The 72,089-nt window shown below is 45.0% G+C and overlaps 3 protein-coding genes across 4 annotated transcripts; 1 reads left to right on the forward strand and 2 right to left on the reverse strand.

Annotated features, from left to right (window-relative positions):
* Positions 1-1,637: 1,637 nt before the first annotated feature.
* On the reverse strand, positions 1,638-25,975 carry FDXACB1 (ferredoxin-fold anticodon binding domain containing 1). The gene is made up of 6 exons (XM_040325409.1): positions 25,894-25,975; positions 17,557-17,737; positions 15,139-15,295; positions 9,602-9,805; positions 7,173-7,331; positions 1,638-3,688 (listed from the first exon to the last, which is right to left on the reverse strand). The coding sequence occupies exons 2-6, from the start codon at positions 17,720-17,722 to the stop codon at positions 2,542-2,544; spliced, it is 1,833 nt and encodes a 610-aa protein (XP_040181343.1). The 5' UTR covers positions 17,723-17,737; positions 25,894-25,975; the 3' UTR covers positions 1,638-2,541.
* C10H11orf1 (chromosome 10 C11orf1 homolog) lies at positions 25,911-35,360 on the forward strand. The gene is made up of 4 exons (XM_040325411.1): positions 25,911-26,026; positions 28,132-28,336; positions 29,943-30,012; positions 35,177-35,360. Exons 1-4 carry the CDS (start codon positions 25,941-25,943, stop codon positions 35,284-35,286), a joined length of 471 nt encoding a protein of 156 aa, XP_040181345.1. The 5' UTR covers positions 25,911-25,940; the 3' UTR covers positions 35,287-35,360.
* Positions 35,361-52,206: 16,846 nt separating this feature from the next.
* On the reverse strand, positions 52,207-64,018 carry CRYAB (crystallin alpha B). 2 transcript variants are annotated; one of them, XM_040325412.1, is made up of 4 exons: positions 63,788-64,018; positions 63,495-63,712; positions 54,638-54,760; positions 52,207-52,605 (listed from the first exon to the last, which is right to left on the reverse strand). In XM_040325412.1, the coding sequence occupies exons 1-4, from the start codon at positions 63,876-63,878 to the stop codon at positions 52,357-52,359; spliced, it is 681 nt and encodes a 226-aa protein (XP_040181346.1). In that variant the 5' UTR covers positions 63,879-64,018; the 3' UTR covers positions 52,207-52,356. The 2 variants fall into 2 exon arrangements, with proteins under 2 accessions (XP_040181346.1, XP_040181347.1); XM_040325413.1 differs by having other exon boundaries at positions 52,207-52,560; positions 63,788-64,002.
* Positions 64,019-72,089: the final 8,071 nt, after the last annotated feature.

A 72,089-nucleotide genomic window follows, 5' to 3' on the forward strand; every position in this document is an offset into this window, starting at 1 on the left:
TTGTACTGTCCTAGCATTTTTTGCGCCTCAAGAAATTTGGTCATGAGACTGAGATGGCCACTCCAGAACCTTCACTTTATTCTGCTATAGCCAGTGACAGGTCGACTTGGCCCCTTGTGTTTTTGATCATTGTCCTGTTGGGATGTCCAAGTACGTCCCATGCTGCCCTGCTGCAGAAAACCCCTTCCAAAAAACAATAACAAACACAGTAAGACCGGCTTTTTTTTGATAAAATATTTTTTACTCGGAACAAAAATAAGTATTACAAGAGAGTTCAGGGTTCTCCAGTGCATTACGCTCAGAACGCAGGGTTCAGGAGTGCATGGTACTCAGAACGCAGGGTAGCAAAGTGATACAAAAATGTAACAAAGATGGAACTGCAACCATCTCGCAGAGATGTCCAGGCCATGACAAGAGCGTCTTCTGATGAGAAGGGTTGAAGAAAACGGCCATGCAAGTTCACTGCAGAACTTAGAAAAAAGTAAAAATCCAATCCGATCTTTTCCCATGACACAATACGGCATCCACTGTAGAGAAATGGCATGCATGGGTGTCGTCCATGAAAGAGTCCTCTCCTAAAGCCCATGCACAAAAAAGCCTGCCTTGAATATGCTAGGGCCCATGCTGAAAATGAAAATGAAGACGACTACTGGGACTCTGTACTCCTCACCTTTGTAACGTCATACAGTTATGAAGCCATCAGCACCAAAAACATTTATCTCATCACTCCAGAGTAGGGGTGCAACGGATCGTGCCCGATCCGAACGGGTCGACCTGTTCGGATCGGCACAGTATGCGATCCGCGGAACGCACCGCCGCCGCGGCCTTAGGAAAGACCGCGGCTTCGGCCTAGCTCCGGAGAGGTCGCCATCTTGGTACACTGGGCGGCGGTGCGCGCTGACGTCATCACCCCTCCCTCTGCTCGTGGATTTTTTCTATTTTGCAAGAGCGCGCTGCGCCGCTGACTCTGCATGCAACCTGAGTACAGTGAGACGGACCAAGTACATCAGTACAGTGAGTTGGCTAATGGCTTAATAGCCATTAGCCAACTCACTGTACTGATGTACTCGGTCTAGTAAAACAGTAACACTGTAATTACTATTTTTGCCACTGTAATAATAATAGTCATAGCCAACATTGCCCCCACACTAGTAAACAGTAACACTGTGTGTATGGCCATTTTTCCCACTGTAATCAGTGGGAAAAATGGCTATACACACAGTATTACTGTTTACTAGTGTGGGGGCAATGTTGGCTATGACTATTATTACAGTGGGAAAAATGGCAATTACAGTGTTACTGTTTTACTAGTGTGGGGGCAATGTTGGCTATGGCTATTAATAATAGCCATAGCCAACAATGCCCCCACACTAGTAAAACAGTAACACTGTAATTGCCATTTTTCCCACTGTAATGGTCCCAAAATTGTCCGATGTGTCCGCCATAATGTCGCGGTCACGAAAAAAAATCGCTGATCGCTGCCATTAGTAGTAAAAAAAAAAATATTAATAAAAATGTAAAAAGACAAAACTTTTTTTTTTTTTACTGATCCGAAAATGATCCGATCCGTGACTCCTGATCCGAGGATCGATCTGATCCGTGAGTTTTTTGATCCGTTGCACCCCTACTCCAGAGTACAAAGAAAAATGCATGGTGCCTACAGTGAAACATGGTGGTGGCTGTGTGCTTCTGTGGGACTGCACGAGTGCTGTTGGTGTCAGGGAGCTGCATTTCTTTTAATGGTATCATAAATTCACAGATGTACTGCTCTATATTGAGAGAGAAGATGCTACCTACCATCACTCCTTGCCATTGGTTGTCATGCACTTTTCCAACATGACAAATGATCCAAAACACGGGGAATTCTAAAGAGATAAGTTTAGCATCACTCTCCATACAGCATCCAGGCTCTAAAAGAGGTAATTCTTAAAGAATGGAAAAAGATAGATGTTAAAATATCTCGCCAACTTGGTGCTGTCCTTACAAATCATGGAAGTCATACAAAATACTAGATGTAGTCGTTTTTGTTGTGGGGTATATTCATTTTTGCATCAACTCATTTGAGTAAAACTGAAGATTTTGTAATCCAAGTTATATTATTAACCTTACTTTCATCTAATGGAGCTAAACAAATGTTCTATAAAACTCAGTTTTGTCAAAATTTGGGAAACTGCTCTTGTGTTCTTTGAAATGTTGATTGAATTCTTACTTTTCAAAAGGGGTGTACTCATTTATACTGAAATATACATATATATATATAATAAATAAATGTTTTGCCTTGCATTTTCACCTGAATGAGCTGTTATACAAGGTAAGGATTTACATATACTGTACATTAAGCCACTGTATCATCATAACAAGCGACTATCATTTTCAGCGATGGCAGCCTCTATGTTCTCCTAATACACATTTCCTTTAACAATACATGACCATTTGGCCACTAAAGATTTGTGTTGAAGGGACACAAATAACCAACGCCTACAAAACTCCAGTCTGTACCTGACCATAACGGACTATATTTCCATTCACCCTAAAGTGCGTCTATCTCAGAGTAATATGTAAACATCTTCCCAGCTCTTCCCTTAACTGCAGTTGAATTTTTAATGCCGATTCATAACTTAGAGCTTGATCACAAGACTGATAGGTCATCCTATAACACCGACTGGTTTTTCCCATTTTTCCATCCTCATACTGTTCCAGCAGCTCGATGGTAACAATGTTTCCCCAAGACACTCTCCGAGTTATGTTGTGAAACTCATTCTCATCAAACACAGCACCATCTTCAACCCAGAAACTAACATCATGGGTATAACATGGAGGGTAGAGAGAAAACGTCTTAAATGGTTTTAACTTTCCTTGACTGAACTGTTGTATGAATCGCTCATCATCTGTCCAAAGCAGTCTCCAGTCTTCAATGCCCAAAAGACACATGGCCAATAAATCCAGATTAAGAGTTATTATAATAAAGCTATGATCACTGCTCAATTCTTCAGAGGTAACTATCCTGATTGCTCCAATCATCTTATCAGAATCACCTGGAGACATGTTTATGAAATAATAAACACTAGTCTTTTGATGAAAATGTAAGCCGTGGACATTTAAAGGTTGTTCACTGGAATCCAGTTCATCATTCAGCAAAACTGATTTTGCAATAGAGGCCACAACATTCCCAATGGTTTCCATCACCAGCTTGAGCTGACTTGCCTTTGTGTCACTTGGAGAGCACAGAAACAAGACAAGTTCTTCGTAGACCGGCATCATCCATGGGGAGATTAAACATTTTCTGAAAACAGGTCCACTGAGCACATTGAGAGTATCTGGTATAAGGCTGCATCTCTGAGCTATGTCTTTAATGAAAGAAGTCAAGGAAGGCCTTAAATAACTTAGACCACTGCTGTTAGCTGTGGAATTATGAACTGAATCTTCAGTAACATTATGCTGAGAACAACTCGTATGGCTCCCTTGTGTACCATTAACACTTCCACATCCAATCTGGTGTCTATCCGTTACATGGAAAACATTTTGCCAGGACTCGGGACACTTAAAAACACTTGAGAAACTGGACACGTCACAAATGAGAGGAAACTTATCATCCAAAGTGTTTAAAGTAAAGTTTGTTTGAAAATGTTCAATAATATCATCATACAGCAGATTGACGGGATGGAATCGCTCTCTTCCAATTAAGTCCCTAAAGGAGAAAACAGAAAAAAAAGATTACAACATCTTCAATCCTTTGCACTGCTGAACCAAATTGTTTTCACAAAAAAAAACACATTAATATTCAGATTTTTGGCTGAACAATAAATGATGTTCCGATCGCTAATGATCGAAAAAAAAAAAAAAAGGATCTTCAGTGCCCAATGTAGGAGTGATTGGGCAGCTTTCCAGGAAAGTTACACCTTAAAATAAGCCCATGAGTTTCTTTTAACACTTTAACTGCTTATTCTATAGCTTGAGGCAATCAAATGTTAAAATCCAAAGTAAAGGCAGAAGACTTTGGAACTTTTCTCAGGCTTGCACTGCTGCTTCACTTGAAATATATTCCTCTGTACTTCCTGTGTGGAGACCAGGAAAGGATCTGAGGAAAATTTTTACAGAGACATCAACAAATGCTATTTTGATTTTAATAGAGTTGAGATTTTTAATGCAGTTATACCTTTATTGAATATTCCTCTAATCTTCATACATGGTGTGACAGGATGTGAGAGGAACACTCCCCACACAGAAAGAAAATAACATACAGTAGGTTTTATCTTTCTTCAGCATATAAAATGTTTTTGGGGCAAAAGTTCCTCTTTAAAAAAAAAAGTACAGCCAACCAAAGCTCGTTTGGCTGTACTTCTCCCGTGGTTTATAGGAGTGCAGTTTGTTTTCAGCAGAGAGCGGGCTCTAGTTCAGTCCAGGCTCAGGCGTCACCACGACCATAGAGTCAGGATCTGTCCACATGCCTGGACCGACACCCAGCTCAGCCTCTCAGCAAGCCGCTAAGAGCCTGAGCCAGCTGTTTCTGCCCTCTCCACAGCCCAGCACTCCAGTGAGCAAAGAGGGGGCAGAGCAGACAAATCAGCAGCTCTCTGCGCACAGAGCTATGAAAACCGAGCAATCAGCGGTGTTCTATGGCTCGGTTTTCAGTTCTCAACGTTATGCCTTGTACACACTATCGGTTCGTCTGATGAAAACAAACCAATGGATTTTTTCATCAGATATCCGATGAAGCTGACTTTCATCAGTCTTGCCTACACACCATCGGTTAAAGATCCGATCGTGTCCAATGCGGTGACGTAAAACACAACGACGTGCTGAGAAAAATGAAGTTCAACAGGAAGTGAGAGTAAATCCCTGCAAATTAAGAGAATTCCACGGGGAGCCCCACATCACCAGAACTAGTGACCCTATTGGAAGATTTCTCCTCCATTACCTTTCTGGGGACAACCCAACATTTTTGATTTTCTTTTACTTTCACTTTTAATGGTAATGGTAAACGGGACACAGAGAGGGTGAATCTCTAGCGGGGTCACAGAGAGCAATAAAAACTGATAAGCATTCGAATCCCTCTGAAATCTATCCCATAACTACCGTATTTTCGGCACCATAAGACGCAATTTTTTCTGTCTTATGGTGCAAATATACGACAGGCACTGCCCTGCCGCCAACCGCAATGTTCCCCGCAGGAAGAGAGGCAGGAGAGCGCGGGGACAGACATCCATACCCCTCGTGGGCACCAGGCGATCTCCTGACTGGGCATGACACTGTGCCTGAGACAGAAGACAAAGCATTCGGCCGCTCGGGCTGCTCTGTCTTCTGTCAGCCAGATGAGATAACATGAGGTCACTCTGCATTAATGGCAATGGTCACTCTGCATTTATGGCAATGGTCACTCTGCGTGTCACTCTGCATTTATGGCAATGGTCACTTTGCGTGTCACTCTGCATTTATGGCAATGGTCAGTCTGCATTTATGACAATGGTCACTCTGCATTTTTGGCAATGGTCACTCTGCGTGTCCCTCTGCATTTATGGCAATGGTCAGTCTGTATTTATGGGCACTGAAAAATATTTTATTACACTTTGTGGTTCAGAATATTTTTTTTCTTGTTTTCCTCCTCTAAAACCTAGGTGTGTCTTATGGAGCGAAAAATATGGTACGTTTGTCTTTAGTTATAGATTAAAGCATAGCTGTCAACACCTAAAGCATCAAGCACCTCCCTTAAATGGTAAAAGTTGGCTTTCCACTTCCTACTAGCCAATAAGGTTGCTTTTCACAAAGATAAGAAAGTAGAGAGGACACAGGAGGCAGGAAGGAGCAGGCCAGGTTTTAACATTGCTAGAGAGTTGTGAAATTACCTTTTTGTTTGCATGCCCTATGTTTTACGGTTCCTGGAAAACCTGTAGGTGTCTGCATTAGGGGCCTGTTTACACCATGAATTGCACAGGAATGTGCTGTGCATTCCTATGCGATACCTGTGTGATCCGGGTGCAGTGCAATTTTATCCCATTCATTTGAATAGGCTGAAACCGCACCATACCACACCAAAAGTAGTGCATGCACTATTTTATAAAATGAACAGGAACTGGATCGCATGGTGCTACTGTACTATTACAGTGACTACGTCATGTGGGAAATAACCCGGAAGAGCGAGAGAAAACATCTGAGGGGAGGTTGTGCAGATCCTGAGTGGTGTGCCAGGTACACAGAGCAGACGTCACCCAGGAGTGCTTTGTGGATTACATCCTGACTCTATTTGGGAATCGTGTATCGGAACCCCTTGACTATAGACGGGAGGATTCCAGAATATTCCTGCGAGGTCCATCATTCTACTAAGCTTGTTTGACCCCCCTGAGAAGGGCGGTCACTGGCTAGTCGGTAAACCTTGAATCTATCTTTTGGTGGCGGGTGCCTTCACGTATTGGATTCCACATCATTTTCCTCATATCACTGGATGTTATTTTGAACTGATTGAAGTTCTCCTCCTTGGGAATACTCACTCATGGACTTTATGTATCACTATTGATTGATTTTTTGTTGTTTTATACTTTTTTTACCGTTTTTTTCATTGGATTATATGGTTGCATATTCTTTTTCCAGCGCTACACTTTTTGTATATATTTTGTTGCACCTTATATCAGGGTTGTGGAGTTTAGCAGCAGGACATCCGTCAAGGATAATTTCATTCATTTATTCATTCACTTATATTTTGCACCTAGCGCAAATTCTCCACCTTCCCTCTTCCTTTTTTACCCATTCAGTTATTAACTGCAGTGCATTTTAAAAGCAGTGGGGGAAACGCTCACGGAACGTGGGTTTCTGGTGTGAACTGGCCCTTAATCATCTGGTCATTAATTTATTTTTCTTTCCATCTATACACATCCTTTTCTACAATGTTGCAGTTGACAGCTAACCCTGAATGAATACCGTCAGTATCACATACATTGTAATACATTTTAGTTTTTATAAACTTGAAACAATTTTTTTGCCAATACTGTAGACCTCATGACCCAAAGTGTGTTCTATCATAAGCTTCTTGCGTGCCAACATCTCTCCCGCTCTCTAGAGGGAGAGATGCTAGTCTGTTGACTTTCATACTGTATAATTTAATCAATATGGTTTGAGCATGACATGACTTGACTTGACAGGAGATTTTCACAACATATACATCCCATTAAAATAATCACCTGAATACTTGGTTGTCACAGTATTCCTGGTCATGGAGAGAAGCAGATGAGTCTGTCAGTCTATCTATCAGACATAATGCTTTCAAATTATCCAGTGGTAAACTTCTGGTGAAAATGTGATTCAATGAGCCATTCACATGGAAAGACTTTTCTTGGCTTCTGTGGAAGAATCACCATTACCGCATGAGATGTGTGAGGGGAAAGGAAAGAAATAAAACAGGAAGGAAAAAAGAGCAAAAAGTGAAAATGCATACAGGAGGCCTATCTGCCCAGATATATAAAAAACACACACCTTAGGCAGAGCAAAGGTAATAAAAAATAAGAACATTGTTACAGAAACATTGTAAATCAGTTATATGAGGACTAGCATTTCACAGGATACGACATTACTGAAAAAGCTTAAAGGGTCACTAAAGGAAATTTTTTTTTTTGCTGAAATGACTGTTTACAGGGCATAGAGACATAATAGTTAACTGATTCCTTTTAAAAATGATTAAAAATAGATAAAAAAACAATCATATAATGTGCCTGCAGTGTAGTTTCGTTTTTGCTGTTGTTTCCTGGTTCTCTGATGTACAGAGAGCCACTAGAGGGCAGTCAGCCAATAGAGAGCAGTGATACTTTGTCTAAAACTCCTCAGCACCAATCCAGTTTAGTTTTACTCACACCTACTTGATTAGTGACCACCGTGAGAAATCTCCCAGTACTGTGGTCATCAGGAAACAGGCAACCAGGAAGTGTCCAGAACAGAGAGGATTTACAGCAACATGAATGCAAAAACGAACAATGAGGACATGAAACCAGGACTGCAGCAAGGTAAAGGAAGCTATTTAGCTAAAAAAAAAAATTCCTTTAGTGACCCTTTAAAGGAGTTGTAAAGGAAATTTTTTTTTTTCTGAAATGACTGTTTACAGGGTATAGAGACATAATAGTTAACTGATTCCTTTTAAAAACGATTAAAAATCAATCATATAATGTACCTACAGTTTCATTTTTGCATGCCGTTTCCTGCTTCTGTGATGTACAGAGACTCAGAGCCAATACAGGGCAGTGATGGTTTGTAAAACGAAACTGTTTGGTGTTGAGGGGTTTTAGACACACAGTAATCACACCTTCTTGATTAGTGACCACAGAGAGAAAGCCCCAATGACTTTTTTTAATCAAGAAACAGACAACCAGGAAGTGTTCAGAACAGAGAAGAATTACAGCAACTTGAGAGCAAAAACGAACAATGAGGACATGAAACCAGGACTGCAGTAGGGTAAAGGAAGCCATTTAGCTAAAAAAAAAAAAAAAATCCTTTAGTGACCCTTTAAAGCTTGTCCTAAGTGAGGAAGATATGGCCATCTTGAGGATTCCAGTAAAGTAAAGTAATGTCTCTTGATATGCAAATATAAGGTTCAGGTAGGCTGAATGGCAAACCAGCTATCTAATGTCTGCAATCTCTGTGCTGAGACTCTTCTGTCAGAAAATGTAACTGGGGAAGCAAGACACCCCTCACTTGGCCGAATGATGCAGCAGAGGTCAGAGCAGGAAATCTAATAGGAAAAGCTACCAATGGGGTATGGAAGCAGGTGGGCGATTCAGCCCACCAGTATGCATCAGTGGTTAACAAATCACTTTTAGGTGGACCATTTAGAGTTCAGAATAGGGGGCCCCTAAAGCCACTTACGATTGAGGCTGCCAAGCTGGCAAACAATTATGGTTTATTTTTTTTCAATTTGAATTTCTGCAGAAGAACGGCAGATCCAGCAACAATAGTTGGTATTACCTGTAAAAGATCCTTAAAAGGAGAAGTATAGACAAAGCTTGTTTAGTTGGACTTCTATCGATCACAGGAGTGAAATTAGCTTTTCACTCCTGTGACTTTTCAGCAGAGAGCAGGCTGAATTCTGCCGACGTCACCAATGTCAGTACAGGCTCTGTGTCATCAGGACAGTACAGTCGGGATCCGCCAGGTGCCTGGATTGACACCCTGCTCAGCCTCTCAGCGAGTCACTGAGAGTCTGAGACGGCCGCTCCACCCCCTCCACAGCTCAGCATTCCAGGGAGCGAGAAAGGAGAAGAGCTGTGACTGACAGTCTACAGCTCTCTGCTCATGCGGCTGTGAAAACCGAGTGATGGGCGATGTTCAATCGCTCAGTTCTCAGTGTAGAGGTGCCGGGGCACCGATGCTGCATCCACCCAGGTAAGTATGAATCTGCAAAAAAAAATAAACCATTTCTTTACTTCTCTTTTGATCAACTGCCTGTTGGTAATAAAAACGTAAAACTTGTAGATCATATGCTTTGCTTCCTTGATAAAAAAAAAAAACCACAACATGCAAACATGCAGGAGATTTAGATGCCAGGTAAGGCCCTTCAGATATATACCACTGTTCACCAAGACAATCATAACCCATACACCGTTGGGTTATGATTATAGTTTACCTGTATCCCGTGCTCTGGTAACCACAGAACTGGTTGTAACTGAAGGGAGTCACAGCACTTAGGATGAATCCTGCCTTTGCTGCCATAGCCACTATTTGCCAGCTATTATGCCACTCCCTCATAGGCTCATCAGCAGGAGTGCCACCTTGTCCTTGGCACAAAGCCACATGAATGTCTCCGTTCTGAGCAAGGACTTCCACACAGCTATAAAACAAATAAACAAATAATGTGTAGTTAGTGCATGCTTTTAATATACTTAAATATAATGTCACTATAGTTCAGCCTTTCTCCTCCATCCTTTTACCCTAAAGGATCCTTTGCAATCATTTTCAGGCCTCAGGGAACCCCAGCTAAGAGTAGACCATTAGTGGTCATTGGGAAAATGCCCCTTCCATTGGTGGTGGTCAGTGGGAAGAATGCTTCTTAAATTGGAGGTCATAATGCCGCCCTTATAGTCCTAGTTCTGGCTCTGCCAAGTGGTGTTGAACCTAGAACTAAGCAGGCACCATCACATGGAAGGTCAGTTAGCCACAGCTTAACCACTTCAGCCCCGAAAGAATTGGCTGCTCAATGACCAGGCACTGTGTCAATTTAACTGACAATTGCGTGGTCATGAGATGTTGTACTCAAACAGACGTCCTTTTTTCCCCACAAATAGAGCTTTCTTTTGGTGGCATTTGATCATCTCTGCGGTTTTTATTTTTTGCGCTATAAACCAAAAAAGAGCAGCAATTTTGGAAAAACACAATATTTTGTAACATTTGTTTTAAAAAAAAAGCAATTTTTTTTCCGAAGTTTAAGCCTATACGTATTCTTCTACATATTTTTGGCAATAAAAATCTCAAAAAGCGTATATTGATTGGTTTGCGCAAAAGTTATAGCGTCTACAAAACAGAAGATAGATTTATGGCATTTTTATTATTATTATTTTTTTTTACTAGTAACGGCGGTGATCTGTGATTTTTATCGGGACTGCGACATTATGGTGGACATATTGGACACTTTTGACACATTTTTGGGACCATTGGCATTTATACAGCGATTAGTGCTATAAAAATGCACTGATTATTGTGTAAATGTCACTGGCAAAAAAGGGGTTAACACTAGGAGGCGAGCAAGGGGTTAACTTTGTTTCCCATGTGTGTGTTCTAACTGCGGGGGATGGGACTGACTATAGGAGATGAGATGATTAAAAAGTGATCAGCGCTACAGTATATGTGAAAAAAGACAATAAAAAAAATGGCTTAGGAGCCAACACTCAGTGAGCTGTAGCCTATCCGATAGGCACAAAAGTGTGCCTATCGGATGGGCTACAGCAGCCAAACCATACAGTGTGGTTTGGCTGCTGTAGCCCATCCGATAGGCACACTTTTGGGTGTTTTTGCTGCTGTAGCCCATCAGATCACTGCACAGCTCACTGAGTGTTGGCTCCTAAGCCATTTTTTTTTATTGTTTATTGTGTTTTTTCACATATACGCTGATATAGCGCTGATCACTTTTTAATCATATATGTTTATGGTTTTTGTGCACCTTTAGATTTAGCAGCTTCAGTAATTCATATACTCTTTTGTTCACGTGGTACACGTTCCATTACTCGCAGTAGCGCAATAGACTTCTCTCATATAGGAGATGAGAGATTGTGGTTCCCAGCTCGAAGAAACTCACAATATCTCTCTCTCCTCACAGAACTGGGATGTGTGTGTTTACACACATGTCCCTGTTCTGCCTTTCGTGCCCGTGATCGCGCGTGGCAGGCGGTTATCGCGGCCACGAGCATTGGCACCCCCGCCTCCAACGGCGTGCGTATGCCTGCTATCCCACTTAAAGGGACCGACGTACAGCTACGACGGTTCGCTGGATCGTGGCGCCCTGCCGCCGTATAATGACGGCGGCTGGTCGGCAAGCAGTTAAAAGAAGAAGTCCAGTCAAAACTCGCTTGGCTGTACTTCTCCCATGGATCACAGGAGTGTAGTGTAGTTTTGCACTCCTGTGACCCGTTTTTAGCAGAGAGAGGGCTGAAGTCCGCTCTCTGCTGGGTCATTGCAACAATAAAGTGACGATGTCCGTAATAGTAAACAAGCTATTATTATTGCCGATGTTGGCTTATAAATGATTGACATCCTGAATCACCAACTAGATCTGAAGAAACAGCGGAAGCTGTAAAACGAATCATCGGACACGTCCTAGCGTCACTTCCGGTTTACGGACCTTCTCGAGCTTGCGTTACATGCTGGTACGCAGTTCCGGTTCCCAGGCATCTTCGAGGACGTACGGCGTCCAGCTAAGCCATCAGACTGGTTGAAGAGGCCGCTCTGCAGTTCCATCCTTTTGCAGTTTTCCAGAACGCCGCTCTTTATGTTACTCTGGACCGCACAGTGACTATGGACTCCATCAATATTATCCATATTTGCCTGATTCTCACTTCTATTATGTGAGTAGCCATTTGGCTTATTTTACTTTTAAATAAATTGTTCAGCACATGCTGCATTTAGTCTGGTGCGCCTTACCTCTCTTTTACCTGTTTTTCCAGAGTTTGCTTCAACTTCCAAGGAAGCTGCCACTGGTGCAAAGAACTGACCCCTTTCATTTATTGCTGGGACTTTTAGTTCTACAATTATCTTGTATTCATTGCTGCCATTATTGATATGTTGCTTGGGTGGTCTTTGTGCCATTTTTTCCCTTTCTGTTAGAAGCCGATTTACTAAAACTAGAGAGTGCAAAATCTGGGGCTGCTGTGCATGGTAGCCAATAAACCTCTTTATTTCTGCTTTGTTGTGTTGTTCTTTTTGATTTTATATTTTGTTACACAGGGACATTGATGCACATAACGCTATGAAATGTACCTTCATCAGTGATACACATACTAGTAAGATATCTAGGAAATCAGAGACTTTCTGTGATTCAGTAAATGGTGTCATTGTCTAAGGGCTCCTGATGCACCATTATTTGCATCATCTGCAATGTTCATGCTTGTGTAAAACATCCACCCTCTCTGTAAAGCCTCTTATCCTCATCTACCAGATTTTGCTGAGCACATTATATCTGCACCAAGTAAATATGCAAAACGCAGCCACCGTGCCATCAAAACACAGCCACCGTACCCTCCACACTCCTCTCCTGCACATACTGCCCCCATCATACCCTCCACACTCCTCTCCTGCACATACTGCCCCCATCATACCCTCCACACTCCTCTCCTGCACATACTGCCCCCATCATACCCTCCACACTCCTCTCCCGTACATACTGCCCCCACCATACCCTCCACACTCCTCTCCTGCACATACTGCCCCCATCATGCCCTCCACACTCCTCTCCTGTACATACTGCCCTCCATCATACCATCAGCACTCCTCTGCTGCACATACTGGTCACTGTTACACCCTCTTCACTCCTTTCCTGCAAGTATTACCTACTCTCTGCACTCATTTCTTGTACATAATGTCTAATGTCACTCCTTTCCTACACATACCAACATACGGGCCACACTCTTGTACATACTGCTGAAAATTCTGCACTCCCTTCCTACACATACTGTAATACCCTCTGTACTTAATGAAAATGAAAAGGTGAACTAATGCCCCTGATCTCCACTGCACTTACCTCTGTAGTAATGGAAGCGCTTTTTTTTTTGTTTAAATTATTGTGCTGAGGTTTATTTATGTCAGTGAGACTCTTTTTTGATTTTATAGGTAAATATAATTATTTTGTTTTATTTAATCATGCCCCTTGAGGCCCCTCCCACAATATGGCCACACCCACCACCGTATGCAGTGGCATGTTCAGGTTTGGCTTGAGGAAAAGGTGGCAACCCTAGTTCAAACCCCACATGAGAAGTATCGCCAGAGTGAGAGCAATCATAAAGCGACGCCCATGGAGATTTTTTAGGTACCGTAGTTTGACGCTATTCCATGAAAGTGCGCAATTTTAAATCATAACATGGGGTAATGTTCGTGGGGGGGGGGGCTGTGTAATGTAAAAGGGTCCAGAGGTGTGGGGTTGTGTAATGTAAAGGAGTCCAGATTATTATCTTCATTTATTAGCAGGTAAATGCAGCTCTTCATGATTCACATACATTGAATCCGGCCCTTAAGTGTAAAAAGGTTGCTGACCCCAGCTTTACAGGCTCCCAAAAAAAAAGTGAATTTTTTTTTTTTTTAAAGGTGAATTTGTCCTTTAACCACTTTCCGCCCAGTCAATAGCAGATTGACGTCCGGGAAGTGGTTCTGAAATCCTGACTGGACGTCTATTGATGTCCTGCAGGATTTCATGCCGGCGCGCGCCCGTTCTGACACCCTGCATCTCCGATCTCGGTAAAGAGCCTCCGGCTGATCACGATGTAAACAGGAAGAGCCGTTGATGGCTCTTCCTCACTCGCGTCTGACAGACGCGAGTACAGGAGAGCCGATCGGCGGCTCTCCTGACAGGGGGGGTTCACGCTGATTGTTTATCAGCGCAGCCCCCCCGTGGATGCCCACACTGGACCACCAGGGAAGCCCACACTGGACCACCAGGAAAGGGCAAAAAATAAAAATAAATAAGGAAAAAAAAAAGGCAGTAAAAAAAAAAAAAAAGATGCCAATCAGTGCCCACAAATGGGCACTGACTGGCAACATGGATCCATCAGTGCCACCTCTCAGTGTCCATCAGAGCCACCCCACAGTGTCCATCAGTGCCACCCCACAGTGTCCATCAGTGCCACCCCACAGTGCCCATCCATGCCCAGTGCCCACCTATCAGTGCCCATCTGTGCAACCCATAAGTACCCATCAGTGCCGCCCATCTGTGCCACCTATGAGTGCCGCCCATGAGTGCCGCCCACCAGCGCGGCCTATCAGTGCCCATCAGTACTACACCATCGGTGTCCATCAGTGCCACCGCATCAGTGCCCATCAGTGCTGCCATATCAGTGCCCGTAATTGAAAGAGAAAACTTACTTATTTACAAAAAAATTACAGAAAAAAATAAAAACTTAATTTTTTTCAAAATTTTCAGTCTTTTTTTAGTTGTTGCACAAAAAAATAAATCGCAGAGGTGATCAAATACCACCAAAAGAAATCTCTATTTGTGGGGAAAAAAGGACGCCAATTTTGTTTGGGTACAGTGTAGCATGACCGCGCAATTGTCATTCAAAGTGCAACAGCGCTGAAGGCTGAAAATTGGCTTGGGCGGGAAGGTGCGTAAGTGCCTGGTATGAAAGTGGTTAATGCAACAATAATAGTGCTATTATAAAGTGTTTGTGTGCTGGGTCATCATATGCCTTCTGTGTGCTTTAGATGAGCTTTCTCGGAATGTCCTCTGACTGTGTGTGCAATTTGTTGGTGAAGACATGAGCTGGCAATGAAGAGGTAGAAAACATTCTAGGGAAGAATATAACATTGTAAAGGAGAATACAGGGGGTGTAGGGGGGATGTAAGAGTCCTCTAAAGGAGAGATAAGATTTAGATGGAGCTGCTGATAGAATCTTTTACACATTCAGGATAAGATTATAAAAGCACAAACACGTGTCCACTTCATTAAAAAGGATACTTACTGACCTAAGAAAAAACTTCCAGAGCAAATCCCTGTTCTTCCTTACTCCAGCCTTCCTCCCACAATGTGGGAAATTAAAGATAATGCGGTCATAAAGATGATTAGTTAGGAAAACATAATCTTTTAGTCTTGTAGCATCCACTTCAAAGTATACCAGAGCTCCTGTTGTAGTACAAACACAGAAAAAGTCATAAATAAAAAAATAAATAAAAAAAGGGGTGTAACATGTAACGCGGTACAAATCTACTGGCCCCTGACCCTCCCCGGTGCAGTGTCACATTCTGCTCCATATCGCAGAAATTAACATCTAAACGTTCGTCGGATTTAAAAACACTGGGCCAGATTCTCGTAGATCGGCGTATTTTTGTGCCGGCGTAACGTATCCTCATTACGTTACGCCTCCGCAACTAAGATGGGCAAGTGCTGTATTCTCAAAGCACTTGCTCCGTACGTTGCGGCGGCGTATCGTAAATAGGCCGGCGTAAGCCCGCCTAATTCAAATTTGGAACAGGGGTGTGTGTTTTATGTAAATAACTTGTGACCCGACGTGATTGACGTTTTTCACGAACGGCGCATGCGCCGTCCGTGGAATATCCCAGTGTGCATTGCTCCAAAGTACGCCGCAAGGACGTATTGGTTTCGACGTGAACGTAAATGACGTCAAGCCCTATTCACGGACGACTTACGCAAACGACGTAAAATATTCAAAATTCGACGCGGGAACGACGTCCATACTTAACATTGGTACGCCGCATGTATGCCTCATATAGCAGGGGTAACTTTACGCCGGGAAAAGCCTAACGTAAACGGCGTATCTGTACTGTGTCGGCCTGGCATACGTTAGTGAATTCGCGTATCTAGCTGATTTACATATTTCTAGGCGTAAATCAGCGTACACTCCCCTAGCGGCCAGCGTAAATATGCAGTTAAGATCCGACGGCGTAACAGACTTATGCCGGTCGGATCTAATAGAAATCTATGCGTAACTGATTCTATGAATCAGGCGCATAGATACGACCTGCCGTCGCATCTCCTTTGAGAATCTGGGCCACTGTATTTAAGCATAAAAGCTCAGTTTTGTGTTGAAAATAAGTGTGAAATCTAAAACTCAGATGGGTGTAACAAGATGTCCGCTTGCCCCCTTCACACTCTATCATTACTATGCAGGAGTGTGGGGTGTAGCAAGATGGCGGCGACAGAACGTGACTTCCGGAGCATTCTGTGATGGGGAGCAGAATGTGACAACACACCGGCTCCCTGATGTGACAGGCGGCAGGCAATCTTCCCCGATGCGCTGTCATTCTCTGCTCGCGGCTGTAATGTACTGCAATACAGATAAAAAAATCTATGAAAAAAATTGTGTGGGGTTCCCACCCAGTCCATACCAGGCGAGCGCGCCCCCCCTCCTGAACCATACCAGGCAACTTGCCCTCAACATAGTGGGGTGGCTGCTTTTGGGCAGGGGCTCTCCGCCAAAGAACCACATGCCCTCAACATGGGGGGGGGGGCTTTCCCCCACAGCCCTGGGCAGTGGTTGTGGGGGATCTGTGGGCAGGGGGCTTATCGGAGCTACACTGCGGGGGTGCCAAAGCTCGTGACTGGCGGTCGCGGGCACGAGAGGCAGAACAGTGACTTGGCTGCTATGGGCAATGGTTGTGCACAGAGCAACCCTGATCCTCCTCTTCTGGGGTCCCTTGATGTCACTCCTTGCTCTTCCCCCTCCCTGAGTGCCTACCACAGAACGCTGCTTTTTATTGGGGCACTCGTGTGTACTCGATCCCGAGCTGGGCTGTTTTACGTCTGTTCAGACACACAGCCCAGCTCAACCTCTGTGCTCTGTTCACAGGTTTTGACTGACAGCACCAGGACCCAATGGTTCCCGCTGCTCTTAGCCAAGCCTGTAAAAGCCATGAGAGGGGAGAGGAGCAGCTGCAGATGTGCACAGCGCTGGATTCTGTTCAAGAATTGTCTCGACTTCTGAGGGCTAATAGAAACACGATTCTGAGGCAGGGATTCAGGAAATTATACCCTGCTCACTCGGTACCACCAACTACGCAATGTAAGAGTATCAGAGATGGGGACATGCGGGTGGTGGTCCATCTCACAACGGCTTCTACAGACATTTCTTCGGTGCCCTGCATTTGCCATCATCAGAGGGGACTACAAGGGTTTCAAACACAATGCCTTGGCAATCACTTGTAATAATAACGTTTTACAACATGACAGGTCATAAAAAATATAAGCAAGTTTACTAGGACTTCTGCAAATCACTTTAAGACTAGAGATAGGCTAGACTAGAGCTCAGGGAGTTTCTTGTGTGCGCCAAGCCAAACCAGTTCTAAAAGCGATCACTGCTGGACTTCCAGCAATAACAGAAATGAATGGGTTAATAATGATGAGAGGTATAATGTATTCCTTTTTACCGTTTTTTCTGAGCTGCTCCACATTGGTAGATGAGAGAGGCTGTTTGGATATTGAATCTTCTGTCTCATAACAAGTCGCAACAATGAGATCCTTCCCTTGGATGAAGTCAGAGAGGGATGCAGAATAAGAAAAGTTCCCTTCGCCCACTAACAAGATACACGGCATCTTTCTGCTCCAATCCTGTGTTAAGGGAAACGGAAAGTACTAGAGATAAAATGTAAGAACAAACTTAGACTAAATTTTAATGCAGTGGTTTCTGAATCTATTCAGAGTGTCTAGAACATCATATCGGCCACCAGGAAGACTGTGCTAGCCATAAGGCCTGGTTCACACCTATGCGGATTTTATGCACTACAGTCATTTACCCCCAGCACTGGTCTCAGCGGACGCACTATTAACCCCCAGCACTGGTCTCAGCGGACGCACTATTAACCCCCAGCACTGGTCTCAGCGGACGCACTATTAACCCCCAGCACTGGTCTCAGCGGACGCACTATTAACCCCCAGCACTGGTCTCAGCGGACGCACTATTAACCCCCAGCACTGGTCTCAGCGGACGCACTATTAACCCCCAGCACTGGTCTCAGCGGACGCACTATTAACCCCCAGCACTGGTCTCAGCGGACGCACTATTAACCCACAGCACTGGTCTCAGCAGACACACTAACCCCCAGCACTGGTCTCAGCAGACACACTAACCCCCAGCACTGGTCTCAGCAGACGCACTATTAACCCCCAGCACTGGTCTCAGCAAACACACTATTAACCCCCAGCACTGGTCTCAGCAGACACACTATTAACCTCCAGCACTGGTCTCAGCAAACACACTATTAACCTCCAGCACTGGTCTCAGCGGACGCACTATTAACCCCCAGCACTGGTCTCAGCGGACGCACTATTAACCCCCAGCACTGGTCTCAGTGGACGCACTATTAACCCCCAGCACTGGTCTCAGCAAACACACTATTAACCTCCAGCACTGGTCTCAGCGGACGCACTATTAACCCCCAGCACTGGTCTCAGCGGACGCACTATTAACCTCCAGCACTGGTCTCAACAGACGCACTATTAACCTCCAGCACTGGTCTCAGCGGACGCACTATTAACCCCCAGCACTGGTCTCAGTGGACGCATTATTAACCCCCAGCACTGGTCTCAGCAAACACACTATTAACCCCCAGCACTGGTCTCAGCAGACGCACTATTAACCCCCAGCACTGGTCTCAGCGGACGCACTATTAACCCCCAGCACTGGTCTCAGTGGATGCACTATTAACCCCCAGCACTGGTCTCAGTGGACGCATTATTAACCCCCAGCACTGGTCTCAGCAAACACACTATTAACCTCCAGCACTGGTCTCAGCGGACGCACTATTAACCCCCAGCACTGGTCTCAGCGGACGCACTATTAACCCCCAGCACTGGTCTCAGTGGATGCACTATTAACCCCCAGCACTGGTCTCAGCAAACACACTATTAACCTCCAGCACTGGTCTCAGCGGACGCACTATTAACCCCCAGCACTGGTCTCAGTGGACGCATTATTAACCCCCAGCACTGGTCTCAGCAAACACACTATTAACCTCCAGCACTGGTCTCAGCGGACGCACTATTAACCCCCAGCATTGGTCTCAGTGGACGCACTATTAACCTCCAGCACTGGTCTCAGCGGACGCACTATTAACCCCCAGCACTGGTCTCAGCGGACACACTATTAACCCCCAGCACTGGTCTCAGCGGACACACTATTAACCCCCAGCACTGGTCTCAGCGCAAGCACTATTAACCCCCAGCACTGGTCTCAGCAGACGCACTATTAACCTCCAGCACTGGTCTCAGCGGACGCACTATTAACCCCCAGCACTGGTCTCAGCGGACGCACTATTAACCCCCAGCACTGGTCTCAGTGGACGCACTATTAACCCCCAGCACTGGTCTCAGCAAACACACTATTAACCTCCAGCACTGGTCTCAGCGGACGCACTATTAACCCCCAGCACTGGTCTCAGCGGACGCACTATTAACCTCCAGCACTGGTCTCAACAGACGCACTATTAACCTCCAGCACTGGTCTCAGCGGACGCACTATTAACCCCCAGCACTGGTCTCAGTGGACGCATTATTAACCCCCAGCACTGGTCTCAGCAAACACACTATTAACCCCCAGCACTGGTCTCAGCAGACGCACTATTAACCCCCAGCACTGGTCTCAGCGGACGCACTATTAACCCCCAGCACTGGTCTCAGTGGATGCACTATTAACCCCCAGCACTGGTCTCAGTGGACGCATTATTAACCCCCAGCACTGGTCTCAGCAAACACACTATTAACCTCCAGCACTGGTCTCAGCGGACGCACTATTAACCCCCAGCACTGGTCTCAGTGGATGCACTATTAACCCCCAGCACTGGTCTCAGCAAACACACTATTAACCTCCAGCACTGGTCTCAGCGGACGCACTATTAACCCCCAGCACTGGTCTCAGTGGACGCATTATTAACCCCCAGCACTGGTCTCAGCAAACACACTATTAACCTCCAGCACTGGTCTCAGCGGACGCACTATTAACCCCCAGCATTGGTCTCAGTGGACGCACTATTAACCTCCAGCACTGGTCTCAGCGGACGCACTATTAACCCCCAGCACTGGTCTCAGCGGACACACTATTAACCCCCAGCACTGGTCTCAGCGGACACACTATTAACCCCCAGCACTGGTCTCAGCGCAAGCACTATTAACCCCCAGCACTGGTCTCAGCAGACGCACTATTAACCCCCAGCACTGGTCTCAGTAGGCGCACTATTAACCCCCAGCACTGGTCTCAGCAGACGCACTATTAACCCCCAGCACTGGTCTCAGCGGACGCACTATTAACCCCCAGCACTGGTCTCAGCGGACGCACTATTAACCCCCAGCACTGGTCTCAGCGGACGCACTATTAACCCCCAGCACTGATCTCAGCAGACGCACTATTAACCCCCAGCACTGGTCTCAGCGGACGCACTATTAACCCCCAGCACTGGTCTCAGCAGACGCACTATTAACCCCCAGCACTGGTCTCAGCGGACACACTATTAACCCCCAGCACTGGTCTCAGCGGACACACTATTAACCCCCATCACTGGTCTCAGCGCAAGCACTATTAACCCCCAGCACTGGTCTCAGCAGACGCACTATTAACCCCCAGCACTGGTCTCAGCGGACGCACTATTAACCCCCAGCACTGGTCTCAGCGGACGCACTATTAACCCCCAGCACTGGTCTCAGCGGACGCACTATTAACCCCCAGCACTGGTCTCAGCGGACGCACTATTAACCCCCAGCACTGGTCTCAGCGGACGCACTATTAACCCCCAGCACTGGTCTCAGCAGACGCACTATTAACCCCCAGCACTGGTCTCAGCAGACGCACTATTAACCCCCCAGCACTGGTCTCAGCAGACGCACTATTAACCCCCAGCACTGGTCTCAGCAGACGCACTATTAACCCCCAGCACTGGTCTCAGCGGACACACTATTAACCCCCAGCACTGGTCTCAGCGGACACACTATTAACCCCCAGCACTGGTCTCAGCGCAAGCACTATTAACCCCCAGCACTGGTCTCAGCAGACGCACTATTAACCCCCAGCACTGGTCTCAGTAGGCGCACTATTAACCCCCAGCACTGGTCTCAGCGGACGCACTATTAACCCCCAGCACTGGTCTCAGCGGACGCACTATTAACCCCCAGCACTGGTCTCAGCGGACGCACTATTAACCCCCAGCACTGGTCTCAGCAGACGCACTATTAACCCCCAGCACTGGTCTCAGCGGACGCACTATTAACCCCCAGCACTGGTCTCAGCGGACACACTATTAACCCCCAGCACTGGTCTCAGCAGACGCACTATTAACCCCCAGCACTGGTCTCAGTGGACACACTATTAACCCCCAGCACTGGTCTCAGCTGACGCACTATTAACCCCCAGCACTGGTCTCAGCAGACACACTATTAACCCCCAGCACTGGTCTCAGCGGACGCACTATTAACCCCCAGCACTGGTCTCAGCGGACACACTATTAACCCCCAGCACTGGTCTCAGCAGACGCACTATTAACCCCCAGCACTGGTCTCAGCGCAAGCACTATTAACCCCCCAGCACTGGTCTCAGCAGACACACTATTAACCCCCAGCACTGGTCTCAGCGGACGCACTATTAACCCCCAGCACTGGTCTCAGCGGACACACTATTAACCCCCAGCACTGGTCTCAGCGCAAGCACTATTAACCCCCAGCACTGGTCTCAGCAGACGCACTATTAACCCCCAGCACTGGTCTCAGTAGGCGCACTATTAACCCCCAGCACTGGTCTCAGCGGACGCACTATTAACCCCCAGCACTGGTCTCAGCGGACGCACTATTAACCCCCAGCACTGGTCTCAGCGGACACACTATTAACCCCCAGCACTGGTCTCAGCGGACGCACTATTAACCCCCAGCACTGGTCTCAGCGGACACACTATTAACCCCCAGCACTGGTCTCAGCGCAAGCACTATTAACCCCCAGCACTGGTCTCAGCAAACACACTATTAACCTCCAGCACTGGTCTCAGCAGACGCACTATTAACCCCCAGCACTGGTCTCAGTGGACGCATTATTAACCCCCAGCACTGGTCTCAGCAAACACACTATTAACCTCCAGCACTGGTCTCAGCAGACGCACTATTAACCCCCAGCACTGGTCTCAGCGCAAGCACTATTAACCCCCCAGCACTGGTCTCAGCAGACACACTATTAACCCCCAGCACTGGTCTCAGCGCAAGCACTATTAACCCCCAGCACTGGTCTCAGCAAACACACTATTAACCTCCAGCACTGGTCTCAGCGCAAGCACTATTAACCCCCAGCACTGGTCTCAGCGCAAGCACTATTAACCCCCAGCACTGGTCTCAGCGGACGCACTATTAACCCCCAGCACTGGTCTCAGCAGACGCACTATTAACCCCCAGCACTGGTCTCAGCAGACACACTATTAACCCCCAGCACTGGTCTCAGCGGACGCACTATTAACCCCCCGCACTGGTCTCAGCAGACGCACTATTAACCCCCAGCACTGGTCTCAGCAGACACACTATTAACCCCCAGCACTGGTCTCAGCGCAAGCACTATTAACCCCCAGCACTGGTCTCAGCAGACGCACTATTAACCCCCAGCACTGGTCTCAGTAGGCGCACTATTAACCCCCAGCACTGGTCTCAGCGGACGCACTATTAACCCCCAGCACTGGTCTCAGCGGACGCACTATTAACCCCCAGCACTGGTCTCAGCGGACGCACTATTAACCCCCAGCACTGGTCTCAGCGGACACACTATTAACCCCCAGCACTGGTCTCAGCGCAAGCACTATTAACCCCCAGCACTGGTCTCAGCAGACGCACTATTAACCCCCAGCACTGGTCTCAGCGCAAGCACTATTAACCCCCAGCACTGGTCTCAGCGGACGCACTATTAACCCCCAGCACTGGTCTCAGCGGACGCACTATTAACCCCCAGCACTGGTCTCAGCGGACACACTATTAACCCCCAGCACTGGTCTCAGCGGACGCACTATTAACCCCCAGCACTGGTCTCAGCGGACACACTATTAACCCCCAGCACTGGTCTCAGCAGACGCACTATTAACCCCCAGCACTGGTCTCAGCGGACGCACTATTAACCCCCAGCACTGGTCTCAGCAGACGCACTATTAACCCCCAGCACTGGTCTCAGCAAACACACTATTAACCCCCAGCACTGGACTATTAATCCCGGGCGATTTCTGATGAGCATGCTGGAAAACAGCAGCCAACCAACTTCCGATCACTGCTCTCCAACAATGGCGGAGAGCACTGATCAAAGTGTTCTGGTGGGGGGGGGGGGCATCCCTGTCAGAATACAACAGCACAGCAGGGGAGATCACTGGTGTCAGTGGAAGGAATAGTGCCCCATCATTGGTGTCAGTGGGAGGAATAGTGCCCCATCATTGGTGTCAGTGGGAGGAATACTGCCCCATCATTGCCATCAACGGGAGGAATAGTGCCCCATCATTGGTGTCAGTAGGAGGAATAGTGCCCCATCATTGGTGTCAGTAGGAGGAATAGTGTCCCATCTTTGGTGTCAGTGGAAGGAATAGTGCCCCATCATTGGTGTCAGTAGGAAGATTAGAGCCCCAGCATTGGTGTCAGTGGGAGGATTAGAGCCCCGTCATTGGTGTCAGTGGAAGGAATAGTGCCCCATCATTGGTGTCAGCGGGAAGAATAGTGCCCCATCATTGGTGTCAGTGGGAAGAATAGTGCCCCATCATTGGTGTCAGTGGGAGGAATAGTGCCCCATCATTGGTGTCAGCGAGTGCAATAGTGCCCCATCATTGGTGTCAGTGGATGGAATAGTGCCCCATCATTGGTGTCAGTGGGAGGAATAGTGCCCCATCATTGGTGTCAGCGGGAGGAATAGTGTCCCATCACTGGTGTCAGTGGGAGGAATAGTGCCCCATCATTGGTCTCAGTGAAAGGAATAGTGCCCCATCATTGGTGTCAGCGAGTGCAATAGTGCCCCATCATTGGTGTCAGTGGATGGAATAGTGCCCCATCATTGGTGTCAGTGGATGGAATAGTGCCCCATCATTGGTGTCAGTGGGAGGAATAGTGCCCCATCATTGGTGTCAGCGGGAGGAATAGTGCCCCATCATTTGTGTCAGTGGAATGAATAGTGCCCCATCATTGGTGTCAGTGGGAAGAATAGTGCCCCATCATTGGTGTCAGTGGGAGGAATAGTGCCCCATCATTGGTGTCAGTGGGAAGAATAGTGCCCCATCATTGGTGTTAGTGAGAGGAATAGTGCCCCATCATTGGTGTCAGTGGATGGAATAGTGTCCCATCACTGGTGTCAGCGGGAGGAATAGTGACCCATCATTGGTGTCAGTGGGTGGAATAGTGTCCCATCATTGGTGTCAGTGGGAGGAATAGTGCCCCATCATTGGTGTCAGTGGGAGGAATAGTGCCCCATCATTGGTGTCAGTGGGTGGAATAGTGTCCCATCACTGGTCTCAGTGAAAGGAATAGTGCCCCATCATTGGTGTCAGTGGGAGGAATAGTGCCCCATCATTGGTGTCAGTGGGTGGAATAGTGTCCCATCATTGGTGTCAGTGGGAGGAATAGTGCCCCATCATTGGTGTCAGTGGGAGGAATAGTGCCCCATCATTGGTGTCAGTGGGTGGAATAGTGTCCCATCACTGGTCTCAGTGAAAGGAATAGTGCCCCATCATTGGTGTCAGTGGGAGGAATAGTGCCCCATCATTGGTGTCAGTGGGTGGAATAGTGTCCCATCATTGGTGTCAGTGGGAGGAATAGTGCCCCATCATTGGTGTCAGTGGGAGGAATAGTGCCCCATCATTGGTGTCAGTGGGTGGAATAATGTCCCATCACTGGTCTCAGTGAAAGGAATAGTGCCCCATCATTGGTGTCAGCGAGTGCAATAGTGCCCCATCATTGGTGTCAGTGGATGGAATAGTGCCCCATCATTGGTGTCAGTGGATGGAATAGTGCCCCATCATTGGTGTCAGTGGGAGGAATAGTGCCCCATCATTGGTGTCAGCGGGAGGAATAGTGCCCCATCATTGGTGTCAGCGGGAGGAATAGTGCCCCATCATTGGTGTCAGTGGAATGAATAGTGCCCCATCATTGGTGTCAGTGGGAAGAATAGTGCCCCATCATTGGTGTCAGTGGGAAGAATAGTGCCCCATCATTGGTGTCAGTGGGAAGAATAGTGCCCCATCATTGGTGTCAGTGGATGGAATAGTGCCCCATCATTGGTGTCAGTGGAATGAATAGTGCCTCATCATTGGTGTCAGTGGGAGGAATAGTGCCCCATCATTGGTGTCAGTGGGAAGAATAGTGCCCCATCATTGGTGTCAGTGGAATGAATAGTGCCCCATCTTTGGTGTCAGTGGGAGGAATATAGTGCCCGAATAGTACCCCAAGGGCCGGTTAAATGTAAGTAAAGGGTCACATTGATCTATGTGTCCTGTGCTGCACAGACTGGCATCCTATGTAGATTTGATGATGACACGTCCTCCTCGGGTGTCCCCGCACTGTACAGGGTGGTCGGTATTACATGTGATGAGGGGAATCCTCCATTCATAGAACAGCGGCAGATTGGAGCTCAGTGATGAACTCTCAGCCGATTTCGGTCGGTATTATTAGGCACGATATGTATGTGGCCCCCAGAGCCAGAGAACCCCTGATAACCCATAGTGACTATGTACATCCTGACACCCCAGCCCTCCCTTACACGACCCCCCGAGAGGAAACATTACCCTCTCCCGATAACATCCATGTGTCACTTCCTAACCGGCGCATATTAATGACGTCAGACGAGACCCTGTTACCAGGCAACGGCAATGAAGCTTTCCCTCGCGGTGATGAATTGAAGAGCTGTGGAAGGATCAGGTGTGTGTTTACACGGTGCAGAATATACAGATTATAGAATATGACGGTGTGACCCCTCCCTCTGTCATTTTATATCACATGTTTTCTGTCAGCCTTTAGTGCAGTGGTGGGCAACTTTCTAGGAGTGTAGGTCTCAAGTTTGACCCCTGACATTACCCAAGGGCCACTCCTAATACTGAATGTTCAGAGACAGCAGACACACAACAGATTTTAGTCAGAGACTGAGGACATGATTAAGGATGGGCTCAGGCGTGTGCGTAAATCCACAACATCCTTAGACATGATACAAGAGATGGTCTGTGAGAGGAAAGGAGAGCTGTTAACTGGCAATACTGGGCCAGATTCACATAGAGATACGACGGTGTATCTCCTGATACGCCGTTGTATCTCTGACTTAGGCTGGTCGTATCTATGCGACTGATTCATAGAATCAGTTACGCATAGATATGCCTAAGATCCGACAGGTGTAACTGTGTTACACCGTCGGATCTTAACTGCAATTAAAAAATGGCCGCGGGGGGCGTTCTCGCTGATTTACATTGAGAAATATGTAAATCAGCGAGATACGCCAATTCACGAACGTACGCGGGCCCGACGCAGTGTTGTTACGACGTTTACGTAGCGGTTTTCCCGGCGTATTCTTACCCCTGCCTGTATGAGGCGCAGCCAATGTTAAGTATGGCCGTCGTTCCCGTGTCGATTTTTTTTTTTTTTTACGTCGTTTGCGTACGCCGATTCACAAAGCCGCTCGTCACAAGTTACGCTCACGCCGAAACCACTGACGTCCTAGCGACGTCAGTGGGAGCAATGCACGCCGGAAAAAATCGCGGACGGCGCATGCGCATTTAAATCGGCACGGGGACGCGCCTGATTTAAATAGTACACTCCCCCTAGCCGCGGAATTTGAATTCCGCCGGGGGATTTACGATCCGCCGCCGCAAGTTTGGAGGTAAGTGTTTTGTAAATTACCCACTTGCCTCTCAAACTTGCAGCAGCGGATCGTAAATCACATAGGTCACGCGGATCTAAAGATCCGCTGATCTATGTGAATCTAGCCCACTGTCAGTACATTGTTTACACTGATATTCAGGGCACTGATCACCAGAGCTCTGATGATCAGTGCCACCTATTAGTGCCCATCAATGCCACCTATCAGTGCTCATCAATGCGGCCTATCAGTGCCACCTATCAGTGCTCATCAATGCGGCCTATCAGTGCCACCTATCAGTGGTCATCAATGCGGTCCATCAATGCCAACTATCAGTGGTCATCAATGCGGCCTATCAGTGCCACCTATCAGTGGTCATCAATGCCGCCTATCAGTACCCATCAATGCCGCCTATCAGTGCTCATCGATGATGCCCATCATTGCTTATCAATGCCGCCAATCAGTGCAGCCTATCAGTGCTCATCAATGCCTCCTATTAGTGCTCATCAATGCCTCCTATCAGTGCTCATCAATGCCACCTATCAGATTGCAGCTGCTGGGCCAGCACAGACAGCAATTAGACACTCCCAGAAGAGGAGTGAGCTATGACCTATAAGGAGGGAGGGGACTGTGCTAGAGAATAGACTGGCACAATTTCTAGCAAGGTGAAAAGCATGTGATTTTTTCCTCTTCAAATCAGAGATATAGTAAAGCTTACAAACATTTCTACATATGCATGACCAGGCTTACTGCTGGGGAGGTGGAAGGGCAGGCTGCAGGTCCATGACTTATGATGGATTAGGAGCATACAGAACCCACCTTCCTTTTAAACCCCCTATTTGAGCATTTATATGACATATCTGTATCAGTGACAGCTGGTGCTCTATCGGTCAAGGGGGGGCGACAAACAAACCTGAGACACCTACCCCTCCCCGCTGTTGCCCCAGCCTGCCACCCCAGTACACCTTCCCAAGAAAAATGAAAAACCTTTGCTTTCTCAATTAGATTGATACCCTGCAATACTGGAAGGGCTGGCTCCTAAATTCTGTATTGACCTATCAATTGGCATGTATTTTGGTACTTGAAATGTCAGATCTTTCTGTGCCATTGTTTGTAGCTAACATCAATACCAAAGTTTGGTGAGTAATCATCTAATGAAGGTATTTTATGATAACAGAATGGCCTATTTTAGTTCTGATCTAAAAGCTGATGGACATGGTGAGGTATGGGTGGACATTGGACCTGATGCGAAGCTCAAGCAATATGGCTGGAGGTGCACGACTAAGGAGGATTCCTACTCCAACAAGACATTGCTTGGAAACTGGAACCAGGAACGTTATGACCTTCGTAAACTCGAAGAAAGGAAGCCACTGCCTTCTCAGGTACGAATGAAGAAATACTGATATGCCCAAGTAGATCAAGCTTTTGCCAAGGTTTAACAAAAAAAAAAACATACTGGTATTTTCTCCATGTAAAAAGTCAAACGGCTTAAGCCTTATAGCAAAAAAAGAAAAGCCTCCAGGTAACTGCATGCACCATACATTTACTGTAACTCCACACAGTAATGCAAGGCTTTCTCCCTGGTGTGGAGTGTCATGCTCGCCCCCTCCCTTGAGGGGGGAGGGGGCGAGCAGGAGAGTCAGGATGCTCTCTATGTTGCAAATAGATAAAGGAGCGGTGTGTTAGTGGGCGTCCTGACTCTCCTGCTCGCACCCTCCCACGTAATTGACGTTTCGAACGAACGGCGCATGCGCGCGCATGCTCAGTATCACGTTGAATTTTGAAAGTAAATTACGCCCGCTCAATGCTTAGTCGACGTGAACGTAACCTACGCACATCCCCGTTCACGGACGACTTACGCAAACGACGTAAAATACGGCACTGTTCATACGTTTCCGACGTCCATACCTAACATGACTTACCCCTGCTTTATGAGGGGTAACTTTACGCCGGCGTATGTCTTACGTAAACAACGTATCTTGATACGCCGGGCGCACGTACGTACGTACGTACGTACGTACGTACGTACGTACGTGAATCGGCGTATTTAGCTAATTAGCATATTCAACGTGGAAATATAGGGAAGCGTCAACCTAGCGACGACTTACGCCACTCGTATCTAGGCAACTGTGAGGCATATCTGATTCTATGAGTCAGGCGCCGAGTTGCGACGGCCCGCACTCAGAGTTACGACGGCGTATCTCCAGATACTCCAGATAACTCCTTTGTGAATCCGGGCCTGTGATTTTAGTAATAAACTTACATTTAATAACAGTATTCTATTTTATTCCATCCCAGAGCAGGAGGTCGCGGGCCACATCAGAGGGCTCCACGGGCCTTTTTAGACTTTGCTGCCCCCTGCGATAAGTGATCAGCTACTCCTCTCCTCTCCATTCTAATGCCTCGTACACACGATCAGAATTTCCGATGAAAAAGTCTGACTGACTTTTTCCATCGGAAATTCCGACTGTGTGTGTGAGCCCATTGAAATTTTTCCATCGGATATTCCGAGGAATTCCATCAGAGAGAACATGTTCTCTTTTCCTCCGATGGAATTCCGTCGGAATTTCCGATTCGAGTTTGGTCGGGCAAAAGCCCGATCATGTGTATGACTCATAAGGGTACTTTCACACTGAGGCGCTTGGTGCGCTGGCGGTAAAGCGCCAGTATCTTTAGCGGCATTTTACTGTCGTTTTTGACACGCTTTTCAGACGCTAGCGGTGCGGTTTTAACCCCCGCTAGAACCCGAAAAAGGGTCAATGGGCATGGGCGCTGTAGGTATATTTACCGCTCCTCAAAGATGCGGCTTGCAGGACTTTTTTTTACCATCCTGCCAGCGCAACGGGGGGTCAGGGATCCTCCATTCACAGCTGTATGTTCCTTTCTCAATAAGACTAAAAGTCCCTCTGTGTTACATTATTTGAAAGATGGTAATTCTAAGAATGGTAACATTGTAGAATTAATATAACTTTGATTTTACCGTTTCAGTACGCCCACTATTATGAAACCTCTCATTCTGCTGAATATGCCAGAAAAGGGGGTTCAGCTGGGAAGCACGGTAAGATGAATCACTCCTTCTGCATTCTTTTTCAAACTTTTCTGTTATATGTTTAGCTACTGTCTCCAGTCAAATATGCAGATCTGCAAAGTTAGAGAATAGTCTTATCCTTTGTGATTCAAAATTAAAGTGAGAAGTTAAACATGACATTCTGTCAACTAACATATTTAAAAGGAGAATTTACCAATAGCAGCTGCTACATTTTTCCATTTTCTTTTAAAGGGCCAAACATGATATTTAATTTTGTGATAGATGATAGAAAATTAAAGCGGAGTTTCACCCTAAAAACAAACTTTTTATGAACAGCTTGCCTTTAATGTAAAAAAAAAAAAAAAAAATCTTATTTTTTTTTTTTTACTCCTATATAGCTGTTACTAGGCAGATTTCGTAATCTGCCTAGTTCCTAGTCCACGGTGGTAGAACTTCCTGTCCTAAGACCCCATTGCCTCCTGGGAAATTATGACACTCATTTCCCAGGAGTCTCTGGGCACTACTGCCTAAAAATCCCAGCATGCACCTCTCTCGGGATATCCAGGAAGAAACATTAACTGGGCTTCATAATGCCCACAGCCAGTGCCGATCCTGACCTCCTTGGGGCCCTAAGCAAAATGACATGTCACATTAAAGTTGAGAAGCGGGGGTAGGGGGTGTTCTGCTGTCGGAAATTACATCTTACATTAAAGTGAGGAAGCGGGGGGGTTTTCTTACCTCTTCTCCCATGCAACCAGCAAGTTGAGAAGCGGGGTGAGGGGCCAAAAATGACTTCTCACCAGGCGGGGCCTCTAGTAACCCTCCACAGCTTTGTGGGGCCCTAAGCGGCTTGCATAGTGAGCCTATAGGGTGGATCGGCCCTGCCCACAGCTATGATGGAAACAGCCACAAGATCCCTGAGATTATATCAGGTACGTTTTTGCAACTGTTTATGTACCGATCATGCTTTATTAATATGTTTTAATGAATATTCATAATAATGTATATAAGAGTGCAAAAAAAAATGTACGCCCGGAACCCCGCTTTAAACCACTTAAACAGTTTCTTATCATGGGCACACTATTACTGAGGTCCCTGAGTTGCTTAGTTTTCACACATGTTGTGGCCATTAGGGGAGGTCCTTAGTCCCTCTGTAAAAGTTTAGATTTTTTTTTTTATTATGAAGAATCTTACAGAAGAAAGTCAGAACTGATGGCAATGAGATACACCGAGGCGGGTTCACACTGGATGCCGATGCGGCTCCCAGCAGGGGGTCTGTGCGTCCTGGTTCACCGTTTCAGGTCTGATTTCAGACCAAATTTTGTGCTGAATTCGGACCTGAAATGGACCAAAAGACGCACATGGCTCCTGTGCAAATTTGCACCGGAGCCGCATCTGAGATATGTGAACCAGCTGCTATTGTGAATTGGATGCAGGGATACTGCATCCAATTCACAATAGTGTGAACCCGGCCTAAAGCAGTGTTTCTCAACCTTTTGTTAAGTCACAGCACCCTATAAAATGATGCGCCATCTGAAGGCATCCCATTCTTAAAGGAACACTAAAGGCACAATTTTTTTTTTTAAATAACAAACATGTTAAACTTGCCTCCACTGTGCAGCTCGTTTTTGCACAGAGTGACCTGGATCCGTGGCTGTCACGGCTCCTCCTCGCAAAAGCTTTCTACCTTCATGCGAGCGAGCTCGCATGGTGGAAAGCTTTTGCGAGCGCGCTCCTGTGATACAGCAGCGGCCATAGCCGCCGCCTGTATCACTCGGCCCCGAACCCCGGTGCGCCGCGTCATCCGCTGTGATTGACAGCAGCGCCTGCCAATGGCTGCGCTGCTATCAATCCGCCCAGCCTAGCCAATCAACGACCAGGCTGGGAACCGAACAAGATGACAAGCACGCGCCCGGGACTTTCGAACAGTGAGGTAAGTAAAACGGGGGCTCGGGGGGGGGGGGGGGCGGTGCTGTCAGATGCATAGGATGCATTAAGGTAAAAAAAACGGTTACCTTTACAACCCCTTTAAGTGTAAAAAAAACTAAACTAATGCAGCAGAATTGATACACGTAGGACCCCCAACATTGGAGGCAATTTATTTTCACAAAATATACCGTACCTTTGCACACTGGTACTGACTAGCATTCCAGCATCTCCCTTCTCCCTCAGTTTCTTTCCATCATTTAGCCAATGTAATCTCAGTGCTTTGGGAAAGCGGCAAGGGAGGGGCAAACAAAGACATCATCAGGTACCTGATATCCTCCTTATCAACCTAACATGACTAGCCAGCTTTCTCCTTTCCTCCTCTGAGAGATGCAGCGGGCGGGGCTGAGATTCCTCTGCTGTCAGTCTGGAGGAGAGAGCTGGCTGGTCATGTGATTGCAATCTGGCTCTTAAAATTTGGTATTTACAGCATTTATATTTCTAAATCATTCAGGGGGGACACTGCAATAGGAGGCAGTGCTGATGGTGTATACAGGTTACTGTTATGAGAGCAGCAGGAGGGGGAGGGGCGGCTCACACACAGACAGAGGGGGGAGGAGGACACAGGAGCAAAGAGGAGGGCAGATAGCAGGCTGCTGATGACGAAGGCACATAAACTGACCACCGTGTCTGGTTTCAGTAGCCATGATACACCGTGGTCAGTTTACAGAGGGGTGGGAGAAACTGGAAGGATCAGCCAGGTTTTCTAGATGTTATAGGGGGCCAAATGACACAGGACAAGCACTGTGTCATATAACGCTTTAAAGGAGCAGGATCCATTTTTTGGGGGGGGTAACAAACACTTTAATCTTTGGAGTCACCAATGATGATTACTGATCCTTCCATGGCTAGCAACAAAATGATTGAATCGGGTCTTCATCCATAAGGTATGACCTTTTCGCCTCTGAATCAACCACCTCCCCCCTCCCTGTTGCACAACTGGGGAATTTTTGTATTTTTTTTTTGTATTTACCTTCTCACCTAGAGGGTGGAGGTGCTTCTAGGGACGTGGGTGGAATGGGGCAGGATATATTTTCTAGAGAATTTTTATGTAGGAAATGGGACAGTAGAGCTGAGATTATCTCTGGACCAGAGCCAGTGGAAATTAGACTAATATTTGTCATGGGTGACAGTGTAAAGCCTTGTCACAATGAGCATTTAGTAGCTTGGTATATAGAAGACACAAGACTCTCAAAGATCCAATTGGAGAAGCTCCAGCAGGTAATTTGTGAGCAGATTGGGCCAGATCCACAAAAGGGATACGCCGGCGTATCTACTGATACGCCGTCGTATCCCTGTTTCTATCTATGCGACTGATTCATAGAATCAGTTACGCATAGATATTCCTAAGATCCGGCAGGTGTAATAGTTTTACACTGTCGGATCTTAGGGTGCAGTACCGCGGCCGCCGCTGGGGCATTTCTCGTCGAAATTCTGCTTCGGGTATGCAAATTAGCACTTACGGAGATCCACGAAGCGGTTTCCCTTCGTGAAGTCTCCGTAAGTTGTTAGTTTGCAAACGCAAAGATAGGGCTACTTTTACAAAGTGTAAAGTTAGTACACCTTGTAAAAGTATACCCTTCTTTCCCGCGACGCTGTCAAATTATTTTTTACATTTTTTTTTTCTTCCCGCCGCATCTCTTTTTTTTCCCGACGCAACTTTTTTTACCCGGCGCGATTCACAAAACTCGGCGCAACGTAACTTCGCGCAAAGCACGTCGGGAAAATCGCGTCGGGAGCATGCGCAGTACGTCCGGCGCGGGAGCGCGCCTAATTTAAATGGGACTCGCCGCATTAGATTGGGCCCGCCTTGCGCCGGACGGATTTAAGTTACACCGCTGAAAATTTCTAGGTAAGTGCTTTGTGGATCGGGCACTTAGGTAGAGATTTTGCGGCGGTGTAACTTAAATAGGAAAAGTTAAGTTACGGCCGCTCGTTGTGGATCTGGCCCATTGTGTCTTACGTTTTCTCTGGAATTGGTAGTTCCGGTCGGGGCCTGAAGCTTGAAGGATTTTGAAGAGTCTTGGGTGGGATAGAGTCTTCAGCCCTGTGTCAGGGTTTCTAGATGCCTACACTCTGTGAGTGCACAGCTGGGCAGGATCATTATAAGTCAGATCTCAGCATAGCTCAAAGCTGTTGTGCGTTTGAAGACAGAGCCCTGTAAGTAGATCTGGTTGTTTCTGTCAGAGACTGCATCCCTTGTGTGGGGGATTTCTGGTCCAAAGGACTGAGAAAGTCAGCACAGCTACACAGGTCTGGGGGACCAAAAGAGAGTCTGGGAGACCGAGACAGCTTCCAGACAGCAAGCAATTGAGCTGTAAGTTTGAAAATGACTTGCTGAGCTATTGCTAGACTTGCCAGGCTTCACAAGTTTGTTGCACAATTGCAGCAAGTCCGCATTGCATGAGTCTAGATCAACTTTCTTTGCAAGTCTGCTGCAAGTTCTGGTTTAGTTATGTTGTGCAATAGTCATCCCACCACAGGGGTCACTGTGGCTGAATTGTAGACTTGCAGAGCTCTTGCTCTAGACCAGGGGTGCCCAACCTTTTGAAGATCCACTTAAGCGACTTGGTAACCGGTCGCGGGCCACAATGAGTGGAACAGGTGGATGGCAGCCCACTCTACTCTATAGAGCCCACTCTACTCCTTAGAGGTGAATGAATGGCTTGATTGGGTCGGACTGACGGCGTGAAGGGGGCCTAAGGCTGCTTTTACACTGATGCACTGTTGTTTAACCACACAAGGGGTACAGCACAGTTCACCTGTGGCTTTCCTGCAGGCTAGCTGCACTTTGCCATAGACTTCTATTATATCCTATAGGTGTGGTGCACTTTCAGAAAGCACCCCAAACTCGCAGGTACCAGAAGTCTATGACTCAGTGCAGGTAACCCACAGGATCAGTTTGAAAGCAGCTCAGTAACCACTGCAGAACAAATATACCCATATATACCCTATGATTTTAGTAATAAACTTACATTTAATAACAGTATTTTATTATTTTTTATTCCACCCCAGAGCAGGAGGACGCGGGCCACATCAGAGGGCTCCACGGGCCTTTTAAACTTTTACAGTGAAATACCCCTCCCCCCCAGCCCAGGATTAAGGACCAGGAAAGTCTGATTTGCACAGTGACAACATGAAACTCTGACTTAGGCATTATGTTCTGTTTCTACAGTACATTATTAAACTTTGTGTTATTCTTTTTCAGTTTACAAAAAAGAGCCCCATGTGTTTCCAGGACATCAACCTGAACTGGGTCCACCAGAATACAGAACTCTTCAAAAGTCATGCTACATGAGTGACTATGGCAGCTCATAGACCCATCACCCAATACTTCTGATCAACGCACTATACTTAATAACCCACATGAGCAATAAATGCATAATAAAGAATTATTGTAGAAATCGTTTTAACATTTCAAGTAGGGTTGTCCCGATACCGATACTAGTATCAGTATCGGTACCGATACCAAGCATTTGCCCGAGTACTTGTACTGGGGGCAAATTCTCCAATGCTTCACCCGATACCTGGGCAGTCGGCATGATCGGTGTGGCGGGGGGAGTTACAAGTACCGATCTCCCTGTATAGATTTGAATAAAGCATGACAGCTTCTCCCCGGACCCTCAGAACCCCCCCCCTCCCTTTTAGCTTCTTTAGTGAAATCTATACAGCGGTGATCGGTGCTTGTAACTCCCCCTAAAGCCGCACTGATCGCCGCTGACTGTCCCTGTATCCTCCTCCAGTTCCCCCCATCTGTGCTGCTCTCCCCCTCCACACTCCGTGTCCCCCCTTCGTGCTGCTGCTGTCCTCCTCCGCGCTCTGTGTCACCCTCCTTTCTGCTGCTCTCCCCCTCCGTGCTCCGTGTCCCCTCTCCGTGCTGCTGCTCCCCCCTCCGTGCTCGGTGTCACCCTCCATTCTTCTGCTCTCCCCCTCCACGCTCTGTGTCCCCCTCCGTTCTTCTGCTGTCCCCCTCCGCTCTCCATTTCCCCCCTCCGTGCTGCTGCTCTCCCCCTCCACGCTCTGTGTCACCCTCCATTCTTCTGCTCTCCCCCTCCGCGCTCTGTGTCCTCCTCCGTTCTTCTGCTGTCCCCCTCTGCACTCCGTGTCACCCTCTTTTCTGCTGCTCTCCCCCTCCGTGCTCCGTGTCCCCTCTCCGTGCTGCTGCTCTCCCCCTCCGTGCTCAGTGTCACCCTCCATTCTCTTGCTCTCCCCCTCCGCGCTCCGTGTCCCCCTCCGTGCTTCTGCTGTCCCCCTCCGCTCTCCATGTCCCCCCTCCGTGCTGCTGCTCTCCCCCTTCATGCTCTGTGTCACCCTCTGTTCTTCTGCTCTCCCCCTCCGCGCTTCATGTCCTCCTCCGTTCTTCTGCTGTCCCCCTCCACGCTCCGTGGCCCCCTCTGTTCTTCTGCTGTCCCCCTCTGTGCTCCATGTCCCCCTCCATATCCTCCTCCACCCCGTCTGTCCTCAATCTGTCAGAATGGAGAGCGGAGGTAGGTGCCGCTAAACCCAGCTCCTACCTTTTCCAAATGAACAGAATCACTGACTCTGTCCATTCATATAACTGAAACATCGTAACCTGTGTATACGCTGCTTCCGTTTATGAATAGAGAGGAGCCTCTGTCTCCTGTCTATTCATTTTCATTGCAGCTGAGGCTGCTGGGAAAGGGACTGGGGAATCTGTGCCCTTAGTACCTTTCTCTGTCTCAAAGGGGAGATGTCAGAGGTCTGTTAAGACCCCCGATACCTCACCAAAGCTCCCTAACAGGGCTAAAAAAAAATTGCAATAAATAATCAAAGAAATTAATTGTAAAAAATAATAAAAATGTAAATAAAAAACACACTGACACCACCCCAACCCCCCCCCCCCATCCCCTCCACATGACATAAAAAAAAGTATCGGTATCGGCAAGTACTTGAAAAAAAGTATCGGTACTTGTACTCCGTCTTAAAAAAGTGGTATCAGGACAACCCTAATTTCAAGTATGAAACATTTAATTAAACATGTATTGGACATTGATTCACAGGGTATTAATCTATAGAAATCATCCAGATATCAACTGACTAGTACACAACTTTTATCTGGAGCTCAAAAGCTCAGAGGTAATATTAAACACATGTAAAAATGAAAATCTGTCAATGTGAAAACCAAAAATACCTGTCAAGTCAAAGAAAAAAAGGATTAATAGCAAAACTGATACTCATGTAATAAATGACAATTTGAATAAAGAAAGTCAATTGCATTTGAATGTCTTGACTTGATATGCCTGAGCTATAATATGTCTTTCTGCTTCAATGTTGTAAATCATAAAAAAAATATATATTGCACTGAGCTTTTGGGTTAGTAGTTCATGCAGTTCCCACACCAAATCTACACAGTCTTCCAAAACATAAATTAATACAGTATATAAAAATAAACCATCAGATGAAAAAAAATCAATAAATGCAAAAACATCTATATCACATTTCCACAGTAGCACTCAAAAAATATTTAGACCAAAATACAAATGAGATCCAAATGTATGTGAATGTCTATAAATAAATGAATCGTGAAAAAATATAATCCAATTCCACACAAGTATAAAAAGCAGTAATTTTGAAGAGTGCAAAAAAATATGTCTCTTTCAAACGCCACACTTTGTTCAGTTGAAGGCTCTGCGCTGCGTTCTCACCACTCCTCATCACTCGCTAGACGTCAGATCGCCATCCCAGACTCAGCATACAGTTGTCATGTAGCCACTCCCCAACTCATTTCATCACTTCCGACTTCGTCGCAGGGGGTCAACTGAAGGAAGTGTGGTGTTTGAAAGAGACTCTTCGATATAGTCTGAGCTTATTTTGCCAAACACGAGAGTGAATGGCAACAGCATTCGGTGAGCGCTTTTCTTGACCACTTTAGCCCTGAGCCTCTTTCTGAAAGTTGGTGTTTACAAGTTAAAAACTGTTTTTTATTTACTTAGAACCCCCAAACCGTTATATATATGTTTTCTAACACCCTAGAGTCAATGCAATACTTTGTCACACCGTATTTGTGCAGCGGTCTTACAAGCGCACTTTTTTTTGAAAAAATAAAGTTTTTTGAGTTAAAAAATAAGACAACAGTAAAGTTAGCCCATTTGTTTTTTTTATATTGTAAAAGATATTTTTACGTCGAGTAAATTGATGCCCAACATGTCACCCTTCAAAATTGCGCCTGCTCGTAGAATGGCGACAAACTTTTCCCCTTAAAAATCTCCATGGGTGATGTTTGAAAAAGCCTACAGGTTGCATGTTTTGAGAAATGCCGCTTATTGGACATTCCGATATCAAAACCGTGGATTTTTTTTCCGATGGATGTTCGCTCAAACTTGTCTTGCACATACACGGTCACACAAATGTTGTCAAGAATGCGGTGACGTACAACACTATGATGATCTGAGAAAAATTAGGTTCGATGATTCCGAGCATGCGTCAAATTGATTCCAAGAATGTGTAGAATTTCCGACAAGAACTTTTGTTCTCGGAAAAATTGAGAACCAGCTCTCAAACATTTGTTGTCGGAAATTCCGACAGCAAATGTCCGATGGAGCATACACGGTTAGATTTTCCGACAACAAGCTCACATCAAACATTTGTTGTCAGAAATTCTGACCGTGTGTACGTGGAATTACAGTGAAAGTCTAGTATGAGAATTATTGCTCTCGCTCAAACGATCGCGGCAATACCTCACATGTGTAGTTTGAACACTGTTTTCATATGTGGGTGCTGCTCACGTATGCATTCGCTTCTGCACGCGAGCTCGCGTTAAAAAAAAAAAAAAATTCGCATTTATTTTACTTTTTTTTTTACACTGTTAAGTCTCGTACCCATGATCAGTCCATCCAATGAGAATGGACCGATGGACCGTTTTCATCGGTTAACCGATGAAGCTGACTGATGGTCCATCGCGCCTACACACCATCGGTTAAAAAAACTATCGTGTCAGAACGCGGTGACGTAAAACACAACGACGTGCTGAAAAAAACGAAGTTCAATGTTTCCAAGCATGCGTCGACTTGATTCTGAGCATGCGTGGATTTTTAACCGAGTTGGCTTTTTTTTTAACCGATGGATAAATAACCTATGGGGCCTACACACGATCGGTTTGGACCGATGAAAACGTTCCATCAGACCGTTATCCTCTGGTTAACCGATCGTGTGTACGATGCCTAACTGTCACTTTTATTCCTATTACAATGAATGTAAACAAAAAAGCATGACAGGACCTTCTTAAATTTGAGATCTGGGGTCAAAAAGAAAAATGTCTCTAAGGCCGCGTACACATGACTGGCCAGTTTCCGCGGACATGTCCCACCGTGTGTACGGCCTAGCGGACAGGTTTCCAGCGGACAAAAGTTTCTTAGCATGCTAAGAAACTTGTCCGGTGGAAACCTGTCCGTCGGACATGTCCGATGGTTAGTACACCTAACCATCAGACCGAAATCCCCTGCATGCGTCGAAGTGATTCGACGCATGCGTGGAAGCATTGAACTTCCTGGTTTGCGCACGTCGCTGCGTCATCGTCGCCGCCACGTCACAGCGTTTTCTGTCCACGGGGATTTTGGTCTGATGGTGTGTACACACATCAGACCAAAATCTCCCAGCAGACATGTCCGATGAAAACGGTCCGCGGACCGTTTTCATCTGACATGTTCGGTCGTGTGTACGGGGCCTAAGAGCGATGGACAGAAGTGATGTTTTAACGTCGCTTCCGCCCTGCAATGGTATGGAGACGGGTGGGGGCCATCTTCCCCTCACTCATCTCCATACCACACAAGAGAACAGACACGATCGCCTCCACCGCTACAGACGGCTCCGGTAAGCGGCGGAGGGCACGGCGGGAGTGAGGGGCCCTCTCCCACCGCCAATAAAAGTGATCTTGTGGCGATTCCCCCGCAAAGACCACTTTTATCTGAAAGCGGACCGCCTGCTAAAGAAGAGGATACCGGGTTATGGTAGCTAGCTGCTGCCATAACAACAATATCCCTTTTCAAAGTACCGACGTATAACGACGGCGGTCGGTCCGTAAGTGGTTAAGGCAGTTGATCCCCCTATTCATCACAGGTGGAGGATAGCAATGTATATTCACATATATTTTTCTGTGGAATTGGATTTTATTTTTCCACAATTGGTACCGCAGTGTAAAAAAGGTTAATGGGGGTAGTTACTGTCAAGGATCAGTTGGGATTGGGTTAAAATATTAAAAGTGTTAATAATTTGGTTAAATATTGATTTGGTTACAAAATAAAAATGGCTGTTGTGGCCAATTTTCTCCAATTCACTGTGTCGGTCTCATTACTGGGGTAAACTGGTTACGGGAAAGTGGGGGGTAAAAAAGGGGAAGTATTTAATGGAGGGAGGGGGTGCATAGAGAGTGGCACATTGGAAACTACACTAGTCAAGAAAAGCCCGGAGTAAAAGCACAAGGAATAAACGTAGGGCTGGCATGACTGGGGTGGAACCAGGGCAACGGAGGGTTAAGACAGCAGGAGAGCTCTCAGTCTCAGGGGAGTGGCTGGAGGAGCAGTCCGGTGAGGGGGCGGAGCCTTATATATAGGGGGCGGGATCGGCGCCAAAAACCACAAGCAGGCAGAGTGAGAAGAGGGAGGCAGGATTTCCCACCCACCCTCCCTTGTTTGTTTTCTTTTTGTTGTGTGGTGCGTTTGTTTTCTTTTCTTGCAGGTATAAGGACGGGTTGTCACGACAGCGGAGGCGGTGTCCTTGGTCCTTGACGGTGACAGTGAAATGATGGAATGGAAATGGTTGGGGGGCTCATCGATGGGATGGCCCCCTATGGTGGTTATTGCAGTGGAACGGTGTCTGCTGCAATACGGTTACGGTGCACTGCGGGTTAAAAAGGGGTCTCAGAGCTGGGTCGGCTGGAGGCCTGGGTTATGGTAATTGGTACCGCAGTGTAAAAAAGGTTAATGGGGGTAGTTACTGTCAAGGATCAGTTGGGATTGGGTTAAAATATTAAAAGTGTTAATAATTTGGTTAAATATTGATTTGGTTACAAAATAAAAATGGCTGTTGTGGCCAATTTTCTCCAATTCACTGTGTCGGTCTCATTACTGGGGTAAACTGGTTACGGGAAAGTGGGGGGTAAAAAAGGGGAAGTATTTAATGGAGGGAGGGGGTGCATAGAGAGTGGCACATTGGAAACTACACTAGTCATGTATATTCACATATATTTTTCTGTGGAATTGGATTTTATTTTTCCACAATTTATTTATTTATTTATTTATAGACAGTCACATACATTTGGATATAATTTGTATTTTGGTCTAAATGTGATTGAACAGTGCTCCGTGAGACGTTCAAAGCTTGGGATATTTTTATAACCTAACCCTACTTTAAACTTTGTATCTCTTTCAGTCCAGGGCTTCAGTAAAGGCTTGGTCATGAAGGCAGCCTCGCCAAGAAATTTTTCCTCAGGTGTCAGGAGGTTTGCCAGAATCTGGGCCTTAGGCTTTGAAGGATCTTTGTTGGCATACTGCCTAGTACAGGTTTACCCATACTGGGTTGGCAGGACCACTAAGGATAACTGGTTCCATGCCCCTTATATTGAGATACATTGAGCATGCTCACAAGCTACAGCTTTGCTTAGGCTGTTGACCAGCAGGACGTAGATATCATCCAAAATCATTGCAGGATGGTCCATTACTGCTAGCCAACTGGCTTAGGACATGGTTCCTATGACAGCAGTGATAAAGCACTCAACTAGGAGTGTGTAGACTTTGTGGGCTCCTGCTAAGAGGGTGCCAGGAATAGTTATTACAGTGCAATACAATGTGAGTAGAGCTGCCCCTTTTTCTTTTTTTTTCCAAATAACAGTTTTTTATTAGCCACCTGTGACACAGAAAAAACAATACAGAACTTCAGCAGAACAATAGAGTAAGCAGTGCATATAACAGTGCAGGGAATCACAAGGCAGACAACAGAGATAGCTCGGTAGTTCCTCATATTAGCAGCTTATTTTCAAACACAATCTGCTGGAAACATTGTCAAAATATATTTAAAGGAAAACCATGGGAGAGAGAGAGGGAATGGAGAGAAGGGACAGAAAGGTGGTGCAATAGGGGAAACAAAGAGAAGGAACTGCAGATATAGAAGGAGTAGAGGGGAATGGGGTAAGAGGAGGCTCGGTCAGTAGCTCAGGGCGGGTCCTCATGTCGGCGCCACTCCTACCAAATCGTGTCATGCATTTCCAATCTATCTTGCAATCTGGCTGTCATTTTTTCCATCAACTCTACATCTTTTATCCTAGCGTAAAAGTCTACCTCAGATGGAGGGGATAATCGCTTCCAATGGAGGGCAACCAGGCACCTCGCAGCTGTCAAAACATGTCTCAGCAGTTTTATGGAAATTCGCTAGGGCGATACCCCTAGCAGGAATAGTTTCGGGGATCTGGGAACCAGCACTCCTAGGAGACGGGACAGCAGCTGCTGAGTGTCCGTCCAAAATGGTACTATCTTGGGGCAGGTCCAGTATATGTGATACAGGGTTCCCTTGGCTCCCTGGCAGCGCCAACACCTATCTGAGCTGGATGGGTAAATAGCGTGGAGAACATCCAGTGTCAGGTACCAAAAGCAGGGAATTTTGTAAGCATTTTCCTTATAGAGTGTGAGAATTTAGTAGTTGGTACACATCTGATATCAAGCCACGGCGAGCAGATCCCTCTAACACCAGTTTTTCTAAAGAAGTTGGCGCTGAGAATTGGAGCTTCGGGGCAAAGGATTGTGCAAAGTGTCTTATCTGCAGATACCCATAGAACACCTGGCGGGACAATTCAAATTTCTTTTGTAAATCAGAGAATGGGAGCAGTTTGCGGGTAATAGGGTTCACCAGGTGGCCGAAGTGGAATAGGTCTTGCGTCGCCCAGGGTGACGACATCTGGTGAGTCAGACCATCAGGCATTCTAGGGTTGTACAGGAATCAGGTCAAAAGAGACCTTTCCGAGCCCAGGTTATGCGCACGGGACAGTCTACGCCAGATCGTCCGGAGATGGAGCATAGGGCTCAGGAGCCGGCCTGGGTGCACCTTCGCGTTCCAGAGCAGGCTATTTGGGTGTGTGGATGCAAGCCATATTTTCTTGATTTCCGTCCATTTGTTGTAGGACCGATGGGGGAACCAAGAGGTGATAGCGCGTAACTGGGTTGCCTGGTAGTACTTGAGCAGATCGGGGAACCCCAATCCCCCGTCAGAGCGAGACGCTGTCAGAACCATTCGGGATATCCTATGCCTCCCATAGTTCCAGACAAAGCGCACCAGGTCCGCCTGGAGTCTCCGCAAATCCGTATATGGGACCGGGATGGGCAATGTCTGGAATAGATAGAGAAGTTTGGGGAGGATGGTCATCTTCACAGAGGCCCCCTCCCCAGGAGGGAAATGTGATGGGCCCTCTATTTCTCTAATGGACCGAAAGAGGGGGGCAAAGTTAGCCTTATATAAAGTGTCATAGGACGGGGTAATCTGGACCCCCACGTATTTCAGGCCTGTAGCCGTTCAGTGGTAGGGGAAACACTGTTGCAGGTGCCGGACCTCCGCGTCAGGGATGTTAATGGGGAGAGCTACTGATTTAGCCGCATCTATTTTGTAGCCCAATAGGGACCTGTAAAGATCAAGTTCCGTGTGCAGATTGGGCAGCGAAATTCTGGGCTGGGTCAGAGTGAGAATAACATCGTCCGCAAAAAGTGCTAGCTTGAACTCCTTATCCTGTACCGGGATTCCGCAAACATCTGGGTTCCTACGAATGGACGCCGCCAGCGGCTCGACACATAGCGCGAACAATAGCGGTGACAGTGGACATTCCTGGCGGGTCCCATTGGCTATCGGGAAGGGGGGGGACTGTGCGAAAGAGGTCTTAACCTCTGATGTAGGGTTCGTGTAGAGGTGTTGGATGGCCTGCAAGAAGGGGCCACATATGTTTTAGCGTGGCATACAGGAAAGGCCAGCTGAGGCGGTCAAACGCTTTTTCCGAATCCAAACTGAGGGCCAGTGATTCTAGGCCGTCCCTGTTTGCCACATCCACCAGGTCAATAACCCGTTTTGTGTTATCCGCCGCTTGACGAAGAGGGACAAAGCCCACCTGGTCCTTGTGGACCAAGGAAGGGAGTATCACATTCAGACGCAATGAAAGGAGCTTGGTAAATATTTTTAGGTCAGAGTTCAATAGCGCTATTGGCCTGTAGCTAGCACAGGGAGGGATCCTTATCAGGTTTGGGGATCAGCGTAAGGAACGATCTCTGCATATCCGAGGGGATGGGGGTTGCCTGAAGCAGGAATGCATTAAACAACTTGCACATATGCGACAAGAAGGTGGGGAGGAACGTCTTGCAGTATTTATATGGGAGGCCATCCGGACCGGGGGATTTATGTGCAGGCAAAGTCTTAATGACAGCTGTGAGTTCCTCCACCGATATGGGAGCATTAAGGGAAAGGAGGTCCGATGCCTGGATTCTGGGGATTCCGCTGCGTTCCAGGTAGCGGTGCAAACAGTCGGTCAGGTCAGGGGATGGAGGGTCATGTGGGATTTCGGGAATAAATAAAAAAATAAAAAAACAAATTTCTTCATCAATTTAGGCCAATATGTATTTTGCTACATATTTTTGTAAAAAAAAATCCCAATAAACATATATTAGTGTAAAAATTGTATCCGCGCTTAGAAACTAAAACAAAACAGCAGCTGTGCACTATAACCAAGATACCAGGCACAAACAATATGTAAATTAAGAGTGCAGTGCTAAAAATATACTTGCAATATATAACACAATGCATTTAATAGGTGCAAAGATTGATAAAGTGCATTCAGTGCAATCAATAGTGTATGAACAATATAGAAAATCAATAGCAAAATATTGCATAAAAAATTAATATTAAAAAATTAACCACTTGAGGACCGCTTAACGCTGATATACGTCGGCAGAATGGCATGGCTGGGCACAAGCCTGTACAGGTACGTTGCCCTTTAAGTGCCCAGCCATGGGTCATGCGATCGGGTAACAGGAGCTGAAGAACGGGGAGAGGTGAGTGTAAACAAACCTTCCCCGTTCTTCTCTGTGGCTTGTCACTGATCATCTGTTCCCTGTCACAGAGAACGACGATCAGTGACATCACACATCCAGCCATGATCCCCTACAGTAATGCCACGTACACACGGTCGTTTTATGTGATGAAAAAAAATGACGTTTTTAAAAACGTCACTTTAATTGACCGTGTGTGGGGGAAAACGTTGTTTTATGTCTTCTAAAAAACGACCAAAAAAAATTGAAGCATGCTTCAATTTTATGTTTCGTTTTTCAAAACGTCAACTTTTACTTCACAGAAATTGACCGTGTGTAGCAAAAACGTCGTTTAAAACGACGTTTTTTCATCCGCGCATGCCCAGAAGCTACTTATGAAGCAAGCTTCAATGGAAAAAGTGGTGAGAACGTAACCTCGCTTTGCTAGAACATTGTGAGAAAAACGATGGTGTGTAGGCAACTTCGTCTTTGAAAATTGAAGTTTCAAAAACGTCATTTTTTACTTCACAGAAAATGTCGTTTTTTTTCATCACATAAAGTGATGGTGTGTACGGGGCATAAGAAACACAAATCAGGGCACACCTAACCCCTTTAGCGCCCCTAGTGGTTAACCCCTTTACTGCCATTGTAAATTCACAGTAATCAGTGCATTTTTATAGCACTTTTCACTGTGAAAATGACAATGCTCTCAAAAATGTGTCAAAAGTGTCCGATGTGTCCGCCATAATGTCGCAGTCATGAAAAAAATTGCTGATCGCCGCCACAAAAAAAAACAATGCGCAAACCAATCAATAAATGCTTATTGTGATTTATTTATTCTTTACCAAAAATATGTAGAAGAATACATATCGGCCTAAACTGAGGAAAAAACATTTTTTTTAATATATTTTTTGGGGATATTTATTATAGCAAAAAGTTAAAAATATTGCATTTTTTTCAAAATTTTCGCTCTATTTTTGTTTATAGAGCAAAAAATAAAAAACACAGAGGTGATCAAATACCACCAAAAGTAAGCTCTACAGTATTTGTGGGGAAAAAAGGACGCCAATTTTGTTTGGGAGCCACGTCGCACGACCGCGCAATTGACAGTTAAAGCGACACAGTGCCGAATCGCAAAAAGGGGCCAGGTCCTTTACCTGCATAATGGTCCGGGTCTTAAGTGGTTAAAATAAAGCATGTACTAATTAAAGTGCAATAAGTGTCACCTGTTATGTGCATTGTGTTATATATTGAACGTTTTTTTTAGCGCTGCACTCTTTATTTACATTAAGCATATATTGATTGGTTTGCGCAAAAGTTATAGGGTCTACAAAATAGGGGATATTTTTATGATTTTTTTTTTCTTGTAATGGCGGTGATCAGCGATTTTTTGCGGGATTGCAACATTGCGGCAAACAGATTGGACACTTTTTTGGGAACCAGTGACATTATTATAGTGATCAGTGCTAAAGATATGCACTGACACAGTATAAACGACACTGGCAGGGAAGGGGTTAACATCAGGGGTGATCAAAGGTTAACAGTGTTCCCTCAGTGTGTTTCTAACACTAGATCAGAGTGTCCATGCCTGACAGCATGGCGATCTGCTTGTTACATCAGGCAGACTGCCATTCTGTCTCTGTGGGGAGCGATCGCGGGTGGCTGGCGGACATCGCGTCCACCGGGCCCGCTGATTGTCTCCCCCTGTGGCCAATCACGGTGCGACCATGGCCCCGTTGGCACACGTGTGCCCCCCAGTGACTATTGACAGAATTACGTACAGGTACGTGATTATGAGCAATAGAACGGCCTTGCCGCAGTATATGTATGGCAGGCGGTCGGGAAGTGGTTAATGCATTCTGTGCATTAACCTCTTGACCACTGGGCACTTAAACCCCCTTCCTAACCAGACCAATCTTCAGCTTTCGGTGCTCTCACAATTTGAATGACAATTACTCAGTCATACAACATTGTGCCCATCTGAAATTTTTGTCCTTTTTTCCCCACAAATAGAGCTTTCTTTTGGTGCTATTTGATCGCCTCTGGGTTTTTTATTTTTTGCGCTAAAAAAGAAAAAACACTGACAATTCTGTAAAAAAAAAAATCTTGTTTCTGTCATATTAGCGGGTATTGCGGAGTATTGGCGGTATTGCGGAGTATGGGGGGGTTATTGCAGAGTATGGGGGGGTTATTGCAGAGTATGGGGGGGGGGGGTATTGCAGCGTATGGGGGGGGGGGGGGTTATTGCAGCGTATGGGGGGGTTATTGCAGAGTATGGGGGGGTTATTGCAGAGTATGGGGGGGGCTATTGCAGAGTATGGGGGGGTTATTGCAGCGTATGGGGGGGTTATTGCAGCGTATGGGGGGGTTATTGCAGAGTATCGGGGTGTTATTGCAGAGTATGGGGGGTATTGCAGAGTATGGATTTTATTGCAGAGTATTGCGCAGGGATGGATGGCTGGATCTGTGACTGCATTTGTCACAGATCCAGCCACAGCAGCTTCTGCTGCCTCCGCTCTCCCCCCTCTCCTCTCACACTGTACCGATCGGTACAGAGAGGAGAGGGAGGAACCGGCGTCATGACATGACGCCGGTTTGTTTACAAGTGATCGCTCCGCTATCAGCGGCGATTTACCTCGATGTGTGATGCGCCGGGTCTTCTAGACCCGGCGCTCACAGATGATTCCGGGAGCGCGTGAGTGAAGGATTCGGGGAGGACGTCCCAGAGACGTCCTCCCAGAATAACTCCACCGCGCTGTAGACGTCTTTTGTCTATGGCGCGGTGGGGAAGAGGTTAAGATAAATGCCTTCTGTGTGCAGGGGCCCCTCTCAGTCCTCCTAATATTTACCTGAACCTACTCTCTATCTAGCGATGTCTACAAGTCCCTCGGCCATCCGGGACTCTCTCTCCTCATTGGCTGAGAGACAGCAGCGTCGCAATTGGCTCCTGCTGCTTTTAATCAAACTCAGTTAGCCAATCAGGAGAGAGAGGGGGCGTGGTCACCAGCAGCTCCTTGTCTGAATGGACACATGGAGCCGCAGCTCAGCTCGGGTGCCCTTATAGTAAGCTGCTTGTTGTGGGGGCACTCAACAGGAGAGAAGGGCTAGGAGCTCCAGCCAGGAATCCGAGAAGAGGAGGATCTGGGCTGCCCTATGCAAAACCATTACACAGGGCAGGTAAGTATGACCTGTTTTTTTATTTTAATACAAAAAAAAATAAACTTTACAATGACTATAAGCTCTGTTTTCCTGGCATTTACTTACAGTGAAGTCTTTTTTCTTTCTCTTTTTTTTTTTTTTGTTCTTTTTTTTTTGTTACTGCAGCAGACACCACCTTGGATCAAATGCCTTTTTGATCAGTGTGGTATTTATGTTAATATCACTACATACTGTATTCATACGATGTTGCTTTGAGCTGCTTTTTAGTTCCCCCTTCTCTGCCTAACTATCTTCATTTGGATGGAATACCATATAACTACCACACCAATGATTCAGTACAATAAACTATTCCGCTAGTAGATGTGCAACAATTTCTGAATGCAGGAGACTATAATGTCTGTGTATCAACATTTTCACCCAAGAGTCACACATTTTTCTAATGAAATCTTAAGTGAAAAAACATTGTAAATCTTGGGTGAAAATATTAACAATCAGACCTCCTATGCATTTCATTTATATTGGCTATTGCATGCTTTACAATTTATGGTCCCGTGATCATGGCTTTAAATAATTATTTAAATTTACGATCAATTTACATTGATGTCACCCTCAGTGTAACCTGCACTAAAATACCGGTAGTTACCTTCATCACCATTTCTTCACTGTGTGGCCACGACTGGGTCCTGTAACTTGTGCAGACTTGCTCTGCTATTCCCTTTACTCCTATGGATGGTTTGTAAAGCATTGCAAAGAGAAGTAAAGGTAGGAGAGGAAACAAGAGAGCCTGTCCAGGGCCGCATTGGATTTTCCTTGCTTGAGGGCCGCATCGGATTTCCTGACTTGAGGGTCACATCGGATTTCTGGCAGGACCAACAGACACATTGTGCAAGTATTGCCTAAGACCTAGAAACCGGATGTCTTTTAGTCTTGTTGGGAGACTATAAATATTACCCTAGGTAGGAACCCATGAGTAAGTCGCGTGCCTGTGACGCAACGCGTAGGGAGGAGCCTGCGATCGAATCCGAGTGCATCGGATCGAGCTGAGGAAACAGCATACTGAGTGGTGTTTTCATGCTTTACTGAAAGCGGGGATTCATGAGTGCATATGTCAATGCTCTGATTACATTTTTGATCTGTCATCGAATATTGCGCAATGAGGTTTTTCTCTTTTCTTTCATGCAATCCCTGTCTGTGAGTGCCTGTATCATCTGATCACAGCGGTGGAGGGCTGGATTAGCATTCAGGTTGAAGAGAGTGATTTTTTCCCTGCATGGAATCCTGCTAATCACTGTGCACTAATTAAGGACATATTAGTAATTCACAGTTTATGGAGTGTTCTCCCTGATTAGTTTTCTTTGTACGTTTTATCACCTTTTAAGTTGATATTAGCGCATCTATATTTTATATGTTTCACTGTTTGGATTTGGTATCACTCAAGATAGCAGCTATATTATTTGGTTTTTTATTTAGGTGCACGTGGAATTGATTATTTAATTAGCGCTGTAGTATATTTTTCACATTATAAATATTACCCTGGGCCCATTCTGACCGCTGCAGTGGTCAATATTTCTGGTAAGCGGACTACAATACCTCATCACTCTGGGTGCCTCACTTTGGTGGATAAAGATCTTTTCGATTATTGTGGATGTCACATTTTGAATACTGCATAGGCGATTTTCACTGGACTTTATCTTTCACTCTTTGAAATTTTTTATTTTTCACTATGGACTACACTTATCTATTATTATCATTATCTTTTATATCACTATTCAATATGAACTTTGGTTTCTTTTGCACTATTGGGATTTAATTCACATGTAATCTTCATATATGCATTGCTCTTTTTTACTTACCTAGTTCATTCAGAGGTATTTTCATCAATCACTAATAGTTTTTGCGCCGTACCTCTTCCTTTATCACTTGTCTTTTAATTTGTATCTGCATTTTTTTTGGTACTTGGCAGCATTCAAACGTTATTGTTTCTGCGCAGTGTTTTTTCTTATTAGAAATGTATTTCTCTGAGAAAGTTTTTCCATGGTTTGTAACTTGTCTGGATAGCTGGGGCTGCAAAAGTACATTCACCCTAACAGTGATCAAATATTTTCATCTGTTAACTTTACCATTGAAATTGTTTTGTTCTATAAGTGCAAATAAATACCTGTTGATCCTACCTATGCTATGGAGATGAGGAGAACTGGAAGGTGTTCTGTAGTTCAAATCAGAAGCAGGCAGCCTAGGGTAACAACACTACTCCTACATACAGTATCTCACAAACGTGAGTAAACCCCTCACATTTTTGTAAATATTTTATTATATCTTTTCATGTGACAATGCTGAAGAAATAACACGTTTCTACAATGTAAAGTAGTGAGTGTACAGCTTGTATAACAGTGTAAATTTTCTGTTCCCTCAAAAAAAATCCAACACCAGCCATTAATGTCTAAACCACTGACAACATAAGTGAGTACACCCCTAAGTGAAAATTTCCATATTGGGTCTATTAGCCATTTCCCTCCACAGTGTCACGTGACTCGTTAGTGTTACAAGGTCTCAGGTGTGAATGAGAAGCAGATGTGTTAAATTTGGTGTTATCACTCTCACTCTCTCATACTGGTCACTGGAAGTTCAACATGGCACCTCATGGATCTGAAAAAAAAGTATTGTTGCTCTACATAAAGATGGTCTAGGCTATAAGAAGATTGCCAAGACCTTGAAACTGTGCTGCAGCATGTTGGCCAAGACCATACAGTGGTTTAACAGGACAGACAGGTTCCACTCAGAACAGACCTCGACATGATCAACCAAAGTAGTTGAGTGCACGTGCTCAGCATCATATCCAGAGGTTGTCTTTGGGAAATAGACATATGAGTGCTTCCAGCATCACCACAGAGATTGTAGCGGGGGGGGGGGGGGGTCAGCCTGTCAGTTCTCAGACCATACGCCACACACTGCATCAAATTGGTCTGCATGGATGTCATCCCAGAAGGAAGCCTCTTCTTAAGATGATGCAGAAGAAAGCCCGCAAACAGTTTCACGAGGACAAGCAGACTAAGGACATGGATTACTGGAACCATGTCCTGTGGTCTGATGAGACCAATATAAACGTATTTAGTTCAGATGGTGTCAAGCGTGTGTGGCAGCAACCAGGTGAGGAGTACAAAGACAAGTGTGTCTTGCCTACAGTCAAGCATAATGGTGGGAGTGTCATGGTCTGGGGCTGCATGAGTGCTGCCACCACTGGGGAGCTACAGTTCATTGAGGGAACCATGAATGCCAACATGTGCTGTGACATATTAAAGCAGAGCACGATCCCCTCCCTTCGGAGACTGGATGCAGGACAGTATTTTAACATGATAATGACCCCAAACACACCTTCAAGACGACCACTGCCTTGCTAAAGAAGCTGAGGGTAAAGGTGATGGACTGGCCAAGCATGTCTCCAGACCTAAACCCTATTGTGGAGAAGCGTAAGGTCTCTAACATCCACCAGCTCTGTGATCTCATCATGGAGGAGTGGAAGAGGACTCCAGTGGCAATCTGTGAATCTCTAGTGAACTCCATGCCCAAAAGAGTTAAAGCAGTGCTGGAAAAAAAATAACGATAGCCACACAAATTGGGCCCAATTTGGAAAAAATTTCACTTAGGGGTGTACTCACTTTTGTTTCCAGCGGTTTAGACATTAATGGCTGTGTGTTGAACTTTTTTGAGGGGACAGCAAATTTACACTATTATACAAGCTGTACACTCACTACTTTACATTGTAGCAAAGTGTAATTTCTTCAGTGTTGTCACATGAAAAGATATAATAAAATATTTATAAAAATGTGAGGGGTGTATTCACTTGTGTGAGATACTGTAGATACAGTACAGTGAGTGAGCATTGTCACCTAGAACAGGATGCATATTCCTGGAAGAAACACCAGGTAATAATAAAGAAAAAAAGAAAACAAATGCATTCACCACATCAAAAGACTGGTACGCTGATCAATCTAACATTTTTATTCCCGGGTTTAGATAAACTTTTGCTCATTTTAAACACAGCACAAGACAATCATCACTAGTACACTTGAAGATGCTTCTCCTTGCTTTTATTTGAATTAGTAATTTGATTTGGTCACAGGACAGCACAAATAAATACATGTAGCAATGTAGTACGCGCGCACGCTCTCTGGCAGGGTGGAAGGGTATCTTGTTTGTCTGGAATAGGCGAGAGACTCTACTTCTTGGGGGCAGCTCCAATAGATGCCTTCTCTTCACGAGTGATTGGGATAGAGTGTTCAGGGACATCAGCCAGTTTCCTGGGTCCACACACTGTCAGTACTCCATCTGGGGACAAGGATGAAGTGATGGATAGGGGATCAACATCCACTGGGATTTTATATCTTCTCTGGAAGTCTCTGGAAACATAGCCATGCTCATCCTGGGAAGAAATAATCCAAATTCCTTTTAGTCCAAAACATATTTTCTATAAAAAAAAAATTGTATTGATCAAATATCTGTAATTATATAAATTCAACCAAAAGATGAAAGTGAAAAAACAAACAAAAACCTGATATCATCAGAACCCTAAATCCACAGTTAATCCAGAGCAAGGCAGCAAGATCCTATCACCACGCACACATTGATGTTTCCCTCATATCCCACCCCCAGCATTCACACATTGGTCTTTCCCAAGTATCCCCCCACCAACACACACATTGGTCTTTCCCAAGTATCCCACCACCAACACACACATTGGTCTTTCCCAAGTATCCCACCACCAACACACACATTAGTCTTCCCAAGTATCCCAGCACCAGCACAGACATTGGTCTTCCCAAGTATCCCAGCACCAGCACACACATTGGTTTTTCCCCATGCATCCCACCACCAACACACATTGGTCTTTCCTATCTATCCCACCACCAGTAGTAATATTGGTCTTTCCCAAGTATCCCACCACAAACACATACTCCAATCTCTGTGAAGATTGGTAGTTTAGATTACACCATTCATTAATGTGCATAGGGCTATTGGAGAATGGCACCAAATCATATTCAGGTAACTGGAGTTATGGATACAGGATTCTGAAAATGTGAAGAGCATCACCGAGTTTTCTGTACTCTTTAAATTATTTTTGATGTGATAATGTCACCATAATACTGGAGCTTTTTACATCCCATATTAAATTATTGATGTATAACACATATGTCCCATATTTGTATAACCAATTTCAGTGGCGGCCCATCCATAGGGGGCGCCCGGGCGCTGCCCCCCCCCCCTGTAGTTAAAAAAAAAATGGGCCCTTTAAGACTTTAAGAATGTCGTTCTGCAGCGCCGCCCCCTCTGGCTCTCGCAAATAACATACATTCATGCATTGCATGAATGTATATTATTGTGGCCAGCTGCTGCTAGTCTATTCAGATGGCCGGACCTTGGGCGCCGACTACCTGAATAACGGCAGCTGGTTTGCTGTGCGGAAGTGCCTATCAGAGCCAGTGGCTCTGATAGGCTTTCCGAGTACAGCCCTCGGCTCCCGGATGTCTTATCCTCGGAACATACGGGGGGTGCGTTCCTTGGATAAGACTGACGGCCGTCTCAGCCAATCAGGTTCACCGATTCAGGTTATTGGTAACCTGATTGGCTGAAGCGTCATCGAGGGCGGGAGAGGACATCGAGGGACGTGGAAGCAGAAAGGTAAGTGCATTTTACAGGGCACAACGGCGATAATGGGCACAGAGGCGACAAAGGGCACAGTGGCATCAATGGGTACAGTGGTGACAAAGGGCACAGTGGCATCAATGGGTACAGTGGTGACAAAGGGCACAGTGGCATCAATTAAAGGGCTCAGTGACATGCACAGTGGCAACAATGGGCACAGTGGTGACAATGGGCACAGTGGCTACAATTAAAGGGCACAGTGACATGCACATTATATAAATATGTGTCAGATATACTGGTGCTATTGTGTGGTTCATAAAGTAGTCTAAATGCCCTATAATGAGTATATTGTAGAGCTCCTGTGTTTGAATGGCCTTAGACTGCACAGAAGGAGATTACTCCAGCACTCCTTAGCCCCTTAAAGAGAACCAGTCTAGTTAAAAATATGAAACTACTAACCATTTTTTGATGGTGCATGCTTTAAGGATGGCGTTACATAGGGAGTCACTACCATGAAGCAAGCAATTTCATATCAGGTGTCCCTACTCCTGAGATGCACTTTCTTGCTCCAGGTAACTAACTTGCCAGGTAATAAAGAACGGATAAGGATGGTAGCCCCAGAACACGACCTTTCAAATTGAAGTGGCAGCTTCCACTGGATGGCCCTACATAACCCTTTGATGTCTGACACACAGATCTCTAAGTGCAGACTGGACTAGAGATGGGTGAGATTGCTGACCTGACAGAAGTGATGGTGAAGAGTAATGCTTGCCCAAGGGCACAGTAACAGCATTTAGAATTTTAGGACACAAATTGTGACAATGTGTGGCAATAAATATTATAGATGTGCAATTTACCTGACGCTCCTCATGCTTTCCATGGATTTCAATGAAGTCTCCTGACACTTTAACTTTCAGCTCTTCAGGGGAGAAATGTTTCACATCAAGGTTAATGGAGAGCTTATCCTTCTCTAGTCTCATCTAAGGGGGAAAAAACACGCTTTAATCAGCTTTTATGAGTCTGCTTACATTCATGGTCAGACCCCTAATAAATTCTTACCGTATGCGATAAATATTTTTGTATCCACATTTATAGTACAAGAGAGGTGAACAGCCTATAAAAAACCCTACATCATCAGTAAAGAGTAGTGCGCTAATGCCCCGTACACACGATCAGAATTTCCGATGGAAAAAGTCAGACGGACCTTTTCCATCGGAAATTTTGACCTTGTGTATGCCCCATCGGATTTTTTTCATCGGAAATTCAGAGGAATTCCGTCGGAGTTTAGATAAAGAACATGTTCTCTTTTACTCCGATGGAATTCCGTCGGAATTCCGATGTGATTTTGGTCGGACAAAAGTCAGTGTGTACGGGACTTTATAGTGGGGTTAACAACATCTGCTGCACAGTTACTTTATCGTACGGTAATTATACAATTTCTGTTGATATTTTTGCTTTATATTTAGACTTTGCTAGTCTTTTTTACTAAATATATAAGAACTTATTGTTCAAGTGTTGTTACACCCATTTACAATAAAATGTCTTATAGGCATTGCCTTTTTACAATTTGCTTTGTAAATTGCTAAAATATGCAAATGTAAACTGCTATAAAATATCATATACATTATTTATAATATAATAGTTATATATACGAGAGTAAAGGTTTTTAGCACATATGTTAAAGGGAAGGTATATTGGTTCTACATATATATTTTTTTCAGGATTTTTTATATATTTAAGTATTTTTCTTTTCTTTAAGCAGGTAAATATTTAATAAAGTATAATAATATGTAACATACTTGTAGCCAGCAGGTGAGGCTATAGGCTCCTTTTTATGTTTTTATCAGTCTCATTTGACCCTTTGTTGTGAAAAGCATGTTTACAGTTCAACAGCTTAACCCCTTGTCATCGATGGGAACTGGCCCTTTAAGTGGGCTCCAGGTCATGTGTTCACTGTAATTGGCTACACAGTGATGATGTAATCAGGAACCCATCCTACCAGCTCCTGTTCGTTGGTAGTTGACCTTGAGCTGTTGGTGACAGCTCAGTCACAGTTATGAGGACACCAATGCCCCAGAACAATAAAGAAGCACATATATGCAGAAGCTGGGCATTAAGGACTGTGTTAAGCTGAAATTTACATATACATGTGAATAACTCTTTGCAGTGACATATCACTTATTGGATGGCTCTATTCAAGGGTTCAATCAAACAAAGGGAGCCTCAAGGCAGGCTGGTACTGTGCTGTCTATTACAAATACCCATGGTACTCAGGGAATCCTTTGTCATGCATTAAATATATATCAGTTTAATCATATCATCCTCAACAAAAAGTTTGTGCTTTGTAATAAGTGAGAACCAAAAGCTTTAACCACTTCCCGCCCCATTGCGGATTGACGTTTGCAATGTGGCTCTGTTATCCTTACGTCATATGATGTCCAACAGGATAAGCCGCGATCACGCCCCTGCAGGGGCACGCAGCGTGGGGATTGATGGTGCTGTGTGTCACTCTGACACACCACATCTCTGATTGTTGTAAAGAGCCTATGACGTAGGCTCTTTACCACGTGATCAACTGTGACCAATCACAGCTAATCACAGTGTGTAACCAGGAAGTGCCGGTAAACAGCTTTCCTCGGTTCGTGCTGACAGGAAGAGCCGATCGGCTGCTCTCCTGTCAGAGAGGGGGGTCTGCACTGATAATCATTGATTATCAGCACAGCCCTTATCAGAGGTGCCCACCACAGCTGCCAGTCAGTGCCCTTAACAGATGCCAATCAGTGCCCATCAGTAACGCCTGTCAGTGCCCTTAACAGATGCCAATCAGTGCCCATCAGTAATGACTGTCAGTACCTCATCATCAGTGCTGCCTATCATTGCCATCTATTAGTGCCCATCAGTGCCAATGAGTGCCGCCTATTAGTGCTGCATATCAGTGTGGCCTATCGGTGCCTATCAGTGCTGCCTATCAGTGCCCATCAATTCTACATATTAGTGCCTCCTCATCAGTGCCAATCAGTGCCACCTTATCAGTGCCAACTCATCAGTGCCCATAAGTGCAGCCTCATCAGTGCCCGTCAGTGAAGGAGAAAACTACATTTTATAACAGAAACAAAGAAAAACATATTTTTTCCCAAAATTTCTGTATTTTTTAGTTTGTTTAGCAAAAAATAAAAACCCCAGTGGTGATCAAATACCACCAAAAGAAAGCTCAATTTGTGGGCAAAAAATTATAAAAAACGTAGTTTGAGTACAGTGTTGCATGACCGCGCAATTGTCATTCAAAGTGTAACAGCGCTGAAAATTGTCCTGGGCAGGAAAGGGGGAAGTTCCCTGTATTGAAGTGATTAAACAAAACTTTCCAGATTGCTGTGGTAGTGGATTTTGTGAAATAATTCTGTACTTTACAATGCCTAAAATCTTGTAGACTGACTTTAAATTTTTTTTGTCCTTTCAGTGGTCAGTAGATGAAAACATGGCATTATTATAAAGAGGGTATTATACTGGAAATATGAAATCCCAGAGTATTGTTGTTTGCACAACAGCAATGTCATGACTAAGTGAATTGCTTTCTTTGTAAGACAATGATTACTGATTACATGGGAAGAGAACAAGAATTCTCTATTATGCGGCAAATGAATAGGGACCATTTCTTATGTAACCACATTCATAACTGTTTGAAGAAGGCTAAATTACTGTACAGGGTTATGCTGAAAGTTTCAATACAATATTTTATTTTTCTTTGAGTGAAAACATACTGAATCCAAAGAGAGCCAGGTAACTGGTATTCTTATGCCGCGTACATACGATCGGAAATTCCGACAAGAAAAGTCCGATGTGAGCTTTTGGTCGGAAATTTCGACCGCGTGTATGCTCCATCGGATTTTTGTGGTTGGAATTTCCACCAACAAAAGATTGAGAGCAGGTTCTCTATTTTTCCGACGGAAAACGTTCCTATAGAAAAATCCGCTCGTCTGTATGCAATTCCAACACGCAAAAAACATGCATGCTCAGAATCAAGCAGAAAGGCCAAACTGCCTATCGAACTTCCCAGTTGATCTCGGCTCGTTGTACATCTTGTACGTCACCGCGTTCTTGACGGTCGGAATTTCCGACAAGATTTGTGTGACCATGTATATGCAACACAAGTTTGAGCCAACATTCCGTCAGAAAAAATCCACGGTTTTCTTGTCGGAATTTCCGATCGTGTGTACGTGACATTAGAAGGAAATCAGCAATGACAGTTCCTATGTTTCTTTCAGTACAGGTTCCCTTTAAAGTAAAACCTTAGGCAAAATCTTTTTCCTTTTGGATAGAGTAAGGGATGTTTATAACCATGTAATTTTTTGGCCATCTGTGTTCCATTGGGGAGATTTCCCTTCACGTCCTGTCTTATAGCCAAACTGGAAGTGAGAGGAAATCCCTTCCAAAGTTAAGGAATCCTAGCAATAAAAATCTGACAGGTGTTCTAATCCGTCTCTACTCTAGAGAAAATGTTTTGCAGTTAGTTATATTTTAACACAAGTTTGTTGGATAATTTAGTGTAATGATTACATGCTGTACTTTAAGAGTTTAATTTTAGAGAAGAGAAGTATGGCCAGAGTTTTTTGGTCATAGCTCTCTTCTGGGTCAGAGGAGTGCACTTACTTTTACTCTCCTGTAACCCAGAGTCAGCTGATAGCAAGCTATTGTCGGCTGTCAGGTGACATCACAAAGCCCCTCCATGCCCTGAAAGGATCCCGCCCATTTTGTTGGGAACTTCCCAGCTGCCTGATTAATGGCTGGCATGGCTTAGAGCCGAAGCCAGCTGTGCCCACCCCCTCTCCAACCTGATGCTCCAGTGAGTGTTGGAGGGGCAGAGCGAAGAGCGGTGAATGAAAGTCAACGCTCTCTGTTCCATGAAGACTGAGAGCTAAGCAATCAACGCCATGTGATTGCTCAGCTCTTGCACTTATGCCCCATACACACATGCGGGATGTCCGACGGGAAAAGTTCCCGTCGGAAATGCTGAGGGGAAAGCCGAGAACCTGCTCGGTCAGTCTTTCCCCCTACACACAGCCTTTTTTTCCGACAGGAAAACTGCGATGGAGCTTTGGTCGGGAATCCCGACTGTGTGTATGCTTCATCACAATTTTTCCAATAGGAAAACTGGCAAAAACTGGTTCTCCTATTTTTCCGGCGGTTTTTGGGCAGTTTTCCCGTCGGAAAAACTGTGAGGAGCATACACATGGCCGGGATTCCCAGCCAAAAGCTCTCCTCACAATTTTTCCATCGGGAAAACGAATCGTGTGTACGAGGCTTCAGAGATGACATGGTCCAGTGGCAGCATCACACCAATGCTGCACCACAGAGGTGATATATATATATATATGTTTTTTGTTTTTTTTTAATTCCCATACTTAACGTCCATATGTAAACAGCTATAGTGTGTATGACAAAAATCCTTTTTTTTTAAATAAAGAAGGGAAGAGGTTAAGACCCCAACCATATATGTTTAGCTGACTGTATCCCATTTGAGAGCTTTCCCTTCATTTTCTGTCCCAGAGACAACAGGAAATGTGAGGAAATCTTTACATATTGTCATTGCAACTGGTGTCCCCACTAGAAGATTTTACCCTCACCTTTTGTTCTAGTGACAACAGTAACATTTTAGATTTCACAATATATTTTGTCTTTGTACCAATGGTCACCAGGGCAAATGGAGAGGGTGGTTCTCTCTATAGGGACACAGCAATGCAAAACCCAGCTGAGGTTTAAATCCCTCAACACTCTTTTTAAAATTGAAAAAAAGGTTTTGGATATACATACCCTTTCGTTTAACAGTATTCCATGCGAACATAACATTTCTGTAAGGTAACGATGTTATCCACAGAATTTGTTCCTGTGAAGAACTTGAACGTGAAGATCTAAGCATCTGGGTACCCAAATTCACTTACCTATCTCATCCTTTTCAGACTCAGCTGTTTAATATCATAAAGAACTCGAAAATGCATTTCCTGCAGAACATGCATGGGAATGCTGAATAGCTGAATTGCTAAAGCTAACTGGATAAATAGCTTAAATCCGTAAGAAAAAGTTGAAGAAGTGAGAATAGTTGGAAAAGTAGGAAAAGCTGAAAGGCTTTTTTTAAAAAAAGCTGTCACTAAACTGAATTATTGACTTTACAAGTTTGCAAAGAATAAGCCCAATACACACTTTTTCACAAAAACTGTAAAAGATATCAAACTGAAAAGATATAGCCGGATAGCTGAATATTTTGTGAACATTTTAAAGTTTGTTTGGCGTCTATAGGTGAAAGTATGAAGGAGCTGAAACTTTTGGGAGCGGAAGAGGATTTTAAGGATTTGAAGCATGCTCTCATTGACTTCAATGTTAAAAAAAGTGTTATAAAGCTTAATATTTTAAAAGGTATAAATAGTAGAAAAAAAAGTCCCATCATTAGCTGAAAGAGCTGAACATTTTAAAAGTTGAATGGTCTTAATAGCTAAAAGTATGCAAAAGTTACGGTACGCAGAGCCAAAAAACTTACGGAATAAAATTAAAATTGAAATTTAGAATAATAAAAAACGAATAACAATACTGGGAATGCTATTGAGCATTCCCACTAATTAAAATGAAGAATAATAAAAAAAACGAATAACAATACTGGGAATGCTTGGAAAGCATTCCCACTAATGAAGAAGATGGGAGACTCCATGATGAAGGTAGCAGCTGGCAGCTCCCAATGCTTGAATCCCCAGCAGGTAATAAGGAGCCAGGAAGTTTTTCCGACTACCATTGTTCTCCTATAAATCACACCTCACTTTTAAATAGTTCTTTAAAACATTAAATTATGTGCTATTAATTGACTAAATTAGATACTGGAAGCCTTACCTTAAAGTAAAAATACAAACAAATCAGCAAGTATATGAAGCTGAAACTATAAAAGCCCATTAATTTGCAGTCCTGCAAATACATAAACATTATAGCTTAGAGGTTAGTTTAGTCTACATACAAAATAGGGACTTCTCATGGTGCATTTCAGTTCTCATTGAGCAATACATTTAACAAATGCAGCCGTGGGCTTTTACTTGCTACTAAACTATCCCCATATTCTAACCCAGTGTTTGACAAATTTGCTTGGAATCTAGGAGCCAGCTAAAAAAGTTAGGAGCCAGAAAACGCACCCCGTCCCGACGAGCTTGCACGCAGAAGCGAACAGACCTCCTCTGTAACTCAAAACATGCAACCTGTAGATTTTTTTAAAACGTTGCCTATGAAGATTTTAAAGGGTAAAAGTTTGTCGGCATTCCACAAGCGGACGCAATTTTGAAGCGTGACATGTTGGTTATGAATTTACTTGGTGTAAGATTATCTTTCATAATATTAAAAAAAATGGGGATAACTTTACTGTTGTCTTATTTTTTTATTAAAAAAAGTGTAATTTTTTCCCAAAAAAGTGCGCTTGTAAGACCGCTGCGCAAATACGGCGTGACAGAAAGTATTGCATCGATCGCCATTTTATTCCCTATGGTGTTAGGATAAAAAATATATATAATGTTTGGGGGTTCTAATTAGAGGGAAGAAGATGGCAGTGAAAATAGTGAAAAATTACATTAGAATTGCTGTTTAACTTGTAATGCTTAACTTGTAATACCAGCGGCCACCACCAGATGGCGCCAGCTCACACAAGGAAGAGCTGGGGACTTCCGGGATTTGTCGAGCCCTGTTCTAACCTATAATTAAATTGGTTAGTTGCCCCTAAAGGGTTTTTCTTTTCATTCTAGGGTGCATGCTGGGGCGCTCGGTCACCTGTTTTGTTTTTTAGATCTCTCAAAATCTTGAAATCTCTCTGCTGGAGTTCCTGACCCCCCCTAGGTTGTGTGTCAGGACTCAAGAGAGGTGGTAACGTTGGTTGTAACTGGGAATTTAGGATCAGAAGTCTTCCCATGGGACTTGTTCTACAGATATAAGAAGCAAAGGGGGTTGAACTCTCAAATGTACATAATAGTTCTCAATAAATATGTCCTTTAAATCCAATGTTGTGCTATGCACCAAGACAGTCATTCTGCCTGGAAGATATTTTGCTAACAGGCATTAAAGACCTGAAAGTGTAGAAAATGACATAATATTCCCATATCTTGCCTGCACTGTGTGTGATGTGCCCTTGCTTAATCAGTGAACATAAAATGACTTGGGAAGTATTTTAGGAAGTGTTGTTGTTGACATACAGTGTAAGATTATACACAATTGCGCAATATGATGTAATGTGATCCATGCATATTAATAAGGGACTTTCTTGGCGTCAACTGATTTAGAACTGTATGATAGCTCAGCAATGTTGCCCTCTGCAAACACAGGACCAAAACAAACATATTATATTATCCGAAAAAACATGCAGAGGGTAAATAAGAGTATTTTAAAGCAGAAAATATGTTATACAATTGATGCTCCCTTTGTCTAATTGTAATAAAATAAATAGAATGACAGGTACATTTATAAAATTGAAAAATTTGTCTGTTAAATTCCAATTCAGTTATTACATAATGTAAGAGTAATGATGATGTCCGAATTCCAGTAACCCTTAGTACTGATCTGATTTCAGAATTTATTGCTTGCTGTCAGTTACTGTGCAATGATTGCTATTGCAATTTGATTTGAAAAGTAAGTAAAAAAATCAGTTGTTACTTTAATTTCCCTAAACTACACTACTAATCCTTATTGCAGCATTTAATAAGTACAGAAAAATTCTAATTTGACATTGTTAATACTAATTTTACTGTAATTTTTTTAAACATCAAATATTTACTATATGAAACTTACAGGTTTATCAAGTGTCCAAATGGATATAGAATGTATACAGTGTAACTGCTATGTTGTAGCATATGATTTCACATTGGTAAAAGTGCTTATTCTGTACCCTTGTTCTTTTACACCCTGCTTGTTGTCTCTTTCTATTTAGTATAGGCAATATGTAGAATTATCCATAGGTTATATTTCACATTGGTAAAAGTGCCTTTTCTGTACCCTTGTTCTTTTACACCCCGCTTGTTGTCTCTTTCTATTTAGTATAGGCAATATGTAGAATTATCCACATAAGTTATATTTCACATTGGTAAAAGTGCTTATTCTGTACCCTTGTTCTTTTACACCCCGCTTGTTGTCTCTTTCTATTTAGTATAGGCAATATGTAGAATTATCCACATAGGTTATATTTCACATTGGTAAAAGTGCTTATTATGTACCCTTGTTCTTTTATACCCCGCTTGTTGTCTCTTTCTATTTAGTATAGGCAATATGTAGAATTATCCATAGGTTATATTTCACATTGGTAAAAGTGCTTATTATGTACCCTTGTTCTTTTACACCCCACGTGTTGTCTCTTTCTATTTAGTATAGGCAATATGTAGAATTATCCACATAGGTTATATTTCACATTGGTAAAAGTGCTTATTCTGTACCCTTGTTCTTTTACAGCCCACTTGTTGTCTCTTTCTATTTAGTATAGGCAATATGTAGAATTATCCACATACGTTATATTTCAGAACTTAATTACAAATTATTTGTGCTTCTTTGCATAGATACTCAATGCCTTGGAAATTAAAGAGAGTAAACTTAGTTTGGCATTGCCCCAAAAGGCTGCATTGAATCCTGCCACTTTCTAAGACTACATATGTAACTGTACTAATAAATATAGTGTATTACACATTCAGTAGACACACAGCTGGGGATTACCTCTGACAAGCCACTTTCAATCCAGGATGGCAGTCTGAGAAATGGGTATTTGTAGTAGAATGGGGATAGTACTGAAGATGGGAACAAATCAGCTTCTTGGAGGTGCTCCCCAAAACACTGTTCAAACATCCTGTTTGGTCCAAAGAGGGAGTAAAATTGGCGGCGGAACCAGGGGTGTTGGATAGTTATGTCCATCTTCTTCTGGCTTCCAATGACAGCTGTCAGAGAGAGAGAACAACTGAGTGTTGAAACTACCCAACAAACCAAATGGTCTTATATACAAAGTTGCCAACCTTGGGCTCCTCCCTGGTACCCCAACATTGAACTTTCTGGAAAAGAGTTGTCAGGTGGCTTAATTATGCCACCACGCTTGTCTGCTCCCATTCAATAGTTAGATGTAGGATATAAGCAATGACACATCCTCTATTCAGTCCACATCCCATTGGATCAGCAAGAAGAGGTTCTGATTGTCTGTGACCTCTGTCTCCGTGTTTTGCACATTGGATTAACAGACAGGGGGATCATTTCAGCCACTGTTCTGTAACATGACAAGGGATGAGTTCATTTTCAGATCTGACAGCAGATAGTGTGATGCCAGCTTGCTGCAGCCAGAGAGTAGCTTATTCATTCCATTACAGTTCTGAATATCCCAGCGCTGGCTCTTTTCCCTTCTGTGGGTTTACTCTGTATGCAGTAGACTGGAGACTGTTATTTGTACTCTGCTTATAGAGACTAATGCATTATTGGCCACCTCTGGTTTCCCTGGGGATCCTTTCTGTATATTCTGCATACATTACTTGGGATTTTGTTCTTTAAATTAGGGGCATGTTTTTTCCCCCAGAATATTAGTACAGTCAAAACAGTTTTAGTACTGACTAGATACATCAATCTGAACTACAGAATATATAATTGATTATGTCAAACTAACGCTTAGCTGAGAATACTGTTGTGACGTCATCCATTAAAGAAAACCTGTACTGATGTAAAAATGCAGACTGCTGCACATTGCTAACCTCCTTCTGAAAAGGCTAGTTGCCTGGCTGACTTTAGCTGTGGTCACAGCCACAAAACCAGCATGCAGCATGTGAAAATAAATAACATTAGAATTCCTGATCTACATTCTTGCACAATCTACTGCATACCATAATGGAGATGTATAAATGTGATAAACACTATTTCAGGGCCCATACTTGCATATTGGTGATGAGGTTATAAGGAGTAGCAAGATAATGATAAGAGAAGTGACGCTATCTTCTGATACCCAACCTGTACTGCTAATTGAAATGTGCACCCCCTATATTTATTAAAGCGGAACTAAACCCATGAGTTTTACTGTTTCCCAAAACAGTTACTTTTAAGGCATGTCAGTAATGATAAATGTCACAGTTGCTTGTGCTCTGAACTAAACTGCCAAGCCATTTAATGTCTGGTGTCAGGGCTGTCTTAATGAGTGGGCACAACTGGGCACTGCCCAGGGGCCCCAGCTGCATGGGGGGCCCCTACACTTTCCCCGAAGCAGCTGGCTTCCATGCTGCCCAGAAATTTGGGGGCCCAATGGTGCTAGGTAGATATCTGGGGTGTAGAGGGGTCAGAGTGCTGGGGAGGCATCAAACTAGCAGATATATTATATGCACAGGACAGCTTTGTCAGTATGTAGTATTTTCCCCATTGTTTCTTTGCTGTACAGAATGATTGTTCATGTAGTTTAATGCGGAGCTCCACCCAAAAGGTGCAAGGCACCCACTTGTCTGCCTCCTACCTTTTTGATGTCTGTTTAACTGCATTGCCTCCATTGTAGGGGCCCCAGAGCATTACCCAGAGCATGATGCTATTAAGACAGCCCTGTCTGGTGTTATAACTGATCACACGTGCAGCATCATGGCAAGTGCTGATCAAAACAGACACCAATATGGCAGCTTCCTTGGCTTTAAAGGATAGGAGGGTTTAAATGATGTATCACATTACATCAGCTGTAGGGTGATCCCTAAGATGAACTACTGAGCACATCTGATGTTTCCGACTATTTTGGTTTAAGGGCCGTTTCACACCAAAACACAGTGTGAGAAAGGCGCGTTCCATGCGTTTTTACTGCACCACAGGTGAACTCATTGCCCTTCTGATCTGCATGCAGGTGCCAATGAATTGTTAATAGTACCTCAACCACAGATTGCAAACACAGTGCTTTGCCTGCACCCAGTCGCATGGTACTACAGTACCATGCGGTTTGGTGCAGTCCGTTTTGAAAAATTTGTGCTTGCACTACTTTTCCAAAGTCCATTTTTTTTCTCAGCCCATTCAAATAAATAGGCTGGAGAAGCAGACCACACAGGAACGCGCTGGCATTGCATGGGACTGCGCACATTCTGGTGTGAACCAGCCCTGAAGGTGGAGAATAACAGGGAAATCAGACCTATATTGCTATGTCAACTTAAAGAGGAACTGCAGTCTGTTCACACAATTTGTAATAAAAACATCTTTGCCATTCTGAAGCTTCCCTCCAACCACTTTGCATATTATTTTATATATACTATGATTCTGTAAGTGCCAAATATGCTGCAGAAATTTCCATCCACTGAGTCTGGCGGCAACCATTTTAACTGTGGGCAGCTAAAGCTGCTGCCTGTTCACTTCCTGGTTTTACACACACATACCTCCAGCTCTGCAGCTCTCATTGGCTTTCTTATGACTCATCCCCCCCTCCTTCCTGGCAAACTCTCTCGAGAGTCAGAGAGAGAGCTGTGCATGATGTCAAAAGCCTAGGCTTTTTACCAGACAATAAACTGGAAGTGGGCTGTATAAGGCATTTACTGGCAAAGAAAATATGTTTTACTGTCCAAAGTTAAAACAACAAGGGCAGAAGATTTAATAGATGGAAAGATTAAAAAATTACTGAAGTTCTGCTTTAAAGGAATGGGTAACATACAGTCAGGTCCATAAATATTGTGACATTAACACAATTCTAATTTTTTTGGCTCTATACAACACCACAATGAATTTGAAATGCAATGAACATGATGTGCTTTAACTACAGACTTTCAGCTTTAATTTGAGGGTATTTACATCCAAATCAGGTGAACAGTGTAGGAATTACAACAGTTTGTATATGTGCCTTCCACTTTTGAAGAGACCAAAAAAGCTAGGGAAAATTGGCTGCTCAGCTGTTCCATGGCCAGGTGTGTGTTATTCCCTCATTATCCCATTTACAAGGAGCAGATATAAGGTCCAAAGTTCATTTCAAGTGTGCTATTTGCATTTGGAATCTGTTGCTGTCAACTCTCAATATGAGATCCAAAGTGCTGTCTCTATCAGTGAAGCAAGCCATCATTAGGCTGAAAAAACAAATCAAACCCATCAGAGAGATAGCAAAAATATCAGGTGTGGCCAAATCAACTGTTTAGAACATCCTTAAAAATAAAGAACGCGCCGGTGAGCTCAGCAACACCAAAAGACCCGGAAGACCACGTAAAACAACTGTGGTGGATGAGCGAATAATTCTTTCCCTGGTGAAGAAAACACCATTCACAACAGTTGGCCAGATCAAGAACACTCTCCAGGAGGTAGGTGTATGTGTGTCAAAGTCAACAATCAAGAGAAGACCTCACCAGAGTGAATACAGAGGGTTCACAAGATGTAAACCATCGGTGAGCCTTAAAAACAGGAAGGCCAGATTAGAGTTTGCCAAACAACATCTAAAAAAGCCTTCACAGTTCTGGAACAACATCCTATGGACAGATGAGACCAAGATCAACTTGTACCAGAGTGATGGGAAGAGAATAGTATGGAGAAGAAAGGGAACTGCTCACAAGGCTCATGGCTTGGTTTTTCCCTGGGCATTCTCCAGGTTTTGTTGTTATCTGCTTTAGCCTTCCAATGCTACTTACTGCTATGGCCAGCTATAGATGGGGCGGTGGACATGTTTATGTTTCACCTGTGGTGCTTGTATTTATCCAGCAGCGCAACCAACACCTTTGCAGCCATTGTGCTACATGCTGGGTGTTTGGTGTGCTCCTGCACCTTTAAGGAGGGGTGGCTCCCCTTCAGTCCACCTTCCCTTATCTATCCATCAGAATGCATGTGCGTCCATTGTGGGGACACTCATTGTTTAGTCTTAGGACCACAGATTACAGGGTGCCTTGGCACGGCTCTGTGGCTCACGCATGCATTTGCAAATGCGTGCGGACAAAACCCCTGTTTTTAACGCATACTGTTAGACAGGTTAATTGGTTGTTCGGCGAGCTGGTCGGTAAGTAGGCTTGGTTTTTGCCTGGGCATTCCCCAGGTTTTGTTGTTATCTGCTTTAGCCTTCCAATGCTATTTACTGCTATGGCCAGCTATAGATGGGGGCAGTGGACACGTTTATGTTTCACCTGTGGTGCTTGTATTTATCCAGCAGCGCAACCAACACCTTTGCAGCCATTGTGCTACATGCTGGGTGTTTGGTGTGCTCCTGCACCTTTAAGGAGGGGTGGCTCCCCTTCAGTCCACCTTCCCTTATCTATCCATCAGAATGCATGTGCGTCCATTGTGGGGACACTCATTGTTTAGTCTTAGGACCACAGATTACAGGGTGCCTTGGCGTGGCTCTGTGGCTCACGCATGCGTTTGCAAATGCGTGCGGACAAAACCCCTGTTTTTAACGCATACTGTTAGACAGGTTAATTAGTTGTTCTGCGAGCTGGTCCGTAAGTAGGCTTGATTTTTCCCTGGACATTCCCCAGGTTTTGTTGTCAACTGCTCATGATCCAAAGCATACCACCTCAGTAGTGTCATGGCGTGGGCATGTATGGCTGCCAATGGAACTGGTTCTCTTGTATTTATTGATGATGTGACTGCTGACAAAAGCAGCAGGATGAATTCTGCAGTGTTGTGGGCAATAAAAAAAATGGTTTCCTTTTTTATTTATTTTTTGGCTTTTTGGATTATAATTTTTTTCTGCAGCAGCAAAATGAAATAGCTTTTACTTTTTCTGAGTCATAGGTGATCTTCCTTCTGCGTCACCATTTATAAAAAAAAAAAAATTCCTTTATTTAAAAAAAAAAAACTATACGTAAAGACAGATTTACCTGGCATTGTTTGTTATAAAAATCCAATAAAAAACATTTGTTAAAAAAAAGAAAAACTATAATAAAAAAAATTCCTTTTTTTTCTGTGCTGGCCATGTTATTAAGCCACAACATGCAGAATAGTTTGTGGTAGGGTTGTCCAGATACCGATACCAGTATCGGTATCGGGACCGATACCGAGTATTTGCGGGAGTACTCGTACTGGCGCAAATACCCCCGATACCTAAATAGAATACTTCCCCCCCCTCCCCCCCCCCGCCGCGGCATCGCGCCGCCGCATCGAGGGACATGGCTAGAGGGACATTGCTGCATATGTGAGGGACATGGCTAGAGGGACATTGCTGCATATGTGAGGGACATGGCTGCATATGTGAGGGACATGGCTAGAGGGACATGGCTGCATATGTGAGGGACATGGCTAGAGGGACATTGCTGCATATGTGAGGGACATGGCTAGAGGGACATTGCTGCATATGTGAGGGACATGGCTAGAGGGACATGGCTGCATATGTGAGGGACATGGCTAGAGGGACATGGCTGCATATGTGAGGGACATGGCTAGAGGGACATGGCTGCATATGTGAGGGACATGGCTAGAGGGACATGGCTGCATATGTGGGGGACATGGCTGCATATGGGGGGGACATGGCTGCATTTGGGGACACATTTAAAAAAAGTATCGGTATTCGGTATCGGCGACTACTTGAAAAAAAGTATCGGTACTTGTACTCGGTCCTAAAAAAGTGGTATCGGGACAACCCTAGTTTGTGGAGTGGATAACTTCCTCATGCTCTGTCATCCAGGCTCATGCTAGCTTGCCTTCCACCGCAGCTACCAAAGCAGCCTATTCCACCGACTCCTTGTCCACAGCTACTCCTTCCATAACCCCACCATCATGCACAGAGGAGTCACCTGAATTATTTGATCATAGTGTAAGTTACATGCTGCTGGAGTATGCGCAGCAATTTGAATGCTCCGATTGTTGGTTCCGAGGTTAAAGAAGGGAGTAACGTGAGCCTAGAGAGAGGGGGTGCCAATGACGGACACCACAGTGCTCCACAGGTACAGGGCACTGCTGACTCCCCACTGACTTCCAAAAGTTCATTGGTGTGGGCTTTTTTCAACACAAGAGCAACAGACCGCAGCGTTGCTGTTTGCAATCTCTGTCTCAAGCAGGTCAAGCAAGGCCAGAACACCAGCCGCTTGGGAACCACATGCTTGACAAGACAAATGATGACCTGTCATGCAGTCCGTTGGCAACAGCACCTGACATCATAAAAAAATAAAGAATTCTCCTTGGTCCTCATCTGGGATCTCTACCCCTACAATATCTCAAGTCTTCTCAAATCCTTGACTGAGAGGAATTATGGTAAAGCAATGGGTGCCACAGGTACTTGCACCCAATCTGCTAGTAGTACACCATCTGTTGATTTCACCAGGCAAATCTCCACTAATTTCACAAATTTCCAGCTACCCCAGTTGCTAAACCGTACAAAATACTGTCCCAGCCATCCACATGCTCAGTGTCTAAATGCTAGCTTGGCCAAATTGCTAGCACTATAACTGCTTCTTTTTCATCTGGTAGATTATGCCCCCTTTTCGTGAATTTGCAGAATGTGCTGTACCACAGTGGCAGGTACCAAAAAGACATTTCTTTTCACGTAAAGGCCCTGCCAGCTCTGTACCATCATGTGGAAGGTAATGTTTTGGCCTCATTGGTGGTGGTCAGCAGCAAGGTTCACATTAATGCTGACTCGTGCATGAGCAGGGACTTTACATTTCCATCACAGCACACTGGGTAACTCTGCTGGCAACTGGGAAGGATGCAGGACAGGGTTCAATGCTGGAGTTTGTTCCACCACCACGCCCCCAAAAAGCTGGTGACAATTCTGCCACATCCTTCTACTCCACCCCCTACTCTTCTTCCTCTATGGCCTCTTCTGTCCTTGGAACCAGTGGTGCTTTATAAGCATTCAAGGGGCTACGCACTGGCAGGGATTCTGTCAGCTCTGCAGGGGCAGGCTCAAACGTGGTTGACACCACACCAGCTTTAGCCAGGAGTGGTTGTATACGCCAATGGCACCAACCTTCTCTCCGCCCTCCGACAGGGACACTTGACACATGTTCCATGCTTGTGACATGTCCTGAATTGGTGGTGCAGCATTTCTTAAACAGGTACCCAGGCTTACAAGATCTTCTGAGGCAGGCTAGAAAAGTCTGTGGCCATTTCCGGCGGTCATACAATGCCAGTGCTCAGCTGACCGACATTTAATCGGAATTCAACCTGTCCACCAACCACCTCATTTGTGACATGCACACCAGGTGGAACTCAACATTGGCAATGCTGCAGCAGCGGCTGCACATGCAGCAGAGGGCCATCAATGAGTACCTGTGTGAATATGGCACATGGTGTCAGAGGATTGGCATGACCAGCAGCCGAGTGGCACTTTGGCGCATGCCCGTGCCCGAACGACACGCGCGCATGCACGGTTCTGCGGGACAGCGCGCACACGTGCACACGAGCGCAATCACTCGCACCAGAGTCCTGGCCTGCCTACTTAAGCCAGCCCCAGTCTCATGACGGGTTGCTGGTTTGTTGTCGGCTCCTGCCTGTTGATTCTTCCTGTACCTGTGCTTGAACTTATTGTGACCCGGATTGACCCGACAGCACTGCTCTCTCTCCTGAACCTGACCCCCGGCTTGTTTCCCTGGATCTGCTGCTGTCTCCAACCCCTGACCTCTGGCTTGTACTTCGGACTTGTTACCTTCTCCAGCCCCTTGACCCTGGTTTGCATCCCGGACCTGCTTACAGTCTCAGCTTTGAACTTGCTCTCAGTTGTCTGAAACTTCCCTGGTACCTGACCTACGGCCTGTTCCCATTACTTCCTACCAACTGAGCTCGCTGACCAGCACCACCTGATCTACTATCAACTTTTAGCCTTCTGCTGGTAACCGGTGCCTCTTTGCGCCCTCCCCCGCTGTCTCACCTCCAGGGGGCGGAGTGCGCAGAGTCGCAAAGGTAAGCCGCTCTTGGCATCTCGGCCTCGGTGAGTACATACCTGACACATGGACAGGTTTAGGGAAGCTTGATTTCTTTTTCCAGTGGCTGCTGATAAAAGATGCATGCACTGTTCTGTCACCATTTGAGGAGGCCACAAGAATGGTGAGCCGTGACAATGCATGCATCAGTGACATTATCCCTCTAGTCTTCCTACTAGAGCACACGCTTCAATAGAAGTGGAATCATGGACAGGGCACTTGAGGCAGAACAGCGGGAGGAAAAGGAGGACTTCCCTTCCTCTAAAGGCCACCTTTATGCAAATACCATTACTGCGGGGTCCCCAAACACACAGAAGAAAAGGAGGAGGATTGAGTCAGCATGGATGTAGAGGATAACATACAGCAGTCCTTCAAGTGATGGTTTTCAATCCTCAGAAGCCCCATGAGTTGGATGTGGCTGGGAGGAGATAGTTCCTGACAATGTCATCCTTGGTGACCCAGAGGACTCAGAATCTCATGCCTCCTCAAATGT

Source organism: Rana temporaria, chromosome 10, assembly GCF_905171775.1.
Source record: "Rana temporaria chromosome 10, aRanTem1.1, whole genome shotgun sequence".
Taxonomy (NCBI): domain Eukaryota; kingdom Metazoa; phylum Chordata; class Amphibia; order Anura; family Ranidae; genus Rana; species Rana temporaria.

Coding starts and splice junctions, on each gene's coding strand:
- FDXACB1 (XM_040325409.1), bottom strand. CDS start 17,722: ATGCCGTGTATCTTGTTAGTGGGCGAAGGGAACTTTTCTTATTCTGCA. Junction 9,806..15,138: donor CTCTGGAAGTTTTTTCTTAG/GTCAGTAAGTAT, acceptor TTTGTTTTATAG/CTGTGTGGAAGTCCTTGCTC. Junction 7,332..9,601: donor TACCAGAGCACGGGATACAG/GTAAACTATAAT, acceptor ATTCTTCCACAG/AAGCCAAGAAAAGTCTTTCC.
- C10H11orf1 (XM_040325411.1), top strand. CDS start 25,941: ATGACGTCAGACGAGACCCTGTTACCAGGCAACGGCAATGAAGCTTTC. Junction 26,027..28,131: donor AAGAGCTGTGGAAGGATCAG/GTGTGTGTTTAC, acceptor TTATGATAACAG/AATGGCCTATTTTAGTTCTG. Junction 28,337..29,942: donor GGAAGCCACTGCCTTCTCAG/GTACGAATGAAG, acceptor TTACCGTTTCAG/TACGCCCACTATTATGAAAC.
- CRYAB (XM_040325412.1), bottom strand. CDS start 63,878: ATGGGAGCAGACAAGCGTGGTGGCATAATTAAGCCACCTGACAACTCT. Junction 63,713..63,787: donor GTACCAGGGAGGAGCCCAAG/GTTGGCAACTTT, acceptor TCTCTCTGACAG/CTGTCATTGGAAGCCAGAAG. Junction 52,606..54,637: donor GAAAGCATGAGGAGCGTCAG/GTAAATTGCACA, acceptor TTTTTTTTATAG/AAAATATGTTTTGGACTAAA.